General features: G+C 44.3%; 2 protein-coding genes across 3 annotated transcripts; one reads left to right on the forward strand and one right to left on the reverse strand.

Moving 5' to 3' along the window:
- Nucleotides 1–2,240: 2,240 nt before the first annotated feature.
- Srsf12 (serine and arginine rich splicing factor 12) lies at nt 2,241–15,048 on the reverse strand. The gene is made up of 5 exons (XM_075971249.1): nt 14,875–15,048; nt 8,210–8,309; nt 7,222–7,330; nt 6,908–7,049; nt 2,241–4,574 (listed from the first exon to the last, which is right to left on the reverse strand). The coding sequence occupies exons 1-5, from the start codon at nt 14,937–14,939 to the stop codon at nt 4,205–4,207; spliced, it is 786 nt and encodes a 261-aa protein (XP_075827364.1). The 5' UTR covers nt 14,940–15,048; the 3' UTR covers nt 2,241–4,204.
- An 18,235-nt stretch (nt 15,049–33,283) lies between these two features.
- Pm20d2 (peptidase M20 domain containing 2) lies at nt 33,284–46,588 on the forward strand. Of its 2 annotated transcripts, XM_075971250.1 has the most exons (7): nt 33,289–33,870; nt 36,430–36,578; nt 38,316–38,458; nt 40,434–40,588; nt 42,846–42,981; nt 44,634–44,741; nt 44,884–46,588. In XM_075971250.1, exons 1-7 carry the CDS (start codon nt 33,421–33,423, stop codon nt 45,036–45,038), a joined length of 1,296 nt encoding a protein of 431 aa, XP_075827365.1. In that variant the 5' UTR covers nt 33,289–33,420; the 3' UTR covers nt 45,039–46,588. The 2 variants fall into 2 exon arrangements, with proteins under 2 accessions (XP_075827366.1, XP_075827365.1); XM_075971251.1 differs by lacking the exon at nt 42,846–42,981 and having other exon boundaries at nt 33,284–33,870; nt 44,884–45,007.
- Nucleotides 46,589–50,817: the final 4,229 nt, after the last annotated feature.

Here is a 50,817-nt window from a genome sequence, read left to right on the forward strand (position 1 = left end):
TAATCCCTTTGATGTTGGCATGGACAAGTGGGATTTGAGTTTGCCCTGGTGGTTTTCAGGGCAAACCAAAAAAAAAATGTAAAACGAACAAAAAGTCCACGTAAGGCCCAGTCTCCCCCTGGGAGACATATACACTCTGCCTACAACTTTTAGATCAGATGTGAGCTCACAGCAGCTACTACTGCAGTGCCCTGCTTGCCACCACACACTCTGCCATAAGCAAGCCCCCAATTAAATCTATTTTTTACAAGTTGCCTTGGCCACGTGTGGAGGCACACACCTTTAATCCCAACACTTGGGATGCAGAGGCCGGTGGATCTCTGTTAAGTTTGAGGCCAGCCTGGTCTACAAAGTGAGTTCCAGGACAGTTAGGACTGTTACACAGAGAGAAACCGTGTCTTAAAAATGAAAAAAAAAAAAAGTTGCCTTAACTGGACAGTGTTATCACACGCCTTTAATTCCAGCACTTGGGAGGCAGAGGCAGTTGGTTTTCCAAATTCAAGGCCAGCCTGGTCTACAGAATGAGTCCCAGGACAGCCAGGGTTACAGAAAGTAGCCCTTTTTCATAAAACCACCCCTGCCCCCCGTGCCAGAAATAAAAAGCTGCCTTGGTCATGGTGTTTCATCACAGCAGTAGTAGCCCTAACTAAGACCAAGACCAACAGGAAGGGTGGGTGGGGCCATCCCGTGGGCTTGGGTTTCAGAGTCTAATAAAAAGGAGAAACTGAGCACACGCATTTATCCGTTGCTTTCTGCATCTGCCGATACGATTTTCCCACCATCATGGATTATGTCTTGAACTGTGAGCCAAAACAAATCCTAGCTCTTAAAAAAAAATCTAATTGAGGCTAGAGAGATGGTTATCAGCACTGAAATGCACTTCTTGGGAGCTTAGGTTCAATTCCCAGCACCCACATGGTGACCCACAACCATATATAACTCCAGTTCCAGGGATTTGATGCCCTATTCTGGCCTCCCTGGGGCACCTGGCACACATGCAATGCACAGACATACATGCAGGCAAAGCACCCATACATATAGTAAAAATTTTAAATAAAAAAAATTTAAGCCACATTTCATTCAAACTGAACACTGTCCTCATCAGCATTAGGGACTGACGAACCAGCCTGTCTCCATCTTGGGCTTAAAAGCCATTTTATAGTAAAGACAAACTAAGTTTATTCCTGTTTATGATTAAACCTCTGTTTCTCAAGGATTGGATTCTGCCCCTCCTGTAACCTTAGCTACAAATGGTTCTGTACTGCCTGTTGCAGGAAATGACAACCATGCTTTTGTTTCGAGCGGTTATATGACCACCTATGACAAACCTGTGGTTATGACACCCTTGTTACGACCACTTGCAACCATGTATTTTTTTCAGGAGGTCATTATGACTAACTCGTTATGCTTATGTTCTGCGTCTCTAACCCCACCTATTACCTGTCAAATCACCCATTTGGAAGCCCCTACCTCCGAGCTATAAAATCCTTCTCTGCTTCATATCCAATGCTCATCTCTTGAACCTCGACTTTGGCGGGAGACAGCCTGTGTACATGAATAAAAAAAGCTTGCTTTAATTAATTTGGCCATGATGATTCGGGCCAATGACCTTTCTCCTTGGATCTTTGGTATTAACAGTATTTTACTGAAAAACCAAGTCAAACATGAGTGGAAAATTTAAGCATGTTCAGGATTGTATTAACTTTTTCCTAAGTGTTACAGAATGCTGTTTTCTGGGCATGACATGGCCATAGCCAGGTGGAAATCAGAGCAGGCATGGTAACTTCAGAGGACCCTCATAAGACTGGGCTCACTAACACTCCCTGGAGAAAGGGGAGGAAGTTCATGAGACAGCCTATAGGACACAGAAACAGTTGCTAGGGGAGGCTTTTCTTCCACAGCCTGTAAGCTGCTTCTGTAAGCCTACTTCTCCTCATCAGCTCGCCAACCTAGACTGGGATGGACTGTTGTTAGTAACCTTTCTGGGGTGACTACAAGTTTGCTCAAGTTTCCCCAAGAAAAGTCATGCGCCCTTGAGGTAATGGTCCCTTGATAAATGGATCTGTGAGGGTAAAGACAACGTAGAAGTACAGTGAGTTCCTCGGTTCCCTGCTCCCACTCCTGCAGTGCTGGGATGGAGGAAGCCAAGGCTTTACATGTGCCACTATTTAAGAGGACAGCGTATATATACGCACGGGCCAGGATAACTTCAAACTCCTCAAGCTTCCAACAGTCTCTCAGGCTTTTATAATCGCTTTATTACAGAGGAACATCAGAGTGAAGTTTGGAAATAAATAAATGTTGCTATGGTTAAATAGACAAAATATATCCAGAGAGTATAATATACATTAATTTGTGTTACTTCTCCAAGTATCACCAATGTACAAATTATTTTGTGAAGTTTTTCTCACATAAAGGATTTAAAATGCAAAGACTATGGAACTCTGTATTGGAAATTAATAGAAGCAACATAGCTCCAAATACTGAAAATGTAAGACATGTTTCTTAGGTATTCCAGGCATACATATTAGCTGTAAGGGCTGACAGTGTGTTTCAGCAATGTGATTCAACAAAGCTAATCTGTAAACATATCTCCTATGACAATCAGATGCAAACCATTCTATCACAAATCTGCAAAACCCTCTGAAATGTAAACCTCAATGACATGGTAAAAGAAATTCTACTACTACAAAAGCAGTAACAAAGTTATTTGGTTTTTAAGATGTAGCGTAGCATAATGTAAAAGTCAAATGCCTCACCTAGAAGCTGTTTTTATGAAGACCTTTTTCTTTGTGTGTGTGTGTGTGTGTGTATGTGTGTGTGTGTGTGTGATGGATCTCAGTGTTTCCGAGGCTGGTCTCAAGTTCCTGCCTCGGCTTCCCGAGTCCTAGGATGGCAGGCATGTACGTGTACTACATGTCTGGTTTGAAGGTACAGTTTTGAACTTAAAGTTTTTGCATACATTTATATGTGTGTGTGTGTGTGTGTGTGTGTGTGTGTGTGTGTGTGCGTGCACAGGCCATTGCACAGTGTGGAAGTCGGAGACAGTTTGCAGGAGCCAGTTCTCTTCCACTTCTGAGTGGGTTCAGGAACTGAACTCAAGTTGTCCAGCTTTCACTCGGGTGGCCAGGTGTGGATGGTGAGTGGATTTACTCACCGAGCTATCTCATTGGCTAGCATTTCTTAATATAATGTACTATGTGTTTAATTCTTTTCTTTAAAAAGACTTTGTATATAATTAGGATATTGAACTAGAGCTCTAAAAAGAAAAATGCAGATGAAAATAGCTATATAGAAATAATGGTATAAATGTGAATTTATACAAAATGTACTGTACTTCAACTATGTAAGGCTTAATATGAGTATTTGTGGATTCTGAGTGTTCCACACCATAGTTTTTAGAGTAGTTGCAAACCATTCAAAATCTAGTACTTCTAAAATGGTTTCGCCTTTTTAAAAAGCATCTGTTTATTTATTTCTAGACAGGGTCTTGGTAGCCCAGTCCATGGTGGGTTGACCCTCCGACCTCATCTCCCAAGCGCTGGGATTGCAGGCATACCCAGCTTTGTTTTCGTATTTTCAGCAAACATGGATATCATTTCATGCCAACTGGTCTATGCTGCTGTATTCAAAAACAATGAAAGGTTCTTTATCTTTTAAACATCTTTTAACTATTTTTTGAACCGCTGCAGAATCTATATAGATTTTTTTCTTTTGAGATTTCAGAATGCTGTAATTTGAACTAATGCCTACCAAGAATTGGCCCAAGCTTAAACAGAAGTCACAAGAAAGACACAGGTGTCAAACAGTTTAAGTCTGGCCTATGCAATTACATAGAATCACGATTACTTTTTATGTGAAAAGTGTTTCAGAGTAAAAAATACTTTTGTAAAGAATATTATTGATAGGATTTCATATCTAAGTAGAATTTTTATACTGGATCTTGCCTCTTTCCTTTGGGAAGTACCCCCTTGCTACAGCGTGAACCAAGTACAGCCTATGCCGTGCTGGCCATGGTGACTTGTGGGTGAGCCCTTAAATTAAGATCAAATACTTATTAGTCAAAGCTAGGGTGATGGTATTCCTTCCACATGGCCAAGGTAACTAACACCAGTTCCCACTTCTATAAGCCTTGAGGAATTTTAACCACAATGAGGTCTAATAACTCATAGCAGAGCGCGGTGGCTCTTCCGGAAGCGGCTGTTCACCAACTGTTTTTATGGTGGTAACCCCGTGATCTGGAGTGCGACGGAAAGTGAGAATGCTTTGCTGTCTGTGTCTTGGTTCCGGAGCTGGTGTACCCTCTGGGAGACTTGCATGGGGATCTTGCGATGGAATCACAGTGCCGTCCATGTGGTCTGGATTTTGCTCCTGAGCCAGTCTGCTTTGGGGGTGAGCGTGACTCTGATTTTTCTATTGACTTGGACCTTTTCGGTAAGGACTTGGATCTTGACCGGCCTCTAGATCCAGAATTCCTTCTCGGTGTTCTCGACTGCCTTGCTGAGGTAGACTGCCTTGGTAGTGATTTGGAGCGGGATTTAGACTGACTGTAGGAAGATCGCCTGTGTCGAGACCTGAAAGCATGTGTAACATTAGAGCATGTACTTTATACAAGACAACAGTCTGAGAGACAGCACTTTCTGATGGGCTTCATAGTGCTATGGTTCGAATAGGAAATACACCCCACAGGGCTGTCAGAGGGACTCAGGGGTTAAAAGCAGTTGCTGTTCTTCCAGAGGATCTGGATTTGAGTCCTAGCACTCATGTGGTCAGTTATACACAACTGTCTGTGACTGCAGTTCCAGGGGATCTGGCACCTTCTGAACACTCAAAGCATTGCATAAATGTGAGGCACAGACACACACACAAGTAAAAGACCCATATGGATAAAAAGAAAACCTCCCCAGACTCAAGTATTAGGGGCCTGATTGCCAGCCAGTAGGCTTTGGGTGTGTGACTAGATTCTGAGGGATCTGACCTAATCAGTGGGTTGGTCCCTGATGGACTCACAGTGTATGGAGTCATCAGGAGGTGTGAGGTAGGAGGGCCCCCCCCGTCTGTCTGTCTTTTGAAACAGGGTTTCTCCGTGTAGTCCTGGCTGTCTGAGAACTTGCTTTGTAGACCAAACTGGTCTTAAACTCAAGGATCCACCTGTCTTTGCCTCCCAAGTGCTGGTATTAAAGGCATGTTGTGCTACTGCCTGGCAACAGCTGTTTCTTATCACCTGTTCTCTCCCCCCTCCCGGCTTACTGTTTGCCATGAATTGAGCAACCTGCACAGTAAAGTCACTGGGTACAATAGTCTGCCTCACATCAGGCCCACGGCAATGGATCTAGCCTCCCATGGGCTGGACCCTCAGAAACTCTGAGCAAGATAAATCTTTCCTTCTTAAGTTCTTCTTTGGAGTGTTTGTCATCATGATGGGAAGTCTGATTAATATATTATGTTCATTATGTTTTAATAGATTAATGACAAGACACTTTTTTTTTTTGGCAGCACTTGGCCTAGAACCTGGGGCCTTGTGTTTGCTAGGCAAATACTCTACCACCAAACTACACCTCTAGCCTAAAAGAAATAATTCTAATTTTATCATTCATGCTTTTGACTCAAACATACATAACAAGTCTGTAATATCTGTTATACTAGAAAATATGCTCAAAACATTTTTACCTTGTGACGCTATATCATATGCCTTAGTTCTACAAAAAAGTCCTGTATTATCCTGTTCAACCTCCCAAGTGCTGGAATTACAGACATGCACCCAACACCCTGCTGGGTTGAACAACTGTTAACAGGCATAAAAATTGGAAGAAAAAAAACCTTATAAATAAGGAAAGAAAGGAAACAATCATTAAAAGTTTACAAATAATGCTTGTAAAAGCAAAAACTGCTGTACGAGTTAGCATGATGGGAAATGCCTATTGTGGCAGCATCCCAAGAGACTGAGGCAGAAGGATCTCAAGTTCCAGACCAGCCTTGGCTGCACAGCAATGCTCTCTATGCAAAGAAAAGCAAAACCATCCTCTGAAAGCATTAGAGAATAGTCAACATAAGCAAAAGTTGAGTCCAGAAGCCTCAAGTTCAAAGCTACCGAACTGGCTGGGACTTAAGGGACAAAACACTTGAATTATATAGCATCTTTATATATTATACAGTTATTATAATATATATTATACAGTTAGGAGGCACTGGTCACCTCTGTGAACCCAGCAATGGGGGTGTAATGGGGTAGAGAGAGGTAGACTTCAGTTCACTGGACAGGCAGTCTAGCCTGAAGCATGAGCTTCAGGTTAAGGATAGACCCTGTTACCAAAAACCAAGGTAGAGAGTGATCAAGAAAGACACCTGAGCCAGGTAGTGGTGGCGTATCCCTTTAATCCCAGCACGTGGGAGGCAAAGGCAGGGGGATCTCTGTGAGTTCAAGGCCAGCCTGGTCTATAGAGCAAGTTCCAGAACAGGTTCCAAAGCAACACAGAGAAACCCTGTCTCAAAAACTAAAAAGATAAATAAATAAATAAATAGACACTTGGTAATAAGCCTCTAACATGCATGCATACGCACATGCACACAGTGCACAGACATCCATAAGCATATACCTATAATACAAACAACCAAAACAACAATAACAAGACCCTGCCTAAAGCTAAAGAGTCTACAAATCAGGGGGTGCTGGGAATACAGCCCCAGAGCCAGTGTAGAGGTCCAGCAGAGCACCCGCGAGCATCTGCCAGGTCCTGAGTTCAACGCCACAGCCCAGGAAAACAAACAGAACCCATATGTGATAGGGAAGAGCATGTCTTTCTACAGAAATTTGTTTGTCCATATTAAACCCGCCCTAGTACTTCTTTAAAACATTTCCTAGAAAAAGGGAAACACGGAGCCGTGTGCTGATGCTCTCAGTGCTCACTCTTTCAGGCTGTCTGAGCGCCTCCGGTCTCTGCCCCACGATGAACTTCGACTTCGAGACCTCCTCTGGCTGGGGCTTCGGGATCTCCTGTGATCACTCGGCGAGCACAGGTGGCGTTCCTTCGACTTCATTTGCCCGGGTGCTAGAACATGAAGAACAAGGTTCCTAAGAGTTTACCCCTGAAAACCACAGTCCCTGCCGCTCGGTCGGGACCGTATTCTGAAGACCTTTAAGTGACACGCTACTGTTGCTGACACTCGGAAACAGTAACAGCTTGGCTCTGTCATAGAGAGCTAAGGGTCCTTTACACTTACTTTTGCGATCACCTTGGGCAAACTGTATCTCGATTTGCCGGCCACAGACCCACTTCCTATTGAGGTTATAGAGTGCGTCTTCAGCATCTCGAACATCTTCAAACATGAGCTGCTGTTAAGGACACTTTGGACATCAGACGGTAAACGAAACTGTTTCTGGGTATTATTTACATGTGAAATTCAATCGACAAGAAAACCAAGTTCTGGCTCCAATATGAATAACCAGAAAAGCTTTTCTGTTTTATTATGAAAACAGATGCACTCTTGTGATTTAGAAGCATGAATACAAGAACAGAATAGCAGATACAATTAGCAGCATAATTTGAAATGTGAGGAAAGAAATTAATTTCAAATTAGCTGGCATTATAAAATCAAGAAATAAAATAAACTGCTTAGGGCTTAACCCCCTTTTCAGAGAAAGGATTTATCAGGTTTTCACTGGAAATATCAGCACGCAGAAGCTTTTATTCTGTAAGTAAAAGGCCTCTATCGCTAAAAGTCTAGTTATGAAATGTAAGAGAAATGACTCATTATAAACAGAACTGCAATAATAAAAGCAAGCTAAGACAAAAGATGACCTTGGCTCTTTGAGGGTGGTGCCCACCTCTGAACCTACTACTTTCAACAGTCCCCTATGTGCTACTAGTTAGGTGTAAGTATAAAGTAACAGGAAACCATAGAGGTCTCAAAGAAACCTGGCACAAATGGCTACCTGAAGCGCCTATTAACATATCAAAGGGGACGCTGGCTCCAGTCTCTCCCATCGCTTATGGTTGGAGTCTAGCTAACAAGCTGGTCCAGACTGGGGGAAGGGGGGCTCGGAGAGGGGGGTAAGGCGATGGGGGACTGTTGTAGAGTTTCTGAGATAAAGAAAAAACACATTTAATAAGACAATGTTGATCTCATAACATCCATCCCTAAACACGTATGTGGATAAGCACACTATGAAGCATGTTTGCATGCGCACGTACAGTAGAGGATATTGAACATAGGCGAACCCTCGGGGGCGGCGAGTGTAGAAGTCAAGCGGGATGTAAACGTCCACTATGGGGCCGTACCGACCGAACTCTCGGCGTAGGTCCTCGGGCCTGGAGCGGTACAGAAACAAGGCAAGTAAATATAAACAGGCTGAATAACACTTGGCCTACAGAAATCCAACTGAAACTTTCAAAACAAAGCGTATCGTCCGGCCAGTGAGAGGGCCCAGCTCACTGGGTAAAGGCTGAGTAGCTCAGCCTAAAGACCGGAGTTCAAAACCTTAAGCCCACATGGTGGAAAGAGAATCATCTCCTGCAAGTTGTCTTTTACTCTTTAAGCATGGAGAGAGAAGAGGAGGAATAGAACACAGAGAGAGGCCCACACACAAATAAAAATAAAAAAAAAGAGGAAAATGAAAGTATATTGTCTAAACTTCCATATCTACAGCTGTCTCTTATAACAGTTACTCACATTTCTTTCTCTTTGTGGGTGGGGGAACCAAGCCTTGCTATATGGACCAGGCTGGCCTTATACTAACAGTCCTTCTGCCTTAGTTCCCCAAGTGGTAAGACTGCAGGTTGCACCATCAAGCCTAGTTTCACCCAAGGCTTTAAAAGGAAAAAAAAAATCTCCTCTGAGTCCTTTCTTTCTTGGAGACCCTAATCCAGGAAGTCTGGATGGGGGACCTGGGAGTCTGTATTTTTACAAACATTTTATGTGGTTGTTAACTTAATTTCAAAAGGCCTGGCCCAGCACGTCCACTCTTGAAAATTACTTCCATCACAAGACTTGATGTTCATTTAAGAATGCATTCTTGTCTCACTATAACTTCATGTTTATTTGAATTTTGTTTTCAGAAAGCAAGAAATTAGAATCTAAAGCAGTCTCAGAATTATTTCTTGGACTTTAACAAAAAAAAAAGTGTGTTCTTCCCGTATACCATAAAGCAAAGTTAACTACTTTATTCTTATAGCTAATGATATTTTGAACCTTCTGTATGTCTTCTACCATTAAAGGCACAGGGCTTACTTAAGAAAAAGCAGAGAGAGAGAGAGAGAGAGAGAGAGAGAGAGAGAGAGAGAGAGAGAGAGCGCAGTCAGAGGCATCTGAAGGAGTCCAGAGCAGAGAGAGAGAGAAGTAGAGTGGACCTGTAGTGAAGAGGCAAGAAGGCCTGTTTTTTGTCCTGCCCAGCTCCCGCATGGTTAGCTTTACACCCGAAATAACAACACACAAACTGTATTCTTTTAAACACTGCCTGGCCCATTATATCTAGCCTCTTCTTGGCTAACTCTCATATCTTGATTAACCCATTTCTATTAATGTATGTAGCACCACAAGGTGGTGGCTTACCGGGAAGATTCTAACCTATGTCCATCTTGGGCCAGAGCTTCATGGCGACTGCCTCACTGCCTTCTACCCAGCATCCTGTTCTGTCTACTCCACCTATCTAAGCTGCTGTCCTATCAAAGGGCCAAGGCAGTTTCTTTATTAACCAATGAAAGTAACACATAGACAGAAGACCCTCCCACATCAATGACCAGCAGGATGGACGTGACCAGGACTATCTGTGAGAGAGGGGAGAATAGCAGGGGATAGGGAGTAGAGAAAAGAGCGAGAGGAACAGAGTCTAGAGAGAACATAATAGAAATAGCAGGGTTATAAGGAAAGTGAGCAGCTTTGGAGGAGGGAAACCTGTGAGCTGGAGGGAATCTGTGAATGGGGAACTCCTCCTATCGTCCATGTTGAGCTCATTTCTGGGTATTTGGACTGCTTTTTGGAGTTTGGAGAATTGGCATTTCCTTTGAACCTTGACAACAGCATTATTTCTCTTTGTGGAGCGACAATTTAACTGGAGGCACATGTCTAGTTGTGCTAGCTGACAATTACATACACAAGAAGCTGTTTGTCTGAATATGACTTAATTCCCACAACTCTGGCTGTTTACAGACAGATTAGTCTGTCTATAATGTCACTGAGCTAGCAAGTAATGGAGATGGAAAAACACGCCTGTCTGTCATCAATCACTGTCACACACAGCCTGAGAGAGCTCACAGAGGCTCAGCCTTAAGTTCTAAGCATGCATGGTCCTGAAGAAAGAAGAGAGCTTTAAAAACAATACAGAAGGGAGACTCCAAGGTGACTGCACAGCTTCTGGTCCCGGTGAATGGAAGGAGTTGTTATCAGTAACAGTGATGGAATATCAGTAACAGTGGTGGAATCTGGGGATCAAACTCAGGTTGTCAGGATTGCACATGGAGTGCCTTTTCCTGAAAACAAGAACCCAGAAATTAAGTCCATCCACCTATAAGCACCTGAGTTTTGACAAGGAGGCCAAAAATACACACTGAAGAAAAGACAACACCTTCAACAAATGGTGCCGGTCAAGCTGGATTGAATGAAAGTGAATGGAAGTTACTGAGTGGAAGAATGAAACTAGACCCATATCTCTTACCCTGTGCAAAACTCAACTCAAAATGGACCAAGGGTCTCAACAGAAGACCTGATACCCTGAATTGATGGAGGAGAGAATTGTAATATAATAGCTCTTATAGGAACAGGAAGGAATTTTCTGAAAAGGGATCAACATAGCAGGCATTAGTACCAATAACTGACAAACGGGACCTCATTACACAAAGCAACTTCTGTACAGCAAAGGACACCATCATTCCAGTGAAGAGCAGCCTACAGAATGGGAAAAAGATTTGTCAACTATATATAATATACAAAGGAATAAAAAGACCTTAAACACCAAGAAAACAAATAACACAATTAAAAAATGGGGTACAGAACTAAACAGAGATTAGTCAAAAGATGAAATACAAATGGCTGAGAAACAGTTTAAGGAATGTTCAACATCCCTAGCCATCAGGAAACTGCAAATTAAAATAGCTTTGAGATTTCATATTACACCAGTCAAAATGGCCAAGCTTAAAAAAAATGACCCCAGATGCTGGAGAAGAGTCACAGAAAGGGAGCTCTTAGTCACTGCGGATTGGAATGCAAACTAGTGTGGCCACTATGGAGATCAGCGTGTGATTCCCCTGGAAGCTGAGAACCGACCTATGTCAAGATCTAGCTGTAGCACTCTGGGCATACACCCAAAGGACTCCATCTTACCGTAGAGACACTTGCAGATTCACAGAGAATGAAGACACAGCACGCACGGAGCCTGGCACTGGTCTGCATCAGTTTGGGGTCCAAGGACTGAGGAGACGTGGACACAGGCCCCCATTCCTAACCCAGAGCAATCTCCAATTTGATGATCACTTGCAAATGAAAATTCCATTTCCTCCAAAGGAGTCTCACTGGGGAAACAAACTACTCTCATTGGTCGGCTGCATGCCCAGGAGTAGATGCCAGCAGAAAATGAACTCAGTGGCATCTCTGGATGTCCCTTGTCTCATGATGTCATGTCACATCTCTTCATTTAAAATAATTTATTATTTATATTTTCTTTGTATATTCTTCCTCTCTTTTACCCTACACGTCCTTTGCATATCTATTATGACTTTCGTTTTAGTACTTTCTGGGATTACTGAGTATGCAGATGTTTGGGCCTCTGCTCCTCGTGCCTTCTCTTGGCTTCATAGAGAAACTCTGTCTCTAAAATCTGAAATAAAATGTAAACATACACACAGTGTACTGGCTTGCAGTATGTCAGCCTGAACAAGCTAGAGTGGAGGAAGCCTCAACTGAGAAAATGCCTCCATAAGATCAAGCTGTGGGAAGACTGTAGGGCATTTTCTTAATTAGTGATTGATGTGGGAGGGCCCAGTCCATTGTGGGTGGAGCCACTCCTGGGCTTGTAGTCCTGGATTCTATAAGAAGGCTGAGGGAGCCCTGTGGAGCAGGTCAGTAAGCAGCAACCTCCTCATGATCTCTGCATCAGTTCCTACCCTAGGTTCCTGCCCTGTTTGGGCTCCTGCCTTGGCTTCCTTTGATGATGAATTGTGTGATGTGGATGCATAAACAAAAAGAGCCCTTTTCTCCCTCAGTTGCTTTTGTCATGGTATTTCATCACAGCAGTGTTAACCCTAAATAAGGCATACGCGATGACAAAAACTAAATAAGGTGATATATGTGAAGCTTTTAAAAATGACATTTACTCTCTGCATGTGTGTATGTGTTGGGCACAGATGCCACAGTGTTCATGTGGAGATCGAACAATAGCACGAAGTAGTCAGCTCTCCTGCCTTGTTTGCCCTGGGGACTGAACGCGGGCTGTCAGGCTTGGCCACAGGTGTTTGACCCTACTGGGCCATCTCTGACTTATTCTAAGTTTTTCACCTGGCACTTGTCACACAGTGGGTATTTAACAAAAACGAGAAACTATTATTCTCTTGATACAAAACAATCTCAGTTTTGATTACCTCCCCAGTGTCGGACTAAAAAGTGATGAAAGAACAGAAAATAGAATTAGTAACTCTCAATTATCAGTTTAAGCACTCGGGGGAGGGTTACCTGGATCCAAGGTTCGTAGTCACATGAAGACATGGTTTTTTTTTGTTGTTGTTTGTTTTACTTTGTGGTGCTGGGGACAGAACCCAAGGCCTCAAGAATGTAAGGCAAGCAATCTGCTGAACTGCACCCCCAGGCCAGATGTGTTTTATTCAGAATGCACAATGTTGGAGCATTATAGAAATATGAAATATCCACTATTTTAGAGCTTCTAAATCTACAAAGAAGAGAATCCACATTATTCATCTGAATACATCTTTAGCGTGGTGTGTGCATGTGGCTTATGTGAGATCGGAGGACAACTCGAGGGGGTTGTTCTCTTCTTCCAGCACGTAGCTCCCAGGGCTAGAACTCAGATCCTCAGGCTTGGAGGCAGGCATCTCCACTCACGGAGTTATCTTGCTAGCCCCTTATACAACTTAATAATAGCGATGTTTTAAAAGCTAGTTCAATATACACAAAAATCCAGGTTTCTGACTTCTCTTGAAAGTAAGTTGAGGCAAGGCAAATTGGGGGTGCTAGCGGCATATGCTTGTAATCACAGCTAGGGGAGAGGTTGGCATAGGAAGCCCAAATCCTGGTTGCTGAAGCGATGTCCCAGTAGCTATAGATCAGTAGGGAGCCCAGCATGCACACAGCCCTGGGTCAGAATCTCTAGAATTGAAAAGGGGGGGGGGAGGTAGCAACATGACTTCCCCGTTAGATGGTGCATACTCATTTGCTGCAGTCCGGGCCATTCTACTATGCCTTGTAAGCTGGCAGCCTCAGTCACCTGCATACCTCTTGGGGCCATCTGATTTGGAAATGTCTGGGGTTTCTTTTGTAAACATGCCACAAAGACCTGGCGCTAATTGTCCAAGTTGTCTAAGTGTGAGATTTTTTAAAGCCTACCCAAATATTAAATTCTGCTTCTCTATGTAACAATATATTGATAAACAGGGTAAGAAAAGAACCATAAAACACAGGCATCTTAAAATTCTATTAATGAACAGTCTATAGTTGTGGCACATATATTTATAGTGATCAAATTTGAAGCACTTAATATCCCTAAAAGTAGATTATCAGCTTAGTGGTGGTGCACACCGGTGATCCTAGTACTTGGGAGGGAGGTGGAGGCAGAAGGATGAGAAGTTCAAGGTCATTTTCGCCTACGTAGGGAATTTGAGACCACCCTGGACTAGATGGAGACTCTCTCTTAACAAATCAAAACTTAAGTCATGATTACTCCAGAAACCAACATGTGAAGAAATGCATAGTTTTGTGCCTATTTGGGTCCAGGCACAAAGGTTAAAACCTTTGAACTTCAACTTTTCCTTAAGTGGACAAGATGGTAGAACTAGAAAGTGGGATTAAGTGATTCCAGTGAAATTAAGGTGTCTTTTAATGTCACCTCTCCCATTTCCTCCTACTCCTATTAAAAGAAAAAGTGCTCTATGAAAAAGGACATTTCTTAAGCTCTATGCTTGACAATCCTCTAGACAGAATTTTCAATGAGGGCTGCAGGAGACAGACTCCCAGGATTGAAACTGACAACTTAACCAAGATGAAGGGCTAAGACTGTCTCCAGCACTCAAAGAAAAACAAGAAAAATATACATCAGATAATCGACTAGTCGTGTGTGTGTGTGTGTGTGTGTGTGTGTGTGTGTGTGTGTGTGTGTGCGCGCGCGCGCGTGTGTGCGTGTGTTGGCTTTTCAAGACAGGGTTTCTCTGTGAAACAGCTTTGGCTGTCCTGGAGCTCGCTTTGTAGACCAGGCTGGCCTCGTATATTAAATTTGGGCCGTCAGCACTGCCTGAACAGCGCAGAGGAAATTGCAAGGCCTAAGGTGCGCATCCTGAGATGAGACAGCCCCAGTTACTCCGGAAGGTTAGTGGGCGGCGTCTGCAGGACGCAGTGACAACAGGGCCTGAGCAAGCACTGCCACCACGGCCCGCACCTCGGCCAGCATCCTGTCATCATGACAGCACCCCAACACCTGGTCAGCACCCCAACACCCGTACACCCAGTAGTTCGGTACACCGACACCTGTCCATGACTCCAACACCCGGCCAGCACGCCAACACCCACTGGTACCCCGACACCCAGCTGGCAGGCACCCGACAGCCTGCAGCCGGGCACCGAGGCACCCGGCCGGCATGCGACAGCCCACCACCCAGCCCGCACCCAGACACCCCTCCACCCCGACCCGTACTCCCGCGGGGTCCCGTCTTGGCTCACCTAGTGGCGTCGGCGACGTTCCTGACGAACAGGGAGGTGTTGGGGGGCCTGGTGTAGCGAGACATGCCGCTCGCGGCCCCGCTCCCAGCCGCCCGCCGCGCCCCCTCCCGGGCCGGCCGCGCAGCCGCAGACGCGGGCTGGGGGCGCGGGGCCTGAGCGGCCGCGCCAGCATCAACCTGGACACTGTCTCAGCCGCTCGGGAACAGACCCGATATCCACCGATCCAGACCGGGAGACATGCCTCACCCAAGCAGTCCCAGAAAAGTTCCCGGACAGGGCTTCGAAAGAGTCCTGAGTAAGGGGCAGGGCCCCTACTGCGAGCATGCAAGCGTAGCCTCAGCGTTTCCCTGAAGAGATCAACTCCATCCTCAATGGAGAAGGAATGTACACACACGAATAGGGAAGAACAGCTACAGTACTGCGGCTTTAAGTGTGAAGGCCCGCAGCAATCAACTGGGGTAGCATCAAAGAAACCCAGACAGCAGATCTTTTGTTTGTTTGCTTGGCATATTTTTGTAACAACGTTTCAGGCCTAGGATCCCTTATGTATTGTGGCTGCACACCAGGATCCAGCTGGACTTACTAAGGAGAAAGTTGAGAGTATTTTGTATTGCTTAGCTGGGCCGCTGTAACAAATGCAACAAATTTGATGACTTAATGAAGTTTATCCTCTTAGGACTGGGGGGGGGGGGGCGGGAGAGGCGCGGGTAACTCAGTTGGAGTCTTTTCCTAGCATGCAGGAGGCACGCTGTTCCAGTACCTCATAAAACCCGAATGGTGGTGGCACCTGTAATCCCAGGGCTGCTGGGGAGGGAATGGTAGAGAGATCCTCTACTACAGAAGGAGTTTGAAGCCAGCCTGGTCTAAGTGAGATGTGTCCTCACTGATATTGCTTAGACCTCCTCTTTCCATTTCCAAACATGTTTGAAGCCTCTAAGCATCTTTTTCAGAACAACAGCATTCCCTTTTAGTGCCTGAGGCAGGAACATTTTCAAGAGTAGACAACTCAATAATATTACACCAGGGTGGGGTAGGGGTAGGGGCTGGAGAGAAGTTTAGCAGTTAAGAGTGCTTGCTGCTTTTGCTGTGGTCCTGGGTTCGGTTCCCAGCATCCACATGGTCACTTACAATCTCCTTAACTCCAGTGTCAGGGTATTCAACACCATCTTCTGGCCCCTGTGGGGGCACAAAACACACGTGCAATGCACATACATACATAAATAAATAGATGTAGGCAAAACACTTATGAACATAAAACAAAAATAGTTTGAAAAACGGAATACTGTACTAAGATTACCCAGTGTCCTAACCAGTTGTGTTGAGTAACTGATAAAATTGAGCTTCATTGTTCTTTTGATGTTTCCTGAGGGCCCAGACTAAAAACCCTCCCAGTCCTAGATTTAAAAATAAAACAACAAACAAACAAAACCCCCACATTTACCCAGAGAAAAGTCCCCCTTTGCTGACCCATGTCTTCAAGCATCAGATGACTCGTCACAGAGTGGCAGAGGCTCATCCAGGAGTGGACTCGGTCCAGTGACTGGGAGAACAGCTCAGGAGAGAAGCAGGCTTGCTGTGCAAACATGAGGTCCTGGGTTAGAATTCCCAGCACCCATGTGATAAAATCCTGAGCATAGCCACACACCTGTGACCCCAGCCTTGTGAGGTCAGAAACTCACTGGGCAGCAAGCCCTGCAGAAGTGAAGAAGTCCAAATCTTCAGGTTTAGTAAACGACTCCATCTTCAGAGAAGAGAGAGAGGTAGAGTAGAAGACACCTTGTAACCTCCTCTGGCCTCTGCACAGGCACACATCTGTGACTCCTCCCACTAAAATAGAAACATTTTAAATTAGGAGAATAAAGAGTTAGTCTAGAATGACAATGTGGCTAGAGACATGTGCCCTGTGAAGGACACAAGAGTCTGTGGACCTCTTTGCCCATCATCACCTTCAAGCCTCATGAAGACAAGACTTATATTTTTAAATATTTTAAGAAACTACTTATGTAGATTCTATAATTGTTTTGCCTTTTCCCACTTGGAGACAGGGTCTCATTATGTAGCATTGGCTGGTTTGGTACTCACTGAAGTAGCTCCAGCTAGGCTTGAATTTACAGCAATCCTCCTGTATCAGTCTCTGTAGCACTGGAATTACAGGCATGTATGCACCCCATACCTTCCTATTTCACTTAGAAAAAAAAGTTAAATAGTTGTGATTGAACCAGGAGTGGTGGCACACACCTTTAATGCTAGCACTCGGGAGGCAGAGACAGGTGGAGCTCTGTCAGTTTTAGGTCAACCTGGTCTACAGAGTGAATTCCAGGACAGCCTGGGCTGTTACATAGAGAAACTCTGTCTTGAGAAAAACAAACAAAACAAAACAGAAATAAACAAACTCAAAACTTGTAATTGAAATCAACACAGACCTGGGGATAGAGCTCAGGATGGCAGGGCACTTATCTAGTGTGCATGAGGCCTTGGGTTTGGGTACCAGCATTGTAAAAAACATGAGGAAGAGGAAGGAGGAGGAGGAGGAGGAGAATATTATAGCTCTACAAAGAGTACTGTAAAAAGAAAAAGTCAGAACCCTTTTTCAACTGTTAAAGCTTGCTTTAACGAACAAATTCTTAATTTTTTCTTTTGAGACAGGTTTTCTCTATGTAGTCCTGACTGTCTTTGAGCTAACTCTGTAGATCAGGCTGGCCTTGAACTCAGAGACCTGCCTGCCTCTGCCTCCAGAGTGCTAGGATTAAAGACATGTGCCACCACTGCCTGGCTAGACAAACTCTTAAATCTTTGTGTATGTTACATGTATGAAAGCAGATGGTGTCTGGTGAGAAGGCTCAGCAGACAAAGGCGCTTGCCACCAAGCCTGACAACTTGAGTTAGATTCCAAGGCGCTACGTGGTAGAAGGAGAGAGCAGACTCCAACTGCTTTCTCTTACCTTCACATCCACACACACAAATCAATAAACTGTAATTACAATATTCAAAACAGAAAACAGAGGCACATAGGAAATTATAGCTGATGTTTGGGTATTGTATGACTTGTGTCTGATAAAATAGCTAAGAGTAGTGGTCGCCATTTAGAATCTAGGATGTAGCAAAGGCCTTTCTGCTCCTTCTCTGTTTGCTCCCCTCTGCTGTCTCTCCAGGGAACCTCTCCTAAATAGTGCACGAGAACACAACTTTCTGGCTTCTTTCTGTTGTGCTGTCCTGGAACTCATTATATAATACAGCCTGACTTTACCATGATAATCCCCTACCTCCACCTCCAAGTACTAGGATTGATTATAGTCCATAAGTCACCATGTGTTGTGTGACATTCCTGTGGTATGTGAACAAATGCGTACTCATAACAAACAGCACGGAAGTTCAGTTTGAACAGATGAGTTTTATTAGGGGTGACCTGCAGGAATATGGGTAAGGGGTTACTTACGGGAATGACTCAAAGACAGTTGCGGCACCAAGGTCCGTTCTGGAATCTATAGCAGCTCAGAAAAGCTGGTAACCAGCTCACTCAGCAACCAACAAGCAATTAAACAAATCGAAAAGTATCTTCTAGGCAGCTCAGCTGGTCTGAATCTCTTCCAGGAGCTTAGCTTGTCCGAAAGTGTATCTAAACAGTCTTTGCATGCTATAGACGCTTGAGGAGGGAGGGTCTTTGTGTATCAGATCAGTTTCAGGGACTTTCTGAATGAAGCCTTTGAGTTGTCCACTTCCTGAAAGTAAGGAATTTGTACAGTCCAGGTCCTGTACTCTGAGACTGTCCCGTCTCAGCCCGTGTCACCGCACACAGCAGACTGGTGTAGCTTAAGCAGATTAATTATCTAGCGTTGGTTTTGAGTGTTATAGTGGGGAACTATAACTAACAGAAATCAAGTTGTGCTTAGGCCTGTGTGTGCGCCTCCAAGCGTGTGTGGTAATTTGAAGGATTAATGCTGCAGTTCCCCAGCAGGTGGCGGTAACTCTCCTCTAGTGAGCTGCCACAAGCTCCCTCAACAGTGAAGTGGGAGGTGATGGGAGGCTTGGGTTTTTTTGCTTGCTGATTTTGTTTTGTGTGCTGTATTTGTTTGGTGTGTGTGGTACTGGGGATCGAGCCTGGGCTTTATGACTGCCAGTCAAATGCTCTATCACAGACCACGCCCCTCAGCTGATAGATTTATATAGGATGGATTATAAATCCCCCCCCCCATTATCTCACACTGTTTAGAAAACACCATTCATATAGCCCAGTTGGAAAACATGATTGCCTCCTATTATGAAGTTTATACTTATGCTGCGTGTAGGAAATATGTAAAATCTCATTCTACGACAACCTAAGTAGAAGGGGTAAGTTAATCTCTTTCAGAAGTCAGTGAGCATGTTCCCTAACGTGTATGAATCTAGATCTTGAATGTGTTGGATATACGGGTGTTTCTTCATTTGCTAATTTTTTATGGTTGATTTACTGTATTCAAAGTGACTATATTACTATATATATAATTAATATATTACTATATTCTTACCTTTCCTTCCAGTTTTCTGCCTTGTTCATCTTCAGTTGCCCTCCTGTTTATCAAGGCCTGCTCTAGAAGCCACATCACTCAGCCAAAGAGACTATGTCACTCAGCCTCCCTTGCTGAGGTGTCAGCGTGACTGTGTTCTGATCAAATACATGTAAACAGAAATGTTCTACAGAGACACCTGGAATAGCACCTGAAAGGGAGTTTGTTCAGCTTTTGCCCGATTGCCTGGAGTTTGCACGGATAGCTAGAACACTGTGACTATCTCCCACTCGATTGCCTGGAGTTTGCAGGGGCAGCTGAAACACTGTGAGTATCTCAGACTCAATTGTCTGGAGTTTGCATGGACAGCTGAAACACTGTTACTATCTCAGACTCAATTGTCTGGAGTTTGCAGGGATAGTTGGAACGTTGTATCTCACACTCGATTGCCTGGAGTTTGCAGGGATAACCGAAACACTGTGACTATCTCAGACTCAATTGTCTGGAGTTTGCAGAGATAGCTGGAACACTGTGAGTATTTCAGACTCAAAAGGATTTCTTGAGGAAGAACTCACATACTTGATGGCAGCAGAATAGAAGTATACTGCTTAGTCCCTGAAGACAGTGAACTTGTAGCTAAGACTAGACATCTTTTATGTGAAATACTCTTGCTAAATTATCTGTTATTTTGAGGGCTTTTTTTTTGAGTAAATGATGCTTTTTTATTTTTGAGACAAGGTCCCACTATGTAGAAACTACCCTAGAATTCACTGTGTAGAGAAGGCTGGCCTTAAAAGAACAGAGATCTTCCTGTTTCTGCCTTCTAGGAACTAAAGTTAGAGATGCATGCCGCCATACCTCACATAGATAGGTACATGGTGTATGCAGAGAGGAGAGGCACATTTGATTTTGTGGACTCCTGTGTTTCCTATGATTTGTGTTTGAATCTGTATTGGCCAACTGTCCAAAGTCTGCCAGAGCTGTCTTCTTTGCATACAGGGCTTCTGACGACCACCCTGAGCTTTGTAATGGTGGGCAAGGCAGATTCTCCCACATCCCCAGGATTCCCCAGTTTGTATCTCCTGAGGTAGCTAATGAATGGTATATCTTGAGGGCTCCTCCCAAGTGTGTTGGGAATGTGGGAAAAAGCCACAGTCCTGAGATCTGAATAGGTGAACTTGGCTTCATAATTTCAAAACCCACCAAGTATCAATCACCCTGCTGGAGGAATACAGCTGTGGATGTCAAGCACTCTGTTGGAACCTCAGTATTTGTCAATTGTGTATCAGTGAGTTTCATGGAAGAAAGGTGGTAATGGAAGTTGATATATCCACATCTCAGGCTCAGAGTTATCAAACTCCACATTTGTGGTGATATTTTGTTTGTGAACTAACAAATAAAGCTTGCCTGAAGATCAGAGTGCAGCATTAAGCCACTAGTTAGTCATAGAGCCAGGCAGTGGTGGCACACACCTTTAATCTCGGCACTCAGGAGACAGAGGCAAGCGGATCTTTGTGAGTTCAAGGCCAGCCTGGGCTACACGAGATCGAATCTGTCTAAAAGAGAAACAGAGCTCACACAAAGGTGACCCCAGCACTGTGGATCCCATGCCTGTAATCCCAGGATTAGGGAGGTAGAGACAGGAGTGATATGGCTGGGTGGAGAGAGGAATCTAAGGCAAGAGGAGACAGGAGCTCGGATGCAGTCTGAGGTTTTATAGAGACAGATGCCGTCTGAACATCCGTAGAGATAGGATCACCCCTTTGGTCTGAGCATTGGTAGAGGTAAGAACTCTGTAGTGAGATTTCATTTGTATTTTAATAAATAAAACTTGCCTGGAGATCAGAATGCAAAACAGCCATACTAGTTAGCTATATAGGCCAGGCGGTGGTGGCACACACCTTTAATCCCAGCAGCCACACTAGTTAGTCACAGAGGCCAGGCGGTGGTGGCACACACCTTTAATCCCAGCAGCCACACTAGTTAGTCACAGAGGCCAGGCGGTGGTGGCACACACCTTTAATCCCAGCAGCCACACTAGTTAGTCACAGAGGCCAGGCGGTGGTGGCACACACCTTTAATCCCAGCAGCCACACTAGTTAGCTATATAGGCCAGGCGGTGGTGGCACACACTTTAATCCCAGCAGCCACACTAGTTAGTCACAGAGGCCAGGCGGTGGTGGTGCATGCCTTTAATCCCAGCACTAAAGAGGAATATAAGGCGGGATGAGACAGGAGCTTGCTCCTTTTCAGTCTGAATTTCATAGAGGAAAGCGCTCTCTAGTGGCTGGCTGCTTTGCTTTTCAGATCATCAGGTTGAACCCCAAGATCTGTCTCTGGGTTTTTATTATTGTGCTACAGAACTCTCTAGTGATTGGCTGCTCCATTTCTCTGATCTTTCAGCATGAACCCCTATATCTTACTCCAGGTTTTTACTGTTAATACCAATTACAATTCAAGCTACACATATTAATTTCATTTGATGCGTTCTGTTCATAGGCCCTGAGGTTAGGGTTACCTTTCCCTGTATCATCGCTGCCTGGGCCTAACCATTCCTTGCTTGTACTTTTTTGCCTGTGAGCATTCAGCCCTTGTGCCCTCCACAGCCTCCTTCTGGGCTGTCTGTCACCACGGTCCTGAGGCAGGTTGAATCTAGGCTGCCAGGCTGGTGACCATTCCCTGTGCCCCAATCCTTCGGGAGGGTTCAGTTTTAAATAATAGATTTCATGTCAGAGGGGCACCAGCCACGGCCCTCTGAGGTCTGGGAACTCCTTCCAGGGATGATCTATCCCACCCGGAGAAGTCACGGTCTCAGCAAGCCCAACAGCTGGATTTGAGGCTAGTGAGAGCCGCAGGCTTGTCCTACAGCTGGGACTGACAGTCTCTTTCCACCACGGCCACTTGGAGAAGGCCTCTGCTCCCCTCCTGTCCTGGAGAGCCACATTGGGTTTGCACTCAGCCCAGCTTTCTCATGGTGGGTACATTGCTTCTGCGCTTGTTACTCCTTGTGTGGGTTTCTTGAATCTTTTCATCTCCCCCTCTTTTTGGAAGAGCGCCTTTCTGGTTCTAATACTGGCACTTCTCTGCTGGATCACGTGGAGGAAGCCTGCCATCTCACCTGGAAGTCTTGAAATAGTATCTTTTAAAAATAGAAATAAAACAAAGACATTGAGAGAGAAAACAAAGCTGAGTATGCCGCTTAGGAGTGCTTGCCGAGTACGCAGGAGGCCCTGGGTTTGGTTCTTCATATTACAAAAAAGTGGGGTGAGGTGGGGCTGGGGGTTGGGAGAGCAAAAGAGTTAAAATGTTGATGGGAAGGAACTTCCCAAATCTAGAGTATACTTACTTTTTCTTACCCCTATACACTTTTCCATATCCCTATACATATCCCCCCAAAGTTCAAATTAAAGAAATAAAGGAGGGGCTGGAGAGATGGCTCAGTGGTTAAGAGCATTGCCTGCTCTTCCAAAGGTCCTGAGTTCAATTCCCAGCAACCACATGGTGGCTAATAGCCATCTGTAATAAGATCTGGTGCCCTCTTCTGGCCTGCAGGGATACACACAGATAGAATATTGTATACATAACAAATAAATAAATATTTTAAAAAAAAGAAATAAAGGAACCTAAATCATTTGAGGAGATACTGGCTGTGTCTGGCCAGGATAGGATCCCAAACTCCTTGCTACATTAATAGAAAATATACAAGTTAAAAGCATGTTTTGAAGATGCAGGCTTAGGAGGATTGGGAAGCATTTTGGCAATGTAGTCTGTCTACTATGTGCGTGCCTTCCCCACCCCTACAACATGTTTTGTTGTCTGTCTGTCTATCTATCATCTATCTACCTATATTTATATCTATCTATCTATCTATCTATCTATCTATCTATCTATCTATCTATCTACTATCATCTGTCTATATCTATCTATCATCTATCTATGTCTATCTATTTATCTATCTCTTTATCAACTATCTAATCTCTTTTTATTTATTCTTTTACTTTGCCACTCTAAATACTTGAACTCACTCATTCAACACCAAATCTATGCCTCTCCCAGAGTACTCTCTAGACTGTATATTGTGTGCCAGTTTCCTAGAAGATTGGAATATTCCATCTCCCAGAGAAGCACTGTAAGATAAAAAGTGAAAAACTCAAAATAGCTCCAGGAAGTCCCTGAAACAGACTAGATTCACTAGGCCCCTCCCTCCCAAGAATAAATGATAAAGACTGCTGAGAGTTACTCTCAGAGGAGCTGCTTAGATAAGCCCAGCAGTATTGCTGATGTTACTTTAACTATGTGAACGTGTGTTACACTTGTTTCCTCTGCCTTTGTTAACAATGTAAAAATGTGTCATATTTGTTTGTTCTGCATTTGTTTAATTATGTCAAGTTGTGTTGCATTTGCTTGGCTTTGCCTGCCTAAGGTATTTGATGGATCTAATAAAAAGCTGAATGGCCAATAGCCAGGCAAGAGAGGGACAGGCTGGCAGGCAGGGAGAGTAAGTAGGAAGAGAGAAATCGAGGCTCGAGAGAAGAGATGAAGGAAGAGAATGAGGGAGAAATAGAGGGACATCCCTGGGGCCAGAAGCCATGCTGCTGCCAGCCAGCAAACAGAGCAGGACATACAGGAAGGGGGAAAGCCCTGAGGCAAAACACGGATGAAGAGAAACAGGCTAAGGCGTAAGAACTAGTGGGACAAGCATAAGTTAAGACGGAGCATTCGTAACTAATAAGACGTCTCTGTGTCATGATTTGGGAACCGCTTGGTGGTCCAAAGGGCCTGGTAAACAGTGGCCTGAGAGAAGCAGGAATCCTGAGCTACTTGTGAGCTGTCTGCAGGCTGCGCAGTGAGCTCTCGTCACCCCTGCTGGAGTGGGCTTTGGTGATGCTGATGTCTTCGAGTCATTCTTGTTCCTGCAAGTTACCCCTCGCTCATATCTCTGGGAGTACCCCCAATAGAACTCATTGGCTCACCTGTGCTTTGGTTGTATCCATACTTTGGTCTGTCGTGGGCTCGTATCTGGGGTAAGTGTCTGTATGGTGCATGTCCCCAGGAAAAGTCTGCCACACAACTCTGTACAGCACAGAGACATAAAGCGAAAGGCACCATGCAAGACCTTTGGAAACACTGTAACTGTATTTTCCTAATAGGTTTTGCTAGAAATTTCAGATTTGCACCCAGCTTCATCTTCTGTAATGCCTGTAATAACTGGATGTTTTTAGACCACAGACAGCTTAATTTATTAATAACTCTTCTTTTTGGAAGAAATGTTTTTTATAAACATTTAAATATAAACATTAAACATTTACATTAAATGTTAAAATGCGTACCACCCAAATGAGTGGGAAGTGTGAGAGTGAATGTTAGTGCCAGAAATGATTAACCAGGGTACGCCCACATCAAGCTACACGCATTGGGGATGGGGAGATTGGTACAGGGAGTAAAGTACTTGCCTTGGACATGCAAACACCTGTGTTCGCATCCCTAGAAACTATATGAAGACATACATGGTAGCATGTGTCTGTGTCCCAGGCCAGCTACCACAAGCTGCTAGTCGAGGCAGGACTGTCCTCAGTACCTCATGGGCCAGCTAGCCTGGCAGAGGCTTCAATGAAAAGTGAGTGACCCCGTCTTAAGTAAAGTGGAAAGCAAGGACAGTCAGTTGCCGGAGGGTTTCTTCTACTTTGCACGTATGTACTGTAACATGTGCGTGCCTGCACATACATACATTTACACACACACATACATACGCACACAGTAAACCATTGTAAGAATTTTTAAAGCCCTATATGTTGCTTGAGAGATCAAAGCAAAGAGCTGTCACAGGTCTTTCAGGGGCTGCTCCCAGCTGGGTCAATGGAATGAGGAGCAGTGTAGTAATATTTCATTTCTATTTTAATAAATAAAGCTTGCCTGAAGATCAGAGAGTAAAATAGACCCACTGGTCAGCCTTACACACCAGGCAGTGGTGACACACACCTTCAATCCCAGTAGTCACGCTAGTTTGCCATAGAAACCGTGTTGTAGTAATAGGAGCGGCGGTGGGGCTGCGTCCCCAACACCCCAGCCGCCTGCCCGGCTAGCTTTACCCGAAATAATTACACAGACACTGTATTCATTTAATCACTGCTTGGCTCATTTCTACCTAGCCTCTTCTAGGCTAACTCTCGCACCTGGACTAGCCCATTTCTTATCATCTGTATAGCACTGGTCTTACCGGGAAGATTCTAGCCTAAGTCCATCCTGGGTCGGAGCTTCATCGCGTGTGTCTGCCCGGGAGAGGGGCATGGCATCTCTCTCTGAAGCATCTGCTCCCCAGCGGAGAGCTGTCGAGTCTGACCTCACTTCCTCTTCCTCCCAGCGTTTTGTTCTGTCTACTCCTCCCACCTATCTTCTAACCAATGAAATGGGCCGAGGCAGTTCCTCCATCACCGTGTGGTAGTGGTGCACGTCTAAAGAGAGGAATATAAGATGGGAGGAGACAGCTCTCACACACCATCTCATTCTGAAATTCCTGGAGGCAGGATCACCATTTTGGACTGAGGTAGAGGTAAGAGCCAGTGACTGGTTGTTTTGCTTTTCTGACCTTCAGGTTGAACTCCAAGATCTGTCTCTGGGTTTTTATTAATTGTGCTGCAGAGCAGTTGGCATTTTCCACTCATGACCCTTAGCAGAGAAATATCCTAAGTGCTTGTGTATTGGTCAGGGGGGTCAGCACAAAAGAGAGGCCTGTCTCTGGATGGCCCTTTACTGTCCTCGTTTCCAAGAATGGCTGTGGCAAGCAGAGCAGCTAATCTCACTTGGCAGGAGAGAAGGAAGCCCACGGGAGCTTGAGGTCACTGAACACTGGGACAGCCAGGACTTTGAAATAGCTGCCTTCCTTTTGTGGGTCCTTTGAGAAAACCTGGACGGAATTGAAAACAAGGGGTAACAGACTCTGCTGGCTAGGTTTACGTCAACCTGACGCACACTAGAGTTATCTGAAAGGAGGGAACCTCAGGTGAGAAGATGCCTACATATGCTCCAGTTATAATACGTTTTCTTAATTAGTGATTGATGGGGAGGGCTCAGCCCATTGTGTGTGATGCCATCCTTGGGCTGGCAGTCCTGGGTTCTATAAGAAAGCAGGCTGAGCAAGCCATGGTGAGCAAGCCAGTAAGCAACAGCAAACTCCCTGATCCTTTGGCTCTTAAAAACTTTCTGCCCACTCTTCTGCTGTGATCCCTGGACCTTGGACGCTGGAACTGTGTTGTAAATGTATCATTTGGGACTGGGCTCCACAGCTCTGTGTTTGGATTGGTTTTAGTTTTCTGTAATGGTCTCCATCTATTGCAAAGAGACGTTTCCTTGGTGAGGGGTAGTGACTCCACTTCCCAGGCCGCATTCCAAAGAAGGATCCCCCTTGTTTACTTAGTAACTTTGCCACATATCCAGCTGTTAACACCAGGAACCTGGTGCCATTTCTCTGCTGCGCCCCTCTTCCAAGAATCAGATGTTCAACCAGGCATCAGCGGAACTGTGGAATGTTCCTGGGAGTGTTGGGTTAGCAGGAGCCTGGTAGTCCCGCTCATACTTAAATGTTTCCTGTTTCTAATTCTTCTTTCATTTAGTCTCCAATTAGTCCTGTTAACAAAATTCTGATAAAATTTAACACGCCCAGTGGTTAGATTGTGGGGTTAGTTTGGTAATCCTAAGTAGCATGTATAATTCCTCTCTGTCCCTGTGGTTTGAAAGAGAATGGCCTCCACAGACTCATATATGTGAGTGCTTGGTCACCAGAGAATAGAACTGTTTGATAGAACTAGAAACTAGGGGGTAAGGTTTTGTGGGAGGAAGTATGTCACGGGGGTTTCCAAAGTCTATGCCAATGCCAGCCTCCCCTTCCCACTTCTCTTCCTCCCCTCCCCCCACTTCTCTCTCAGCTATTGCTTCGGCCATAGAGAGAACGATGCCATGTTCTCCACCAAGATAATAATGTACTAAACCTCTAAAACTGTAAGCAAGCTCCCAATTAAATGCTTTCTTTTATGTGATTTGCCTTGGTCAAGGTGTCTCTTTATATCAACAGTGTAAGCGTTACAGCTAAGAAAGGATTTTGTGGCCCGATGTTGGTGAGCTGTTTTTTGTTTTTGTTTCTGTTTTCCTGTAGGATGGGTCTGGACCATTCTCTTGCCTCAAGGGAGTAGAAATGACTGTGAATGCCCTTAAAGTAGTGGGGAGGGGGAGCATAGGGCCTAGCCACTTGTATGCCTCAAGAGGCTGGGAATGGCCATTAGAGAAGTCGGGGTGGGGGTGTTATGCCCAAATCTGTGAAGTCCTCCAAAAGCCAACAAGGAGACTGAGTCCCATATGTAAAAGCAAAGAGCCTTTATTTTATGCAAGTTCGCAAACTCAGTCTCTCTGCATATCCAGCATATACTAGTAAAGATGGGGGTGAGGGGTTTCTGAGGTTCAGGACCCCTGATTGACTGACATTTGTCTAGGGGTGTCCCAGTGAGTGTGTGCTGGCAGGTGATCCTATCTACAGCAGTTGGAATGTTAGGCATTTTCTTTGGATGGTCTATTCTTGGGTGGTGCTCAGGTAATCTTAGTTTATGGTCCTTTCTGCAACCAGGCATTGCTTCAGGGTAAACTATTGAGACTCAGGTGATTATGGTTGGAAGTAAAGAACTTCCTTTGGGTGATCTGTTCATATTTAGCTTATCATGGCTGGCTCCTACAGGGGCTAGCTGTTCAAGCCTGCAGGGGCTTATTAATAGAACAGTGGCTAAGCAGAAGTTGGTTCCAAGGTCTGAGGTATTGCTGTGAGGGGCCTGACCACGCTGTTTCTTGTAGGAATATGGGAGACTTTGGGACGTTGGAATAGAAAAGCTGTTGGACACTTTAAGTGAGGCTTAATGGGCCATTCTAGTAGGAGCATGAAAAACAGTACTGAGGACGATTTGAACTGTGGGGACCAAGTTCAAGAAGTTTCAAGATGGGAGAATATCAGTAAGTGGCTAGAGACCATTCTTGTGATATGTTAGCAAAGAATGTGGCTACATTTTGCCCTTGTCTTAAAAATCTGCCTGAGTGCCCATCAAAATCCCAGCAAAATTCTTCAAAGACCTCGAAAGAATGGTACTCAACTTCATTTGGAAAAGCAAAAAACCCAGGATAGCCAAAACAATCCTGTACAATAAAAGAACTTCTGGAGGCATCACAATCCCTGACTTCAAACTCTACTACAGAGCTACAGTACTGAAAACAGTACTGGATGTGCTCCCACCCAGTTGGAATAAAGACTTTCGACTGGTTAAACTATATCTAGAACACTCAGACACAGAGATGCAGAATTTGGAGTTTTCCCAGATGGTTTTCAGTCTTGCTTTGGTCCAGTATTATGCTTCTATTCCTCCTTTTAGAATGGTAACGTGTATTCTGTGTATGTTGGAAGTATATGTTCTGCTTTTTGATTTTTGTTTTACATGGGGTTGCAATTAAGAGATTGCCAAGACTCTCAGAAGAGACTGGACTTTTAAACAGTGTTGCTACTGTGGTAGACTATGGGGACTTTGAAGTTGGACTGAATGCATTTTGTTGTTGTTGTTGTTATAATATGGCTACAAACCTATGGGGATCTCTGAGTGGAATGTGGTAGTTTGAATATGGATGGCCCTCCTGGGCTCACATATTCGAATGCTTGGTCCACTGGGGAGTGGAACTGTTTGACAGGATTGGAAGAATTAGGAGGTGTGGCCTTGTTGGAGGAAATATGCCACGGGGGATAGGCTTTGCGGTTTCCAAAGCCCGTGCCAGGCCCAGTCTCTTTCTCTCTCAGCCTGTGGATCCAGGACGTAGCTTGCAGCTACTGTTCCAGAATCACACATACCTCTGTGATTTCTATAGTGATGATGACGGACTAAACCTCCAAAAACTGTAAGCAAGCCCCCAATGAAATACTTTCTAAGAAATTCCTTGGTCATGGTGTCTCTTCACAGCAATAGAATAATGACTAAGACACTCCTCCAACCCCAACCAAAATTCACCTTTCCGGTGACCTACTCTCTTAGCTCTCTGCTTTCTGCTATGTGGCATCTAGTTCTCCGGACACCCCAACCCAAATGGGTTTTTAAATTGTATGGTACGTGTTTATTTCACCTAGCCATTCTTGAGATGGTGAAGTGCACTGGGGACTGGTTAGGAAGATTTTATCAACAATATTCTCCTGTCACACAGTATTTCTCTGCATTCAGGTAGTGGCAGTCCCCAAATCATGCCATGGTTCTGCTTCATTCTCGACAGAATTGTTCAGGATCAAAACACCATAGCTGGAAACATTTTCTTTATTTCCTATTTTGTTTGGGGAGAGGACACAACTGCATTTTATCCACGAATCAGATCTTTTTCTCTCCTTCCGTATGCTGCTCCCACCAGCGTTTCTAGCTGACTTTGCTTTCACCTTTTCTTCACCACCCCCCACTCCACCCCCATTCCGTTCCACTTTCTGTGATCTCTTTTAGGTCATGTTTTGTCAGTCTGATGGGGATTTTATTTAGGGATTATTTTCATCCTACCCAAAGCATATAAACCATGCTGAAGCCTGTCATTTGTCAAAAGGAGGTCTGAATCTGAAGCTAAAATAACATGTAATACAACCATGTATAATTTGAATGGTATTTCAGTTGTTTTGCACAGTAACTGAACTTTCTCCCCCTCAATTTTTTTTCATAAACACCTATTTGTCAGGAATTTTCTATTTCAAAGTTTTCATTTCCTATGATGGGGGCTTGTTTTGTGAGAATCTTGGGAGAAAATACACATCTTCATACTTTAACACTAGACAACCCATAAGGACTACTAAAGTATTTCTGTTTGCCCTAGGTCCTTCCCTCCAAAAAGGAAATAAACAAACAAAAAACTTAGTAGTAAATTGTGTGTTGTTTCTTTAACTCCAGCCCCAGGTAAAGAATGGGAATTTTTCTACATGCTTTTGTTCCTAGCGACAACAATAACAGTTCAGTGTCCTTGGTGGCATCATAGACAGGGCAGACAGTTGTTTCGATAGCAGATGTAGAAATGAAAATAGTAAAAAATACTGAGCTGGCCGGATTCAAGAATGCCACATGTTCAACCCCAGCTGTGGGAAGATGCTCTTGATCTGGGAAGATGGCTCAAAAGGTAAAATCTCTTGCTCTGCAGGCATAAGTTCAAATCCCCAATGACCATGTAAAAAGTTGGGTATGGTTGTGTGTGTCGGTTTTAGTTCTGGGCGGTGGACAGGTGGATCCTGGGAGGTTGGCCAGCCAGCTTAGCCAAAAGAAGGGGCTTCGACTGATTTAGTGAGAGACCCTGTCTCAAGGCAATAAGATGAAGAAGACACCTGGAGTCCTGCTGTGGGTGCTGCATGCACACACACAGGTGCAGAGACACACAGGTGCTCACACCCACCTGCCCACTCACACACACAACAACAACAACAAATACATGACATTCTTTTTTCACACCCAACTCTAAGCTCAGGTAAAAGTCTGAGAATCTGTAAAGCCACATGGAGTCAAGGTCTCTGTTTCTTTTCTTTTTTTTTTTTCATTTTCAGCTTCTTTATTTCTTTTTTTTTAAATTTATTTATTTATTAAGGATTTCTGCCTCCTCCCCGCAACCGCCTCCCATTTCCCTCCCCCTCCCCCGATCAAGTCCCCCTCCCTCATCAGCTCGAAGAGCAATCAGGGTTCCCTGACCTGTGGGAAGCCCAAGGACCGCCCACCTCTATCCAGGTCTCCTAAGGTGAAGGTCTCTGTTTCTTAGACTGGTATAGTGTAATGGGTAATACAACCATTAGAGTCAAGAAGAATAAGCACCCAAGAAATGTCACAGAAGAAGGATGTCTTAGTTCCGTTGCTGTAAGCAGATACCATGACTATGGCAACTCTTATAAAAGAAAGCATTTATTGGGGCTGGCTGACAGTTTCATAGGTTTAGTCCATTCTCACCATTGCAGTGAGCATCTTGGCACACAGGCAGACGTGGTGCTAGAGAAGAAGCTGAGAGTTCTACTTCCAAATCCGCAGACAGCAAGCATAGAAAGACAGCGGGCCTGGCTTGGGCTTTTGAGCCCCTAAAGTCACCTCCAGTGACAACACGTACTGCAACAAGGCAAGGAGTAATCGCTCTCAGGTAGTGCCACTCCCTGATGACCAAGCATTCAAACAGAGAAGCCTCTGGGAACCATCTTTATTCTAACCGCGACTAGGGATATATGATCTATGAGGGCGTGCATTCAACAAAGTATCATACTTCAGTAAAGAGACTCAAGAATGCAAATGACCACGAACAAGAAATCCATGCTGCCCAAAGTAGAAATTGAACGCGCGTGCGCGCGCACATACATACTCAGGAGGAAGAGAATTAGCTCTCTTTCCACCACCTCAGATGACAGCACTGTTAATGTGTAGCAGGCGACCTAACTAGCAGCTTGTATTTAGAGTGTGTATACAAGTCTGTCACCAGCTACTTAGTGTTGCCCAAAGAGAACAAAGGGATTTCCACTGCTCTTGGCAGAGCTGCTGCCATAAAAGTTATTCAAGATGATTCTGTCCATTATGATGTGAATAGATGCGTTTATGAATTCAGATGTCTGTTTACAAAAGCGATCAAGCGCAGTGACTAAACATTGTCTGCTGTATAATACTGGACCCAGTATTTAGTAGGCTGTGTAATCAAATGGTCACGTTAATAGCCTCATAGGTTGGGATAAGGACTAAGTAATAATGTCTAAAACACCTGGAAGAGCATTTGGTACAGAGTAAGTGCCTTTTTAATTAAAATTTATTTGTTTTATGTGCATTGGTATTTTGCCTGAACATATGTTTGTGTGAGAGTGTCAGATCTTGGAGTTACAAGACAGTTTTAGCTGCCATGTGGATGCTGGGAATTGAATCTAGAACCTCTAGGAAGAGCAGTTAGTGCCCTTAACCCCTGAGCCACCTCTCCAGCCCAGAGTAAGTGTTCTGACTTTTCGCCAGTTCACTGAGCAAATTAATCTCGAGTCTTAGAGACGCTGGAGGATTTCTACAAGATGTGTATCAGAGTAAAGTTTATTAAGAAAAATGAGGGGGGGCATGGAGAGAGGGTCCAGGTCTATGTTGTTCATGCCAGAGGACCAGGGTTCAGTTCCCAGCGCCCACATGGTGGCTCACAACCATGTGTATCTACATACAGTTCCAGGAGATCTGATGCCTTCTTCTGACCTCCTCAGGCACCAGACACACACGGCTATCACTTTTATTATGTTTAGGGCTGAGTATAAGTTAGGGTGTTAACTGAGGACAGTGCTTACATGTTAGAGTGTGGATAGAAACTAGTAAATCCTCATCACTTTCTTCCGGAGACAGAGTTTACTCTGCGAAGCCTCGGCTGTCCTGGAATTCACTCCGTAGACCAAGCTGGTCTCGAACTCAAAAATCTGTCTGCCTCTGCCTTCCTAGCGCTAGAATTAAAGGCATGAACTACCTCAACGCACTCCTTCAGACTCTTTTTCAAAGGTACAGTTGTATTTTTACGTTATCTTTTTTTTACATTATATATCGTATCTTATTTAATCTAGTTGTGGCAAATTAAGAGCTGGTAGGATGGGAAGGACCGGCTGAAGCTTTTAATACTAGAAAATCTCAGATCACCAATTAGGCGTATCATCAATAACAATATTTTGAAATTTGTATCACTCTGGAAGAAAACGAGTGCATGACTTCTTGAGTTTCTTCATCAGATAACTTAGACCTGCTATGATATGAACACAAGCTGTTATTGTCAATCAAATTTTTAGAATAAAAACTTGTCAGATACAATTCTTTTTCTTAGGAGGAGTTTAAACCCCAGCTCCACGCCCAGCCTGGAGGTGGGGCTGCCTGGCAACCCCTAGCCTGGAAGGTTCCAGTTAGAGTTAGTTGGACGCAGGCTGCCGAAGCCACCACGCGCTGCCGAGGCACCGAGCGTTGCCGAGGACTGACGAGGACCGCCGAGTGTTTCCGAGGGCCTCCGAGCGCTGACGAACCTGGCTGAGAGCTGACCTGGGTAGAGCGCCATGGGTCCGGTGGTTGAGCGGCCGGCTGACGCGGGCACGAGCGGCGTCGCCGAGCTGGAGCGGCTGAAGCAGCGCGCAGCGGAGCGCATCGACGAGGCGGCCGAGCGCCTGGGCGCGCTGAGCCGCGCCATCTGGAGCGCGCCCGAGCTGGCCTACGAGGAGCAGCGCGCACACGGCGAGCTCACGCGTTTCTTCGAGCGCGAGCCTCCGGCGGGGTCGTGGGCTGTGCAGCCGCACTTCCGGCTCCCCACCGCCTTCCGTGCCGAGTGGGCGCCGCCGGAGGCCGCCACGGAGCCCGGCGCGCTGCAGCTGGCCTTCCTGTGCGAGTACGACGCGCTGCCCGCCCTGGGCCACGCCTGCGGTCACAACCTCATCGCCGAGGTCGGGGTGGCTGCTGCACTGGGCCTGCGGGCTGCCCTCGAGGGCGTCGCCGCGCCACCGCCTGTCAAGGTGAGCCACGCGGGGCTGCAGCGGTGTCTGTGCGGACCCAGCTCGGAGCACCGCGCCGGTTGTTTTGGTGGCACACAGCTGCAGTTTGCTGACTAGGCTGTGCGAGCTCTGGACAAAGTAAAATTTTGTAGACTCAAGAAAGAAAAGAAAAAAGAAGAAAAAAAGGATTTTGATTTGAGTAATTGGTATTTGCATAGTAAATCTTAGTCTTTGGAACTACCAGACTATCAAACTTCTGCAAGAGTAGAAATAACGAAGAAGCGAATAAATATTTATTACGTAGATGGGGTCATATGTAAGTGTTGATCTTTATCTCACAATTACAAGAGGCGTCTTGGTTCTTGAAGTAGAATGTCATGCCGGTCTGCCCTCTTACTCCTCAGATGGTATAGTTAGTTATTCATTCTGTGAGCCAAGAACCGGCTGTCACTCAGCCGGGTCCCCCACACCACCTCCATGGCCAGTAATTCTCTATTGGCTTAATCTCTTGTGGCTCTTTTCTTTAGCTACCTTCTCTTTTATGCCTCTGGGTTTTTGTCTTGTTGAGGAGGGTTTGAGACCCTGGGCCGACTTAGAAAAAAGTTCTCAGCAGTCATAAGGCCCGTTAGGTTCGGAGTAGGAGCAGCTCAGTCGCCAGGCGTGGTGGTGCAAGCTATGCGGACCTCTGAGTTAAGCCTGGTTTACAGATGAGCTCCAGGACATGGGGAGAGACTGTCTCAACCCTTCCCCCAGACCCAAAGCAGCTCAATGTAAGAATTTCGATGCTTTATAAATTTAAAAATAAATACAACCAGATTTGAGAAATATGCCAACTTCAAATGGTTGTTCTCAGCAAGGTTCCTCTCCTATCAGAAAATTGTAAGTGGATTCCCTTTGCGCATAAAGCCTTTTTTTTATTGATAAAAGGAGAATAAAAAAAAGAACAAATTTCCACCTCCTCCCAGCCTCCCATTTCCCTCCCCCTCCTCCCACTCTTCTCCCCCTCCTCCCACTCTTCTCCCCCTCCTCCCACCCCTCTCCCCTTCGCCCCACTTTTCTCCCCCTCCCTCTCCAGTCCAAAGAGCAGTCAGGGTTCCCTGCCCTGTGGTAAGTCCTAGGTCCTCCCCCCTCCGTCCAAAGCTAGGAAGGTGAACATCCAAACTGGCTAGGCTCCCACCAAGCCAGCACATTAAGTAGGATCAAAACCCCGTGCCATTGTCCTTGGCGTTTCATCAGCCCTCATTGTTCGCCATGTTCAGAGAGTCCAGTTTTATCCCATGCTTTTTCGGTAACAGTCCAGCTGGCCTTGGTGAGCTCCCAGTAGATCAGCTCCACTGTCTCAGTGGGTGGGTGCCGACTTCTTTGCTCATGTTCTCCCTCCTTCTGCTCCTCATTGGGATCTTGGGAGCTCAGTCCAGTGCTCCAGTGTGGGTCTCTGTCTCTATCTCCATCCATCACCAGATGAGGGTTCTATGATGATATGCAAGATATTCGTCAGTATTGCTCTAGGATAGGGTCATTTCAGGTTCCCTATCCTCAGCTGCCCAAGGAACTAACTGGGGACCTCAGCTTGGGCACCTGGGAGCCCCTCTAGGGTCAAGTCTCTTGCCCACCCTAAAGTGGCTCCCTTAACTAAGAATTGTGGTTCCGTGCTCTCCTATCCCGATCCCTTCCTTTATCCCGATCCTCCTGTTTCCCCAAGTCCCCCCCAAGCCTTTTTTTTTAAAAAAAAACAAAACCAACTTGTTTCATTGTATTTTTATACATGGTCTTGAGAATACATTCATTTTATGAAGATAATTTGTCTTTGCTTAAAAAAATTGCTTGAAGAAGTTAATTTACATATCAAAGTAAAATGTTTATTCTGTAAAGTTCTCTTTTGTTTGATTAGGTGTTTGGTGACCATTAAATCTTCCTGGTTGAACTGGTGGAATCGAATTAGTAAGTTTGTGTAATAGTTGGCGGTTTCTAACCATGGTACTGAGATTGTTTAACGCTCGACAATGAAGGGTTAATGAGCTAGGCCTTTCTAAAGTTTGCCAGTAAGGAGTGAGAGTTAGCTGAAGCCAGGGCAGCTAAGATAATTGCAGTCAGGAAGACTTGCTCTGTAACCCGGGAAGCCTAAACCTCCCGGAACCGGTCCAGACTGCTCACCTACCTCACAGGGATGTTGTGAGGGTCACAGGTCACATGCAAGCTCCTTACCAGTCAAGCTATGACTAACTATCTACCTATCACATAGTATGCTAACAGGCTTAGCTTGAAGAGACTGTAACAGATGAGTCCTAGCTAATGTTGAAGAACCTACGCACATAGAATTCTTTTTTTTTTTTTTGTCTTTGCTATAACTTCGTTAAAATTGAGTTATAAAATTGGGGAAATTTTCCTGTAGCATTTCTAGCATGCATTTATACCAGATTACTATAATGATACAAATTAAACTTTGTGATATTTACTGTGTGTGAGAAAATAACTTCTCTTAAGGGTTTAAGGACTTAAGTATATACATCCTGAGTATGCACTATATAATGTTTTTTTTGTTACGAGTCTCTTTGTGCTAACATATATATTTCCTTATAGGTCATTGTCTTGGGAACCCCTGCAGAAGAAGAAGGTGGTGGCAAAATCGATTTAATTGAAGCAGGTGCTTTTAAAGATCTCGATGTTGTTTTCATGGCTCATCCATCTCAAGAGGATGCCGCCTATCTCCTGGACGTGGCCGAGCATGAGTGAGTAGTCACATTGAAGATACATTCTTGGGGGACAGAAGACTGAAGAGTACTCAAAACTAGGGCAGCGAGATGGATTAGTGGGTAAAAGCACCCGTCACGTGAGCATGGCGACCCAAGTTCTACTGTCAGAGCCCACCTTTGGTCTCCGCGGGTACCCCATTGCATGCTTACCCCACTCCCCCATCAATACAGACAGAATTTAAAAAAGAAAAGGAAAGGGAGCCAGACTCTTAACACTCTGCATTTATACATTTAAAAAGTGAAATGACCTGAGCGTGGTGCGACTCACCTGTGATCTCACTGCACAGGAGGCCAGTGTGGACTGCACAGGGGGACCCTGTGGACTGAGCAATAATGATGTGACGTTTGTCCTACATTGGCAATCGTGATTTGTTATCGTGGTCATAGTCGAACTATTAAAGGGGTATTAAACAGGGGTACCAAACACAGTGTTCTCTTTTTAAGTTCAGTCTGGTTTTTGGAATACAGTTGTCCCTTCATAAGGAGTTGTCTGTACAAGTGATGGTTTACTGGACCTGGGAAGAAAGCCCTTCTCCATACTCTTTTTAGCTTGGTTTTATGGAACTGGAGGAGGTTAGTCTTTTATATGTAGAAGGACGTGGCATTGAACCACAGACGACAGTGAGAGTAGTTGTGGTGTGGTCAGTGGTCTGGGCCCTAGGAGCCCCTGCTCGACTGTGACTCTGGGGAGTGGCAGTAGAACTTCCCTGTAGAGTCATTGAGCCCACCAGACCTGGTTTTCAGAGGGCAGTAATCTTGTCATTGTGCTATCTTTCTTCATGATCAATTTAGAATTAGTACTGCGAGAGTAGAAACAATTCACTTTGTGTGGAGGGGGTGGAGATAGTTTTATCTGTATTTCTGGAAAATAATAGAGATTACAAATCTTTGCCTGCACTTCTGGCTGGAGGGGGCCTGCAAGCTGTAGGCAGGTTTCCCAGACCGTTAGGATTAGATATAGGTTTTATTGTCTTGATATTAAAGTCAATCCACTTGGCTCCACACACCCCACCCCCTCAGTTATGGTCTGATGTATAGCCCCAGGCTTGCCTGGAATCCACTGTGTAACTGAGGCTTTCCTTGAATTTCCTATTCTTCTGCCTCTGTTACCCCATGCTGGTACTGCAGAGTGAACCTGCATGTCCTGTTTGTATGGTGCTGGGGACATTATATATGCTAGAATAAACACTGCCATCTGAGCTATGCTCCCAGACCAGCTTTGCTTTGTTTTTTCATTTAAGCAGTCTTATGTAGCCTAGGCTAACCTCATATTTGCTGTATAGCTGGGGATGATCTTGAACTTCTGATCCTCTTGCCTCCTAGTGCTGGGATAACAGGTTTACACCACTGTGCCAGAGATTGAGCCCTGGGCTGCAAGTGTTCTACCAGCTGAGTTACATCTTTGTTTTTGTGGGGTTTTTTTGTTTTTTTTTTTTTTTTGGTTTTTCGAGACAGGGTTTCTCTGTGGCTTTGGAGCCTGTCCTGGAACTAGCTCTGTAGACCAGGCTGGTCTCGAACTCACAGAGATCCGCCTGCCTCTGCCTCCCGAGTGCTGGGATTAAAGGCGTGCGCCACCATCGCCCGGCTGAGTCACATCTTTGTTAATACCTACACTACACTACACTACACTACACACACACCACATCCTGGGGTTTCTTATGTTAATGATGATGGGGGAAGTAATTTCCAGTGATTTCTCCTTCTATTTCCTAGTGTTACTGTGAAATACTATGGGAAGGCGTCTCACGCTGCTGCTTACCCTTGGGAGGGAGTGAATGCCTTAGATGCTGCAGTCCTTGCCTATAACAACCTCTCTGCATTAAGACAACAGATGAAACCAACCTGGAGACTTCATGGTATACATGCCAAATATTTGTGTAGTAAATTATATCTCAGTGCAGTGAAATTGTCTAATACTAGATTTTTTTATTTTAAATCGGGGGTTGGAAGCCAGGCAGTGGTGGTGAAAACCTTTAATTTCAGCAGGCCAAGGCAGGTGGATCTCTGAGTTCAAAGTCAACGTGGTCTACAGAGTGAGTTCCAGGACAGCCCGGGCTACACAGAGAAATCCTTTCTTGAAAAACAACAAAAATTGGGAGCTGGTGATGTAGTTCAGTTGTTCGAATGCTCACCTAGGATGCAGTGTGCATTGGGTGTGATTCCCAGCACTACGTAAAACCTGGCATGTGTCATACCTGGAATTCCAGTACTTGGAACCACATCATCCTCAGCTACAGGTGGATATGAGGGCAGCTTAGGATAACTGAGATCCTTTCTCAAAAGAGAAAAAAATAGCAGCTGCTAGTTGTATTTACTCAGGGACTAGTATAGTACACTCTTCGAATTCTGTGTGTATAAATATAGTAGCATGGTCTTCTCTTAGGGGTACACATTTCCTCCTTCCCAGTCTGAGCTACCATACTGATTTAAAATTTTCTTTTCCTCCTTTCCTCCTTCCCTTTCTCAGTTTATTTCTTTATATTCTAGTAAATCTCTATTCTTTACCCATTTTTGCTATATGTAAAATCATTTTGTAATTGTACTTTTGCTAGTTTCTTGTCTTAATTCTTTCCTGGTGTGGGTAGCAGTTGGTCTGGGATAGGCTCTCACTGTGTAGTCTAGGGCGCCCTTATATTCAGGCAGCCCTGCGTTAGCAGCCTGTACACGTACTGCATACTGGCCTAGCCCATCTCACTGCTTACCTTAATTCCCTCCAAAGGGATTAGAGTGGAAAATTGTGAATTAGCTAATGGGGGATTCAGTTTCTCTGTATTCTCTCTCTCTCTCTCTCTCTCTCTCTCTCTCTCTCTCTCTCTCTCTCTCTCTCGCTCTCTCTCTCTCTCTGTCTCTACACACACACACACATGTTTAAGAAGAGGTCTCCTATAGCCCAGGCTATAACCAAGGATTACCTTGAACTCATGATATTCTTGCCTCTTCAAGTGCTAGGATTATAGAGTTTCACAATTATCTGGAATTAGTTTGTATATATCTGTTTTAGTTACTGGTAGAAACAAATAAATCTTGATTTTGTGTTTGATAGTTTGTAGTATTTAGGGGTCTTTGTTCAGTTTTTGTTTTTATACACGATTACAGCCAAAAGGCTGAGAAGTGATTGTAGAAGTGTAGTAGATTGGTGTGAAAATTATTTCTCCACTGCTAAGTGTCATTTAAAATATTGGTAAGATTTTTCAAATAGGATGGCGGTTACAGAGCCTCATGCGACTGTAAAAGATTATGTCAAAAGTTTATCAAATCACAACTATAATAAAGCCTACTGAGATAAATTTCCTTCAGAAAGTTTAAAACTACTGCCAGGCTGGGCAGTGGTGGCACACGCCTTTAATCCTAGCACTCGGGGAGGCAGAGGCAGGTGGAGGAGCTCTTTTGAGTTTGAGGCCAGCCTGGTCTACAGAGTGAATTCCAGGACAGCTGGAGATACATAGAAAAACCCTGTCTCAAACAACAACAAAGATACTACTGTCTGTTTTGCGGCTATAAAAGTCTGTATTTCTTTATAATTTAGATTATCATCTTTCTCTCTTCACCTCTTTTTTTTCTTTCTTTCCAGTTCTTGGAATTAAACCCAGACTCTCACACATGATAGGGAAGTGCTCTGTCTTTGAACTTTACCCTCAGCCCAGATTGTGATTCCTTAGAATAAAGTACATATAGACGATTTTCCCTTATTATCTGGGAAATAACTCCTCTCTGTGGAAGTGTTGTACAGTGTATCAATTATGTATAAATTAATTTTCTTTTTGTAAGGGCTACAAAACTTTCTTTAAACAGATCATCAAATTTAACTTCAGTAATGTGGTTCTTTTATAGGTATAATAAAAAATGGTGGTGTAAAGCCCAACATCATCCCCTCTTACTCTGAATTAATCTATTATTTCCGTGCACCCTCAATGAAAGAGCTTCAGGTTCTGACCAAAAGGGCAGAAGATTCCTTCAGAGCTGCTGCTTTGGCTACAGGCTGCACAGTAAGAGCTTTTCAGAGTGAATTATGGTCAGTTACAGTGGACTGTTCTGTTTGTGCTGCTGCATTAAACCCTGCTTTGCTTCTATTCCGTGCAGTGGTTTTTGTTTGGGCCAGTGGTGGTGCTGGGAATCTGTCTCAGGGCCTTGCCCTCACTGGTGATGTCTTAAACCTGTAAAATGAGTTGGCTAGATTTTTAATGTGAAATTTTTTAATGAACATTTAATATTTAATTAATTTTTAATTTAATATTTAATTCTTGTGCATTTTCTTAAGTGTCTGCAATAGAGAAAACTACTAGTCACCTTACTTAGACAATAGCTAGAGGGCTTAGCAAATCACTGTGCTAGAATCCCTGCCTCTTACATCACTTTGTGTAGTTCCCACATAGGGCACTTTATGATAGTATCTGTGTGTCTCTTTGGCAAAGAATTGGGATAAGTGTGTGTTTGGCTTGCTGGGATGGAAGTTAACACAGACTCAGAACAAAGGAGATTTTGTTGACTAGAATCATAACTCAGAAACATTTCAGTATCAGCTGTTTGGGCTGCAACAGGGGATGAAGTTCAAATATTGCAGTCGGGTTGGAGATATAAGATCTTAGATGTTGTTTTTAGAGAGAAACAAGCTCCTGTGTCTCGGCCATGAGAAACGGTATCTCTGGGGCTGTTTCTCTCTCACAAAAATAGGGGTAATATTGAAATCTCCCCAGGTTTCTGGAGGGAGACAAATGAAATAGCATCTGGAAGAGGCCCAGCCCAGCCTTCCTTTGGGTCTGTCCTTGGCAGTGCATGGTTTGTTTGCATGGTAGTAGTCTCTGCAGTTATCGTTGTAGTCTGTACTTCCTGTCTCAGGAGCAGACACTGTGGGAGGAATGGAGCAGGTAAAGTTTCAGGGTGGGAACTATAGCTTAGCCTGACAAGCACAAGCCCCTGGGTTCCGTTCCCAGTTGGTGGGATGGAAGGAGAAGGTTTCCTGGAAGACTGCAGACTAATTGAACTTTGAAGGATAATCATACTCCAGATATATGAACAACAGAGAGATCTAGATAAACACATGGATAAGTGTGGCAGTGAGGACATAGCCTCTTAGGCTATTGGCAACGAGATTTAGTGTGCAACTGTAAAGCTTCCACAACCTAGGAAAGCTAAACACTTATTCCCTTATAACTGTAAATAATTTAAATATTTTTAAAGTTAGATATGTAAACTATCTTTAGTTAATATCAGGATATTCCCTAAGCTAAGGAGTTAAGGGCTGGAGAGATGACTCGGCAAAACACTTAACATTGCAAGCTGAGGACTTGGTTTGATCTCTAGAACCAGCGGCAGCTGTGGTGTAGTGCACTTGTAATCCCAGCTCTGAGAGGCAGAGATAGGCAGATTTCTGTGCTCACTAGCCTTCCTTGCTTGGTGAGCTCCAGGCGAAAGGAGAGGGAGACTCTATCTCAAAACCCAAAGAGGATGGGCTCCCGATGAATGTCACCTAAGCTTGTCCTTTTGTCTTTCACATGCAGCCAAAAAATAATAGGATTTACGGTTGGATTTAAATCCATGTTTAAGTAGCCTTTTACTAGTTTATATTTTGGCTGATGTTTAAAATTTAATTGGGTTGCCATTATTTATTCCTATCTTAGATGTTGCCAAGAATAGAAGAAATTTGATCTCTGCTGTTTGGTAATTAGTTTTTGCTTATTGAAAATAAACTGTGAAGTGCGCTTATGCACTCGTGTAAACCTGCTTCTGTGTCTTCATGTACTCGATCTATAAGCAAGGCCCATTGTGAGCCTGCCTCCCTAAGTGTCTGTAATCTCTGAGGGTCCCTTTGAAACGAGGCTGTGACATCAGGGACAGTTCCGTGTTAAGTGTGTTGAGTTGTTTAGATGCTCCGCCTTCTCCTTTTTGGAGACTGAAGTATTAGCAGTGTCCATCAGAGTGGTTTGGATTACCTGCATCAGAATTGCCTGGAGGTTCAGGTTTTAAAATGGAAATTTCTAGGTACTCACGATGACCTTTTTAGGTGACTGAAGTTGATTCTTGCTGGCCAGGATGGAGTTTAGTGACAGTCTATGGTGTGGTGCTTGTGTAACAGAGGAAATGGGGCATTAGGAGCTCTAACTTTATAACGCACTGTTTGTTGGGTTTTATAACTGGGATGAAAAGTGCCCATCTGAAACTTTTTCTGTTGGAAACCATCACTGTTTTGGACTTCGTGAATTTGAGTTTTTAATCCCAAGCTTTGTTTTGTCATTTTTTTATTAGGTGGAAATTAAAAGTGAAGCACATGATTATTACAATGTTCTTCCCAATAAGACACTGTGCAGTGCATATGTGGAGAATGGGAAGAAACTGGGCATAGACTTCATCTCAGAAGATGCAGTATTGAATGGCCCTTCAGGTACCTAAGCCGCCGTAGAGTGAGCTGTTTGAACAGGAGAAATGCCAGCTTAGGTTGGGTAGTCTTCAGGAGTAAGGAAGAGCTGCTGGTGTGTCTGCTTCAGGCAGGGCCTTGGTGTAGCCCAGGCTGGCCTCAAACTCCGCACATAGCTGACACCGACTTGATCTTGACCCTCCTGCCTCTGCTCCCCAAATTCAGATATTATAAACCCATGCTACCACACCTCGGGTTTATTGGATGCTGGGGATTGAACCCAGGTTTCGTGCGTGTTAAGCAGGCACACTGCCAACTATAATAATGAGTATTTTTGCCTGCATAGGTATGTGCATACCATCAGCTTACCTGGTGCCCTTGAAGGCCAGCAGAAGGCCTTGTATTCTCTGGAACTGGAGTTACAGGCAATTAGGAGCTACCATGTGGGTGTTGAAGCCCAAACCTGGGTATTCTGCAAAAGCAGAAAATGCTCTTAACTGCTGAGCCATCTTTCCATCTCCATGATGATATTTTTTTTAATTGTTTTGATTGAGCGATTATTTTTCTCTGCTCCCCTCCCTACAGTCTCCTCTGCTACCCTTTCCATAATCCTCACACTCTCAATTTACTCAGGAGATCTTGTCTTTTTCTCCTTCCCATGTAGATTAGATCCATGTATGTCTCTCTTAGGGTCCTCATTGCTGTCTAAGCTCTCTGGGATTGTGATTTGTAGGCTGATTTTTCTTTGCTTTATGTCTAAAAGCCACTTATGAGTGAGTACATACGATATTTGTCTTTCTAGGCCTGGGTTACCCCACTCAATATGATGTTTTCTAGATCCATCCATCCATTTGCCTGCAAATTTCAAGATGTCATTATTTTTTTCTGCTGTGTAGTACTCCATTGTGTAAATGTACCACATTTTCCTTATCCATTCTTTGGTTAAGGGACATTTAGGTTGTTTTTCCAGGTTATGACTATGACAAATAATGCTGCTATGAACATAGTTGAGCATATTTCTTTGTGGTACAATTGAGCATCCTTTGGGTATAAACCCAAGAGTGATATTGCTGGGTCTTGAGGAAGGTTGTTTCCTAATTTCTGAGAAATTGCCATACTGATATCTAAAGGGGCTGTACCAGTGTGCACTCCCACCAGCAATGGAGGTGTGTTGCCTTTACCCCACAACCTCTCCATTATAAGTTGACATCAGTGATTTTGATCTTAGCCATTTCCTGATGATATTTTTAATGATATTCCTTTACACTTAGGTTGAAAAGAAACTAATAAATGGTTCAATGAGTGTAGAGTGTTAAAATAGCAACATTGTTTTTAAAAAATGTTCATTCTGCTAGGCATATTTTTGTAGTAGGCATTTACTTTTGGACTGCCAACCAGCTCCCATATAAAGATACGGAGACTTATTATTAATTACAAATGCTTGGCCTTAGCATTCTGGGAAAGCCAGGATTTTACCTAGAAATTTGAGACATTCAGTGGTTGTCAGTAAAATCACTGGAAAAGAGGGAGAAAGTCACATAAAACCACCAGTATCTCATGATTCTTACTTGGCATAAATTTCTCTGTTTCAGACAAGTGTTAGGCTTGTCCCACTAACACTCCTCGTTGGAGGAGGCTGCTCATTCATTTCATCCTTTTCTTCCTTGTTTTGTTCCAAGGCTCTACTGATTTTGGAAATGTCAGCTTTGTGGTTCCTGGGATTCACCCTTATTTTTACATTGGGACCGATGCCTTGAATCATACGGAACAGTACACGGAAGCTGCAGGTGAGCACGAGGCGTGAACACAGGGCTCTCCCTCTAACATTGCTCAGAAGTAGGAGAGGCAGTTTCAGGAGGTAATATGTGGAATTAATGAATGCATCGCAGTATAGGGAAAGGTATTTTATTTGTTTTCTTTACCTTCTAGGATCACAAGAAGCTCAGCTGTACACCTTGCGTACAGCCAAAGCTCTGGCCATGACTGCACTGGACGTCATCTTTAAACCTGAGTTGCTGGAGGGAATCAGAGAAGAGTTTAAATCGAAGCTTCAAGAAGAACAGCTTTTAAACACACCAGCGTAGAAGGAATGCTAGGGACTGCTCAGGAAGCATTAAGTTTTGTTTGTTTTACTGCTAATACTTTTTCAATGCAAGAGAGCATACTTGTTTCTCAGTTGTGGTGAGGACAGACTATAGTGAAGGCCCTAATGGAGTTTGTGATCCTTCAGACATTGGTCTGTGATGACATGTGAGTCTATAACATGGTAGTGCCTTTTGTATAGCTTTACAAATCCCACAGGTTTCAACACGTAACACTTGTGAACTGTGTTCAGAGAAGTGATATCTTCTCAGCAGTTCAAAGTTGGGGGAGTTTAAGTCTAACTGTATCTGGTTTGATCTAGAGAAAAACTTTAACAGGTGCCTGTAGGACACACCTAGAATCTCCAGTACAAAGAATTACTTTTCTTTAACATTGTTTTAAAAAAGAAAATGTTCTTTATTTGCATGTAATTACTCCAAGAAGTAGCACAGGAGCAGTGTAACAGCGGGCAACAGAAGTGACAGAAAAGCAGGGTGGGCCCTTCTGTGGGGAGGCTGCGTGTGAGAGAGGAGGTCAGACTGGGGGTGTACTGGTCTCCAGTGTCCTCCCGCCCCACAGAAGCCCCCTAAGCCCTGCTGGCCCAGTGGCAGTAAACGTGGAAAGGCAGTAAACGTGGAAAGGCGGCCTCTTATCCCCATACTGTGACTTAACTAAGTTTCTGGCCTTCTCTCTGGACTTTCTCTTTGCCTTCTCAGCTTGCTTTCTGCCTTTGTGTCACCAGAGCATTCTGGGAAAGCCAGATTTTTACCTAGAAATTTGAGACATTCAGTGGTTGTCAGTAAAATCACTGGAAAAGAGGGAGAAAGTCACATAAAACCACCAGTATCTCATGATTCTTACTTGGCATAAATTTCTCTGTTTCAGACAAGTGTTTCCTTCTGCTCCGCCCTCCTCCCTTTTTTTTTTTTTTTTTTTTGGTTTTTTTCGAGACAGGGTTTCTCTGTGGTTTGGAGCCTGTCCTGGAACTAGCTCTTGGAGACCAGGCTGGTCTCGAACTCCCAGAGATCCGCCTGCCTCTGCCTCCCGAGTGCTGGGATTAAAGGCGCTACCACCGCCCGGCCCTCCTCCCTTTGTAGCTGCAGTCCTGCTGCCCGTCAGGTACTGGGGCCATAGGGATGAGCATGCACTCCTGCCGTGTAGAGTGAGCTTCTGCACATGATTAGAGATCTAAACCGCTGGTGAGACAAACCCTTAGGCACAAGAGAGAGAGCTTGGGTGTGGGACCCAAATAGAGCTGAACTTTTTTATGCATCACGTGCACTGCCGTGTACACATAGCTGGAAGTGTCCAGTGCTTTTAGTGTGCCTGAGATTTAACAGACCTCTGTCCAGGCCAGTTGTGCAGTTATCTGCCTGCTCATACCACTAAACAGGTTTGAATTTTGAAGCATTTTGGATTTGAGGTCAGGTGTGTTCAACTTGTACTGTTACTAGTAAGTTGCTATGTATTCTATGACTGTAGCTAATATTTAGCTTGCCTCAAAATTTTTAAACTGATTTTTAGTCTTAATAAATTCTCTTTATTGAATGAACTACACAGGAAATTTTTTTAACTTTTTCTGTCTGTAGCATAAATGCTAAGAGTATTTAAGGTAGACATTGCATGTTTTTATGAGGATGTATAAACATGAAGGGGTCCCCACACTCTCCCAGGGTGTTCAATGGTATAGTTCCATTGGTTTAGAAAAAAAACTGTTACAGTATCCTTTAAAAAGAATAGTTGCCTTACTTTGTAACATTTTTTAAAAGAAAAAACCTCTCTGATGGTTTTTATGTCTTGTGATTTCTGACTTTTTACCTGAAGCAATCTTCTGAAACATGTCCCAAATCATCAGAGTAAGTTTTGATGGGAATTATAATCTTTGTGCCAGTTAGCAACTGTGGTCATTTGTGAGATAGGATAAACTCACTACTTTAGGCTCTGTGATCTAATGACAGACATATGCTACCTCAGGTAAGGAACCGGTGACAGACCACAGAAAGGACACCATCAAAGTCAGGGAACCGGTGACAGACCACAGAAAGGACACCATCAAAGTCAGGGAACCGGTGACAGACCACAGAAAGGACACCATCAAAGTCGGGGCTGGGTGTTGCCTGGTGGGAAATTTTCTTTGGACCCGGTAGCTGTGGTCACTAGGGGTTCTGACTCTTAAGACTGGGGACAGGCTAGGGGTCTGAAGAGGTATGCCTTCAGGTCCTGAGGCTCAGGGAATGCCTGCTGGTGTTGGAGGCTGGGGTACTAGGATGAGTTGGGGAAAGAAGGTTGGAGATAGTCTTTGTGGTCCTTGGAGATGGAGTTGGAGAGGAAAGGGAGACAGCAGCAGATGTCCTGCTACAGAGTTGGGGATGAGACTGAGGGGGCTGGGTATGGAGAGGCAGAAGGAGAGATCTGAAGTCAGCCTGCTTCCCTGAAAGGAGTGGCCTTTGAGTTAGCAGGGGATGTATGCTGGCTGGAGTTAGGTTAGGGTGAAGGGCAGGGGGCAGGGAAGGTTGTAGCAGGATTTCTGTGGCAGAGCTTGGGATCAGACTGGGGAGCTGGGTCTCAAGAAACAGAGGGAGATGAGACCTGCAGTCTGCTTACCTACAGGGACTCCCTCCAAACACTTAAGAAATGAATAGGATGCAGAGGGCTCTTTGGTGTTGAAAAAAGGAGGTAAATGGGTGCTGGGGATTTGAACTCAGATCCATACACTTACACAGCAAGTTCTCTACTCTAGGCACCATAGTGCCTGCATAGGCAGGGTTCTCTAGAGTAACGGAACAGAATGTGCATAATTAAATGGGACCACTAGGGTGGCTTATTATACAACAGGGGTGAGCAAGCCATCAGTGTTCGTGTATAAGCTAGAGAGGCTAGGAACCTGATTGCTGCTCAGTCCATAAACCAGACGTCTCTGAAGTCCCAACCTGGCACTGACGGCCTAGGAGACTCCGGTGGACCTAACAGAGTGGGAGGGAGGGCGGCGGCAGCAACAGCGGCGGTGGATGCAATACGCTCACCAGCAAGAACCTCGGCAGGCAAGATGGATTTTTGCTCGGATCTTTTTACATCTAGGCTGCAGCTAGAAGGTTCTGCCCACTCTGGGGAAGGGTCTAATCCACTCTGGAAATGCTCTCATAGACCAACCAAAGACATGTCTTTAAGTAGATTCCAGATCCTGTCAAGGTGATAAGACTTACCATCACAGTACCTTGGTACATGGCTGTGTTATCAAGATAGTTCTTGTCTATTCATGCGACACTGAACCCCAGACTTAACACACCTCAAAATTCCAAAGCTGGGGCTGATGGTGGGCTGCACCAGGAGGCAGAGAGTCACCAGGAAGCCTGTGGGCCAGCTGGCTGGGGTACACAAGTGGCAGAAGCAATCAAACGCCCTGCCCCAATGAGGCAGCAGAGAAGCAACTCCTGGAAAGTTATCTTCTGACCTCCACGTGTTGTGTAGCATCTTCCTGTCTGTCTTAGAGGAAACCCATTGTTAAGACATAGGATGCTCTACAGAGAGAAAATAGAAACCAAGGGACAAAGTACTCATCCCAAAGAAACAAATCCAGAAACCAGCACCTAGACTTATAGTCATCCCAATTCCAGATACCTAGAGGCCACTGTAAAAACAATAATATTAGCCAGGCAATATACCCCCACAGAGCCCAGCTATCCTACCACAGCAGGCCCTGAATTCTCCAACTCTAACATAGCTGAAGCACAGGAAAAAAAAATCTTTAAAATTCTCTATCTGGACATGGATGATAGAGGTCCTTAAAGGATATAAATAAATTCTTTAAAGAAATACAGGAAAACACAAGCAAACAGTGGAAGAAAATGAATATAACTATTTAAAATCTGAAAGTGGAAATCAAATCAATAAAGAAAACCCAAAATGAAGCAATTCTGTGCTGTGGAACAATGGTCTTGTACCCTAAAGATTTGTCAATTCAAGCAATGGAAGAGAGAATCTCAGGCATTGAAGATATGATAGAAGAAATGGATATATTGGCCAAAAAAAAATGTTAAATCTAAAACACTGACACAAAACATCCAAAAATCTGGGACACTATAAAAAGACCAAATCTAAGAATAATAGGAATAGAGAAAGGAGAAGAATCTCAGTTCAAAGACTCCAAAAAATATTTTCAGCAAAATCATAGGAAAAAAGCTTTCCTAATCTAAGAAGGAGATTCCTATAAAGGTGTAAGAAGCATACAGAACTTCAAATAGATTGAACTAGAAAAGTTCCCTTGGCACATAATTATCAAAACACTAAATGTATAGAACAAAGAGAATATTAAAAGCTGCAAAGAAAGAGGCCAAGTAACATATAAAGGCAGACCTATCAGAATTACACCTGACTTCTCAGTGGAGACACCAAAAGCTGGAAGGGTTTGGACAGACATGCTACAGGCTCTAAGAGACCACAGATTCCATCTCAGACTACTATACCCAGAAACACTTTCAGTCACTAGGTGGAGAAAATAACACTTTTCAGAGAAAACGAGACCTTGGAACACACATCTAAATGGGATGTCTCCAACTCCCTCCCCTCAGAGTATCCTGTGGAAGAGGTGACAGATTTAAGAGTCGAGGGGATAGAGCACACCAGGAGAACAAGGCTCTCTAAATCAACTAAACAGGGTTCCTATGAACCCACAGCCTGAAGCAGCAAGCACAAGGCTAACCCAGGTCTGTACCAGGTCTTCTGAGTATATATTATAGCTTCCAGCTTAGTATTTTTACAGGACTCCTGAGTGTGTGAATCAAGTGGGTCTCTGATTCTTGTGTCTGCTCTTGGGGCTCTTTTCCTTCTGTTGGGATTCTTTTTCCAGCCTCAATGTGATGGTTTTTGTTTTATGTTTTATTTTGTCATGTTTGGTTGTTGTCTTTTAGAAGCCTGTTCTTTTCTAATGAGAGATAAAGGGAGTGGATTTGATTGAGGGAGATGGGGGAGAGTAGAAGGAGGAAAACCACAATCAGGATATATTATGTAAGAAAATCTATTTTCACTTGCTTGTTTGTTTTGATTTTTTCAAGACAGGGTTTCTCTGTGTAACAGCCCTAGCTGTCCTGGAACTCACTTTGTTGACCAGACTGACCTCAAACTCACAGAAAGAACCTATTTTCAAAATAAGAAAAAAGAGTTTGGGGCTGGAGAGATGGCTCAGAGGTTGGGAGCACTGGCTGCTCTTCCAGAGGTCCTGAGTTCAATTCCCAGCAACCACATGGTGGCTCACAGCCATCTGTACTAAGATCTGGCGCCCTCCTCTGGCGTGCAGGCAGAATGTTGTATACATAATAAATAAAATGTTTAAAAAAAAGAGTTTGGAGGGTTGGAGAGATAGGTCAGTAGGTAACTGATTGCTGCAAACATGAGGTCCTGGTTCCGATTCTCAGAGCCCATAGGAAAGCTGAGTGTGGCAGTGCTGCACCCAGAGACAGGGAGATCTAGGGCCTCACTATTCAGCCAGGTTAGCCAAAAAGCAAGCTTGAAGATCAGTGAGAGGGAAGTGATTGGGAAAGACATCCTGGTGTTAACTTCTAGCCTCTACACATTGATACAGACAAGCACACATGCGCGCGCGCGCGCACACACACACACACACACACACAGAATTATCAAATGTAGTTGGGTTTTCTTATCTACAGGTTCTGCATCCATCTATTCAACTAACTTTGAATAAAAACTTATTGGTAATACCACATTATTATTGAACACATGCAGACATATTTTCATGTGTGTAAGTATGTGTGTATGGCATGTGCA

Source organism: Microtus pennsylvanicus, chromosome 5 (assembly GCF_037038515.1).
Source record: "Microtus pennsylvanicus isolate mMicPen1 chromosome 5, mMicPen1.hap1, whole genome shotgun sequence".
NCBI lineage: Eukaryota > Metazoa > Chordata > Mammalia > Rodentia > Cricetidae > Microtus > Microtus pennsylvanicus.

Excerpts from the sequence above, each read along its gene's own strand:
- Srsf12 (XM_075971249.1), bottom strand. The coding sequence starts at position 14,939 with ATGTCTCGCTACACCAGGCCCCCCAACACCTCCCTGTTCGTCAGGAAC. Across the intron at positions 7,331-8,209 it reads GCCCCCGAGGGTTCGCCTAT|CTCATGTTTGAAGATGTTCG; the intron begins GTTCAATATCCT and ends CCTTAACAGCAG. Across the intron at positions 4,575-6,907 it reads CGCTCAGACAGCCTGAAAGA|GTCTCGACACAGGCGATCTT; the intron begins GTGAGCACTGAG and ends ACATGCTTTCAG.
- Pm20d2 (XM_075971250.1), top strand. The coding sequence starts at position 33,421 with ATGGGTCCGGTGGTTGAGCGGCCGGCTGACGCGGGCACGAGCGGCGTC. Across the intron at positions 33,871-36,429 it reads CCGCGCCACCGCCTGTCAAG|GTCATTGTCTTGGGAACCCC; the intron begins GTGAGCCACGCG and ends ATTTCCTTATAG. Across the intron at positions 40,589-42,845 it reads CTTTGGCTACAGGCTGCACA|GTGGAAATTAAAAGTGAAGC; the intron begins GTAAGAGCTTTT and ends TTTTTTTATTAG.